This window comes from Hippoglossus hippoglossus, chromosome 9, assembly GCF_009819705.1.
Source record: "Hippoglossus hippoglossus isolate fHipHip1 chromosome 9, fHipHip1.pri, whole genome shotgun sequence".
Classification (NCBI taxonomy): Eukaryota; Metazoa; Chordata; class Actinopteri; order Pleuronectiformes; family Pleuronectidae; genus Hippoglossus; species Hippoglossus hippoglossus.
Window position 1 is genome coordinate 28,172,667 of NC_047159.1, and position 72,089 is coordinate 28,244,755.

Genomic DNA, 72,089 nt, shown 5'->3' on the forward strand with positions numbered 1-72,089 from the left:
TGCCAGAACTGTGTTTGATAAACTGGGTTAGTTCACTGTGGCTCCAGCTTTCCCTGCTTATCCCTCTGTTCAAGCTAAGATGTCTCATTAAATAAACATTTCTTCAAGATTTCATTATTTCATTCAAGTGTCAATAAAAAGTGGACTTTTATATAATACATAATTTAATATACTAATAAATACCCATGCATATAAAACAGTTATTGTTATTATAACCGTAATAGGCTTGTTGATCACCTCAGCGTCAAATCAACAGTGACTGTTAAGCCTCTTCTGCAGGAGCAAGTGTGAGAAACCTGCTTTGTGTCTGCCTCATCACCCACAGGGGACTGACGTCTTCTCTGGGGCACATGGTTCTTCTTTCACAGTAAATACCTACCATGAAGTATTTGATCTCCTCTAGATGTTTCTGTTCCTAACTATAGATGTAATACAATTGGTAAGATGTTATAGTGTGTGCAACATGGTCACTCTCTCCTTCACTACGTTATGTTCAGTGATGACGTTTTTGTTTGTTGCCCATTTGTTTGAGGGTGTAAGGAGAACCACTGTGAGATTTGAACCAGTTTAACCAGAATGAAATCACGGACATTAAGTGGTGCTGTGGATTCACTCTGTGATATCAGACAGCCTGTGGTTGTGTTTGACACAAGAAATATTTAGATCAGTTTCTTGCTTCCAGAGGCAGAAATACAACTACGAAAAACGCCTTAATTGAGGCTGCACTCCTTCATATTTTAGATGAATCAAATTGTGTAAGTCCACTCGTGACAACAGTCCACAGAGAATCAACAGTGCACTTCCTCTCAGCTATAACTCATTGTGTCAGTTTCTCTCTCATCAACTTTGTTTCCAGCAGCAGACAGCAGTGGAAGCCAGTGTGCACAGTGTGTTCGCCCTAACAACAGCTTGTTATGCTGCCCCTAAGTGGCTAAAAAACTATAAATTCAGCTTGAGTTAAAAGGTATTTCAGCTAATTCTACTTGAGAGAAGCTAATTTGAAGTATTTTGTAAATTGTTGAGAATAAGTGAATCTATCGTTTTATTTTACAGGTTGCTATGTGTGAATCTTTAAAGTTAAATAAATTTAGTGAATTAAAAATCCAATATTTCGCTATTAATATGTACAGGAGTAAATGTGTAAAGTAGCCTAAAATGAAAATACTCAAGAACAATAAGAACTGAACTTACTTTGCATAACTTGAGCAAATACTTCAAATTTCCTTCCACCTTTGGTCTCTTTGTATGTGTTGTACCAACTACTTGTTCTGACATTGATGTCGTGAAGAGTTTTATTATAAGCTTGTGTACTGCACAGAGGTTCATTTTACAGAGTGACTGACTTCTGTGCAAAAAAAAAAAATATTCAACCTCAGCTCACATCCTCTGCTCAATTAGCAGCCTTGCACTTATCATGGCACATGAACATGTGTCACTAATGACTCACCTACCAAGTCTCTCAGAAGACACATTTTGTTTGCTGGCAAGTGGAGTGGAATTTGCTGACGTACATGCCAATGTTTTCCACAGCTCTCGTTACACTTAAATCATTAAATCATTACATGAAAAGGTAAGGTATTATACTGGATGTGAAGCACAATTCTGTGCTGTTTTTATCTGAAATGTCCAAATTACACCAGGGAGCACAACATGGGGATATTTTGCAATTATGTTCATTAAACTGAAATCAGCACCTTGTCATGTAATGACACATTTTAGCAGTGGAAGTGGCATGGTCTGTGGGAACTCAGTCTTATCATGGGAGAGAATTTTCTTATTGCTGCAATTCTGCTATGTTTATGTCCCTTCAAATCATCTGTGCAGATTGTCCAGACTTAAAGCCTTTGTTTGTTTCCCTCTTATTTGGTACTTGTTCAGTAATTACTATACCATTTTAATGTTTAATGATGTGTGCATGTACTCTAGATGGCCAAAGGTATCATGTCAAACTACGACCATGTCTTTAAAGAAATGGTTTTCATTTTGTGGAAAAGCTTTACTGGTGTCCTGACCTCAATCCTTCCCGTCATCTTTGGGATCAATCAATCAATCAAATTTTATTTGCATAGCCCATATTCACAAATAATAATTTGCCTCATAGGGCACAACAAGGTGCGACATCCTCTGCCCCTAACCCCTTAACAAGAGTAAGGAAAGAGGACTGCACATTGGTGGAGCTCTTAAAAAACTGAAATATGTATGGAGTATCATTTGAATCCAGCTACAGACCTGTTACTGTACATGTTCTTTTCCTCCCATGCTTTTGCAAAAAGGCTAAAAAACATCCACTTAATTACCCATGTATAATTAGATGGTTAGCTGTTATTAACAGAACTGCATCATCACTAAGATTACAACATGGCTGTTAAAATTCCTGAAGAGTATATTGTTTCCGTCTGACAGTGAAGACATTTGGCAGAAAAAGTTGAATGAATTTAGTACAGCAATAAAACCAGAGTCTGTAAAATGTTTGTCATGCACATAAAATTTAAAATTAATGAATTCAAAGCATCTTAAAAATGTGCTGCAATTAAGCTTATAAGCTAAGTCATGCATTGTGTACAAAAAAAGCCTATGGAAGTTCTTTGAAATGTATATGTTCACTGAATCAGGGCAGGTTTACAAAGACATCCACACACAGTCTGTCACTTACATAACTCATTTTATGTACCTCATCTGGTTTTATTTCCTTTAAACACACTTTGTAAAAATGTTAAGAAATGTGCTATATAAATGAAATATAGTATTTATATATCTATTGTATACATTTATTAACCTCCACTGGAAGTAACCACTGTCCACACTGAAACTGGTCAGTATATTCAGATACATTTTCTCTTTTACCGTACACACTGCATACATTGTAAATCATGAATTCATCATGTGTTAGGGGTGACTTGTTTTTGTTTATGTCAACAGTGTTCCTCTCACTGTCTGTCAGGAGATGATAGAATGACTTTTCTTAAATGCTGTCAAAGGTGACAGAACTTAAACAACACTGTGCATGAATCTTTTGTGTAGCGGAGATAAGGTTTCATAAACATGAAGAAAATGATTTGTTCCAAGCAACACTTCACTAACAGACCAAACGAACTGATTTCTTTTGGGCTGTCTGTGTTCTTTTACTGACATCTAGTGGTCACTTCTTACACATACGCTCACGGTGTTGGCTCAATTCATGAATTAGTATTATTCAAAACAATATGATCAAAGATACCCTTTGATCATATTGGTATTTTTTCTCACTCTAGCTGAGTGTTTATGTAATGCTAATAAGTCATTTTGTGGCAAATTTCCTGTTTAATGATTATCGAAAAGTCAAAGTGGAAAATTCTGTTTACAGTGTGTATTACACCCTCTTAAAGAGATATTAAAAACATATCCTTTTTTATTGGGTTGTTTTGGTATCTTTCTCATATAGTACACTATCAATCAATCAATCAATCAATCAATCAAATTTTATTTGTATAGCCCATATTCACAAATCACAATTTGTCTCATAGGGCTTTAACAATCCAACATCCATATGCTCACACAATGATGCTCACACATTTATTTTGGAGGCCAGTGACACAAAAACTTGAAGCATGAATGAAATGTTTTGAGTGAGTTCTAGCTTTTTACAGCCTTGCAACAGAATTGCGATGTCACAACGAACAACAAACAGTTGTGACAATTTGACTTACAATGTTTAAACAATTTCATAGTTGAATAGTTGAAACTAAGATTGCCCTGAGAACTGAGAATGAATAAACTGTAATTTAAATGTGTACATGAAACAGAATAAGGATTAGGTAGCCTAAAGTTTACTGCATTGGGTTTTTGCAGCAGTATTGTAAACATCATAATCTTTTAGCTTATCTTCTGTAATGCTGCCTGGGCCAAGATGCTCTTACCCAGTTACAGGTAGTACAACTCTGCAGTAACATTACCCACTATGAGCTCATACAGGAAACTACTACACCAGACTAAGGTACTGTTGAGTTACTTGGGAGAATTTACACATACTTCACCCCACTGAACAATTGTTATCTCACAGGTTATTATGCATACCACAAACAAGCCCAGCCATTGGTCTTTTCACATAGTGACTTTATTTTAAGAAAGCACAACCAAGAACCATATTTTATAATTCCAAAGTAAATCTACTGTAAACAAACTGCACTTCCCATCTGAAATAAATCATAATTCAGCATTATACACCACAATAATAAGAGGTCAATCAAATTTGACCTATTTATAGTACAAACACAGGTAACAAGACAAAACGCAAAATTTCAAATGGAGTCCATCAGAAAATTTGTAGAAAAGTGAAAAAAATGTGTCCTGCTTTCTGCTGCTCATCCATACCCTGTTTTAAAGGAAGCTTCACATTGTCCCTTCTCAGGAGGTTTCCATATTTTGTTCATTACAGTCAGGTCATCTACTTGCGAATGAGAAGTTGGTTGGGTCCGTCATTTGTGGCTTTGATGATTTTCCAGGCATCATGGTGCATGAGGCCTTCCAGAGAACAGCCATTGATAGATAGGACCTCATCGCCAACTTCGATAAGCCCCGACAGCTCTGCAGCGCCTCCTGTTGTGGAGAAGCACAGCAGTCCAGCTTAAAGGGATGGTTCACCCAGAAATGAAAATCCACTCATCTTCTCACCCCTATGCCAAAGGGGTGAGTGTGAAGTGTTTGAGTTCACAAAACACTTTCGGAGTTTCAGGGGTAAACAGTGCTATTTGTAGCAGTGATCTAGTGATAGAAAGTGATGGAGCTGCCACTAGGTTTTGCATGATTGATTGGTTGCAAATCTTAAGAGGGTGGGAACTATCTAGTATGAGTCTGAGGACAGACACCAGGGAAGTGTAGAACAGACAAAAATACATGAGTATTTTGGTTTTGTCCCTGTCTGGGTCTATTTGGTAACTGTGTTAGCTCTGTGGACAGTTGTTAACACAAAGATTGGATCAAAAGTCATAAGGTTTAGTGGTTATAAATAACATAAACAACATAATTTAACGAATACTGTGTAATATGAATCATAGGAGGTCCACAGCCTGTGGACCACAGGTATACTCCAGTCCACTGGGAATGGGCCTACACACATTACATCACTTTGTTTGATTCTTGATGAGTATTTACCTTCATCATGGACTTTCTATGAGACTTATAGAGGAAATTTCACCTTTAAAGATGCGTTTGACAGTGAGAGGCCTGTCTCCATGACTTGAAGACTTCCCCCCATCCAGACTGAAGCCCAGGCCAGCAGAGGTCTTATGAAGCTCCACCATTAAAGCACCATCTTGACCACCATTCAACACTGAGAGATATTCAACACAATTACAGAAGTGAAATATAATATATGAATTATTCAGTTCTTCAATCTGCCACCTCACCTCTAGATGCTACTTAATTCTAGTCTTTGTAAAAAATTGCGACTGTTTACGACTGGCGCTATCACTGGAACAACAAGAGCTGCTTATAAGGTTTGTGGATATTTATATGGTCATAGATGCAAGTCTTGGACTAACCTGCCCCGGCTTCCAAAGACTTCCTGGGAGAATGCACACTGTTTGTCTGGCTGACCGAGTCACGTCTGTCAGAGAGACTCAGTTCACTGTCTCTCCAAATGACTACTAAGGCTTGACTGGTCAGCCTGGCCTGGTGAAGACAGGACACAGCCTCTCCATGGGTTTTACCCTCCAGACTTGTGCCGTTTATGGATAAAATGCTGTCGCCTCTCTGGATCGTGCCTTCGAGGCTAGCTGCACCTTTGGTGAAGACCCGGTGAACCTGGACACAAAGTTTTAGTATCTGTTACAGTACCACCCCTGACTGCCCACAGATATTGGCAAAACCTTTTCTAACACAACCAATCATGTCTCTACATTATTTTCAAAACTAACATTAATCATCATTTATCATTTATCTTTTTTTTTTTATATAAAAGCAGTTGTGAACAATAAATATTGTAAGAATCACTCAAATTAATGGGAGTATTAGGTATTCAGCTGCAACATGCAACTTCACCACTTTATGTCACAAAATGCTACACACTGCAACTTTAAACAGAGAAGAGTGTTTGTTTAAATTGGTTTAATCACGTTATATCGTTGGGTTTAAGATGTCTTTTGCATGGGAGACTTGAGGACAGCAAGAAAAAGAAAGATAAACATAACCAGACATAATACAAGAGCACTCACAGAATAAGAGATAATCACAGACATCCCTAAATAGATTTGAGCTAAAAATCTAATCAGCCAGTAAACTACGAAAACTAAAATGTCAAATTCTATGTAATTCATTCCATTTCTAAGGTGACAAATTCAGAGGACTAAGTATAGTTAAATATGACAAGTGCTCTCGTGAGCAGTGACTAAATTTAATAAATAATAAAATATAATAAAAATGACAGAATGAAGTTTTCTTGCTGCTTGTGGGCATTGTTTTTCAAATATACACAGTGATGAGTACAGCAGATTATAAGCACAAAGCACAAGGATAAATTATGAATGAGAATGAACATATTTACAGTACATTAAATTCCTGAGGATTTATATACTGTACTTACAGTTATTGCCTTCTGCTCAAGGTCAACTCCACCAGCAATACTAAAACCAAGCCCTGAGCCCTCTTCTTTACTCAGGACCACAAGCTGAGTTTTGACATTAACCTGCAGAGAGTTCAGACAGATTTAACATGACAAAGGGATTTATACAGAATATAGGACTGAAACTACAGAGTCTAAGGAATCTGTAAAAGATTAAATGACATAAGTCAGTGGTGTGATGTTACCTCAGAGAGGGCCCTGGCCTCCTGAAGCAGGCACAACACGTATGATCTAGCAGTCGGGGAAAGCAACAGTGTTTGCAGCTTACACTGACTCACAGGAGAAGTACTCAGCTCCTTTAAACTGTGGACAAAAGGAGTCAAAATGAACACACTAACACACTAAAACATTTTTTCCCCCCATAGAAATGGATACAATAAAAAGAGGCACAGCTAAAACAGGTCAAAAGATAATTCTTACTTTATGCTTTTGTTTTACAATCTAGTTCAGATGACTGAAATATTTCTACAATAATATATTCGATTACCATACCATTATGAAACGACAACCAAACAAACCAAAAGCAAACCCAATATATGGTGTATCCATAAAATGTATGGTAGTCAGTTGGAGATACCAAAATGCAGTTTATTACTTTCAACTATATGCACAGGTCTGTTAAAGAAAAATACACTCCTCATCATGAACTCAAGTCTCACAGAATGTGATTTGAGGTTGGTTCACAGATTGTGATGAAACGTATTGAAATACATACACAGTAGTTATGTGACCACTCCCCCCTGGTAAATTAACCAAATTTAACAATCTCCTATTGCTAATACGTATTATTTATTAGATAACATAATCCTCTATTCAACTCAAAACGGAAATAAAATATAGATGGAATTAAGACTAATATTTACAGTGGAATGCATTGCATTGAATATTTATTGTAAAAACGTCAAAACTCAACTCAAAGCTAATCTGCTTCCAAAAATCTGTGGGTCAGATATGTTGGCTTTAGATGTCAGTGGCAAAATAAGAAAACAACCACAGAACTGTCATCAAATTCTAAATTCAAATATTGCTGACGTCTGACTGGAACATGGAAGTTCAATACTTCACATTTTACCTAAGCTCTGCTCACTAAAAACTAGTAGGAAGAATACAGATTCTGAAACAGCTCATGGGACACGACCACAGAAAACTGTGTCCTCACGTAGGTCCCCATCATTCACACTAAGAACCTGATTTCAGAGCATTTAAGAACTAACATTTTAACGAAGAGTCATAATGTTATGAAAAAAGTCATAATTTCAGAATAAAATGCCATATTACATCTAAATATTTTTACATTATGTAAATATCTTCCATCTAAATATATTTAGATGTAATATGGCAAATAAATAAACAAATTATTAGTAATGTGTGTAACTATTGAGGCCTGCATTGTATCCCATTATCTCATATCTGAGTGGACAAATGTGTCAGATAAATGAATGAACATGAATATGATTTTAGCCACCATCAGCACTTTTTCTGAAAATGTTAAGCCTTCATTCTGATGACTTTTTCCTCATGAAATTACAATACTTTTATGATATCATGAGCATATTATGAATAACTTATATGTTTCCTTTTCTGACCATACTTTCCTCATGATGAGATCATCAGGATTGCCAGTCAGAGATTTTGGATTCATATGATAGTTTTTAATTGAACTGCCCACCTGATTGACCAGCTGGGCTGTTGTCCAAGGGTCTCTGAGGGTCTATGAGGAGTCTCCTCAGTAAATCCAGGCTCGACTTGGTTCACCATGTTCATATCAACTTTTGTCAGGGTTGCAGAGTGTGGACATCTCTCAGTTCCTGAGGCATCCGAAAGACTTGTAGGATGGATGCCAGGCTCAGTTTGATCTATGGTTGTACCATGCTCTCTGGCAAAGTCCTCTGTGCATAGCTTTTCCAGTTCAGGCATACTGAGGGCCCTGAGCTGCTGCATCCTGCTGCGGGGAAGTTTGCCATGTTTCCTCCGCAGCACCGGAGGGGTCTGTGAAGTAATCCCATATGGCATATTTCGAACCTCAGCCTCAGGATTGTCCTCCAACAGGGGAGCTGTGTTGCAGCTTGTATCTGGATATTCAAGGTTCATTGGTGTAATGCTAGACCTCGATTTACCAAGAGGAGGTGAGCAGGGGGTGGTAGGGGTTTGATTCGCCACATAAGAAGTAAAACCCCTTTGCTGTGTCCGGCAGCCAATAGAATTGACCAAACCAATATAACCAGCAATCCTTTGGTTAAGTGAGGCTCTATATGCCAGAGCATACGACTGAATGTCATTGTTTCTAGCCACAGGCTTGTCAAAATGAGCCAGATTTTCAAAAGACTTTATCTTATGTCGGACAGAGAAGGGATTGTAGTCTGCTGACAAGGTGTTGTCTGTTGGGAAACTTCGCCTTTCCATTGTCTTTATGTGCAGTCTGGATGTGCTGGACTTTGGGGGGCCACTTGTCTCCACGATAGAAGTGAGGTTTAAGCCATAACTTGGGGTTGAGTTAGTTTCTTTAGTAGAACACAGTGAATTAAAACCTGTGTTGAAGACCTTGGCATTAGTTTTTTCTTCCGTGGAAAGGTCAGGAAAAAGCATTGGTGATAATCTTGCATGTGGGCCTCTTTGAGTGTGCTTAGAGTCTTCTGAATAAACTTTTTCATAGTGTGTCAGCAGTGGTGAGGATGAACCAGATAAGGAAGACAGCTGTACTTCTATAAATGTTCTCTGAGTGGAATGTTGGAGTGATTGGCCCTGTGGTTTGGCTGTTGCTTTGGATCCTAATTGGATGCCATTCTCCTTGGCTAGTTGCACAGTTTGTAATGTGCCATCTGCAAGCCTGCACTCAGGTGTAACTTGCCTTATGTCGCTAACTTTTGGCAAAGCAAGGCAGCTGTTCATATCAGTCTGGTTATTGGTCATCAAACAACTGGACATGTCTGCCACTTGTGATAATTTTGCTGACTGGATCAAAGAGGTATACGTGTTTGAAGAAAACTGACTTTCAGTTCTGGTAGGTTTTTGGAGGGGCTCTTCCTGTAGTTTGTTCTTACTCTTAATACTTAGGCCTTTCAGTTTGGGAGCAGTGTTTGGTCTGATTTGAGATTCAACCTGAAGTTTAAAGATACTGCTCCACACAGGACAGTCTGAATTATTAAGAAGGTTTGGGCTAGAGGTCTTGGCAAGTGATGAGGTAGCACGGGGGTTTAAATTAGTTCTACATTTCAAGACTATTTCTTTGTTTGTCACTGATGCTGGCACTCTTGTGTCTGCTCTACTAATGCGTGAACATGAGGCCTCTGATTCCATTAAAGGTGAGAGGGTCTGGTTTCTGTTCAAATGCTTCTGTAAATCTGAGGTTAGCAAGGCATCTGCATGCAGATTTGTAGTCATTCCCTCTGTGACACTATGAGTACCTGATGGGGAGGGGCTGCTGTAAATGCTTAGGCTACCAGATCTGGGTGCCATGCATACTTTGTCACAGGATTGTATGGCACTATTAATGTGGCACTCTGTGGAAGAAATGGGTATTGTACCATTAGAAGATTGGCGTGGTTGGTCTGTGGAGGAGTCCCTGAACAACTGAGAAAGCTGTAAGCACTGGCTTGTTGTCACAGAGCTTTCTTTGTAACCCGCTGAGACCTCAGAGGAAACCTGCATCACATCACAGGTCTGAGTCAGGTTGGTATCTTGACTGCTGCCATCTTGAAAAGGTGAGGGCCCATTTGGTGACTGGCCTAAATAAAAGTGTCCACCTGCAGCAGGTTGCTGCGCATCAGAATAAAAAATCTCCACTTCTTCCTCATCTGAAGAGGGCTCATGAAGATGTCCACCACTGCTGACTATCTTATTGACCATTACACTGTCAGTGGTGGATTCACTGTTTGAATCACTGTCATCTCCTATGGGGTACATCATTTTAGACCCAGACTTTTCCTTTGGTTGTTTCACATGTATTGTCTCCACAAGTGGGGTGGCACATTTCTCATTTCCTGCAACCAGGGTGGAGCAGTCCAGGGGACTGGGCTGTGTTGGAGCGTGAATGGCAGCCTCTTCCGACAGGGCCACAGTATGTTGGCTTGAACAGCAGGGTATAGGCTCATTCAATGATGTTTTGGAGGAGGGTGTCATGTGTGTATTTTTATCAACACAGAGGCTCACTTCTGATAAAATGTCATCTATATTGGTGATGGGTATGTGAAAGTCATGATCTGTGTGGGTCGTGTGGTTGGAATTCCCTGAATTTGCACAGATCATTTGTCCTTCATGGGATGTTCCGTGAGCAGCTCTGGCTGGATTCCGTCTGATGGCTCCATCAATGCTCCCTGACGAAATTATCAAACTGGACAGTTGATCTACAGCTGGAACCAGAAATGAAAAGTAAGCAGTAAGCAAGTGCCGACTAAACCATTTGACATGACATATTATGTTTTTTTTCCAAAAAACTCCAAAAATTGTATTTCATCTTGCAACATAGTGAGGTTACATACAAGGGAGACCATAGAATAAATAATACACGGATATCCAGGGTGAGGGGTGTTCAGTAATCCAGTGTCAATCTTGAATCTTATAAAAAGGTGATGATCTGTGTGATTTCTTCATAATAAACAAGCAAAGTCAAAATCTCATTAATGAAAGCAACAGAGGGATCAATGAGAGGGTTGCTTGGTGGATACTAAACAAAGTGATATTCCAAGATCACAAACTGCACAATAGCTGGTGTGTAAACATCTGTTGTCTGGTTGTCTAGACAGAAATAATGAAGTGATCAGTCCAGGAAAAATGTAGACACATTTTCAGGTTTTCTTCAGGTGCTAAAGACTTGACTGCAGACATTGCTGTGGTTGCTCCAGGATATCACCTGGTAATTTATTCTGTGGCTGTCTTTTATGTTACAGGCTAAGTTGGGGAAGACATAAAGAGTAAGACTAAAGGATATTCACCAAATATACTGATACTACTGAACACTGAAAAGTGACAGGAATGAAACATTTTCACAGTGTATGTATTTTTTGACCATATCAAATCTGAAATTGGATCAAATTTCAATCAAAAGCAACCCTTCACCAGAAAACTACCAGGTAGATGTTGAACATTTTTACAAATTCTTGATTGTAATCAAATAAACTGACCCCTGTGAAGATTGCAGTAAGCCACAGCAATGTCTGTATTACACTCAAACTAAATTCACATGACTCTACCATAAAAGGAGCAGCTATTACACTACATACAGTGGTAAGCATACAGGGAGTAAAACTACAAGGTAACTCTAGTGTAACTAAAAGTTAAATATACTGTATAAGATAGTCACCATGGATAGAAAGCCAGAAGCTTGCAGGTTGCTTTGGGGAAGTAAATGAGGGAGGGTTGATCCTACATCTTAGGTCAGCATAAAAGGGAAAGAGATGGTGCTCTATTTAAAGACATACTGAGTAGAATCCACTAATGACGTGTAAACAGAACAAGCAAAATTATACACCACACACATCACACGTTGGTGCATGGCTCCAGAAAACTCCATTGATAGAATGAAAATCGGATGTAAGTTTTTCAATATGATAGATGAAATGCCCCTCTTCCCTTCAGCACCTGAAGGGGCGTGTCTGCATTTGATTGACAGCTGGCATGATAAACAAGCTTGTGTTGTGGCGTACAAGTCCTGGGTAGACAGTATGTTGTGAGCAGTGGTGTTAAAGAGTTAGGAACACATGCATTTAAAAAGTTGCAAGAACGTTTACATTCTCTTTATTGTGCTGCAGAGGAGCAACTAATAGCTTTAATGGGCCTCATGCAAGAACATGTTTGTATTCTTATCCATAATTCTTCTTCATTTGTTTGTGCGGTGAAGTTGAAAGAAAAGTGCAGGAAAGTGTGAACTCTACGATGAGTGCACATATGATGCTAATTGTAGAGGTGCCCATGGTCTTTTGTGCAGGTTGACTAGAGGTTAAGCAAAACATTAATCACCTGTAGAAAATAGTGAATTTTATGGAAATTATCAAAATATGGGTTCATGTAGACAATTGACAATTCCAGCCAGCCATCTCTGTGAGGACCTTGCACACAGACGCGTGCCAGCTGAAATATTTTGCAGAACAAAGGAGTTGTGAGCACAAGCGATTTAGGTGAACTATGCATTCACCAATTTTCTTAAATTTCACCTTCTTTATTGTATTTCTCGAGTTTTTTACAGGCACAAACAGAATTTACAAATTGTCCAGACCTGTTGTAGGATTCATGTGAAATTAGTTTTCCACAAATGGATCATACATTTTACATATCTGCAGCTACCTGACAGAACAGATCTGCACCAGGTGGATGTAGACTTGGGGGGATAATTCATTGAGCATTTTAATACTGTTACTGTGGACCAAACTCCTGGTCAAACTGCTACGAATTCTTTCACAAATCTAGATTTGTCTGTTGAGAGTGATTCCATCTGTGTAGCTAAATTACAACAAATGAATCCGTGGCTCTGAGCCAGTCACATTAGCCACATATATATGTGAAATACACCAGGTTAAAATATAATGGAATTTTCCTTTAGTAATATACTGTTTCATTTTAAGTGTGCTGACTGAATAGGAAGGACTGTATGTTGTTGGACAACATAATATTACGTTGCAGCAAAACTGCTACTTTTATTGCTGGATTTTCTGCATCCTGTCCACTCTCCTACACAAGTGTTACGAACATTCATAAAGGATCACACCTCAGTCCGAGATTCACTATCAGAGAAGAGTACTAAGTTAAATGGAAAACAGTGGCATCGACACTGATACTGAATCTTATAATCCTCAATACGATGATTCAAAATGGAAGTCTTACCTGAAACTGGTTTCTTGACCTCCAAGCACAGTGTCATAGGAAGGTTGTGCATCAGATCACAGATTTCCTGGTAGCTAGAAGAACACACTAGCTTTTCTCCAATTTTTACAATCTCATCTCCAGGACACAGAAGGGCTGAAGATCCCTGGAAAAAACAAATAAACACAAGAGATAAAACTTTTTTCATTGAGCAATATACTTGCCAGTGCACAATCCAATTAAAGTCAAAGTTTTTATTGTTAAAATTATTCAAACTGAGAGATTAAGCATAAGATCTGATGCATCCATTCACTAACACTGGAGTGATACAAAGAAAAAAACAATCAGACTTACCCTTTCTGCTGCACCTCCAGGCTTCAACCCTGTGATGACAACTCTTAGAGGGGATGACATGATTTCCAGGTCAAGCCCGAAAGACTCGTCCTCACTTCTCCTCAGGGTCACAGTGTCAATGGCACAAACACCCAAGAGTTCACTGATCTCTCCCTTCTTACAGTGCTGATGGGATATCGACCCACCAGCAACCCCAGGGCTTCTCCCACACTGTGTAGGCTGGGATAAGGGCTGTGACAGAGAGAGCTCATCAACTTTGGACTTTGGCTGCTGGGGCAGGTTTGGGGCTTCAATGCTCATCATACTTTTGACCCGCGTAACTGCTTTATGCTCAAGCTTGGGGGAGCGCTTGGACTCCAACTGTCCATCATCTTGATTTGTATGGTTCTCACTACTGAGGGTCAGATTACTGGACACAGAGCCCGTACTGCTTGCCACCCCTGCTTTGTCGTCAAAGGGAGAACGGATGACTTCCTCTCGCTGTGAGAAACTACCATCGAGTGAAGTTGTCATATCATTGCTTCCACACCTCTTTAAATCCCCACCATCTTCACTGTCTCCACCTACATCTAATGATGATGTAACAGATGTAGCAACAACACCCATTGAATCACTTTTGGAAAATTGGGAAGCTTGGGCATCACTCAATTTATCAGAGTCAGATTTTGTTAGTCTGTGGGAGTGCTCAGCGTTTCCAGTGTTGTCCGAGTTCTCTTCATCACTGAACCCTTCCTCAAAACACATCACTCGTCGCTGGCGGAGAAGTGGACTTCGCACTGAAGTGGGGCTCGAGATGGCAATGGGCTGGCAAACATCCTCTCCATGGTGATGAAGAGGGACAGGGGTCTTGTCACGTGATGTGTTGTACACAGGACCACTCTCCACTTCTATTAGGGAAGGGGTGAATGCTGCAGAATAAAATGCAGGTAATGTGGTTTATTCAAAAAGGATATATTAAAACAACTATCAACATGTTAACAAACTAACAGTAATTTTAATGGTTTTTAAGGTCTCGACCTTACTATCTAACGTGCCTTGAGATTAAGTATATTATGATTTTGTGCTTTACAAATAAAATTAAAATGACTTGGGTAAAAACTGAAAAATATGGCTGTCTTTAGTGTATTTAAATCAAACACTGATTTTAGGCTGTAAAGAAGGTCACATGATCAATCATTCAATCAATACTTATTTGTATAGCCCACCACTATGCCAATGGAGGGGTGGGTGAAGTGTTTGAGTCCACAAAACACTTTCAGGGGTAAACAGCATTGCAGCCAAATCCAATACAGTTGAAGTAATTGGTGACCACTTCTTCAAATGTAAATAAACACCAGTAACTCGCTGTTCTCGTCTCGCAAGAACTCACAATAACTGCAGCAGTAACTAGGAGGAGGACAACAGCGGACATTTCGAATAAAAACATGGTGTAAATGACGCCATTTTGAGTCGAATTTGAATGTCGGGGCCTACGGACACTTTGAAGAATCGATCCCCACCCCTCCATCGGCATAGTGGTGAGTAGATGAGTGAGTTTTCAATTTTTTGGTTGAGCCACACCTTTAAAAATGTGCAAGAGTAAGGAAAAATTACCAAAAAACCTATTAACAGGTGGCAAAAAACATAGAAAATCTCAGAGAGAGCCACAAGGGAGGGTTCCCTCTCCCAGCACGGACAGAAGGGCAATAGATGCCATGTATGAAATCTTTGGTCAATAAACTTGCTAGTATCTCTTGACTGCATGAAGAGACAATGACGGCTGGTTCAGAGCTTTGGAAGCTCAAAAGTCTGCATTGCAATTCTGACAGTAAAAAAAAAAAAGACCATATGATCTTCCTGTTTGATCTACATGGAAAAAGTCCAAATAATCTAATAATAATCAAACTGTGTATGAGAGCTAACCCTGTGACCACCTTTAGTCCAGACTCAAATCTCTGTTCAGGTTCTTGTTTGACTTGATTGTCTGATGCATGGCTGCAGTATGAAAGTCACCGCACTCTACAGCAAGCTGTGATTCTTGTCCAGGTAACCAATCCCAAACATTTTCCATGGTGATTAAATGGTTGAAAATGTACCATGTAGCTGTGACGTGCTGTCATCCATGGACGTACTGCACCTCTGCTGGTGGAGAGCCTCGTCACTGTTCAAGCCCATGAGCATGGAGTCAGACAGGAACGAGTGGCTGGACACGTCCTGGGAGAAGTACTGAGATAACTCTGTCTCAGAGCTCAGGGACCCCTGCTTCAGAGTTGTGAAAATGGAGGAAGAACAAGTTAAGTGAAAGAAAAATGAAAACCACAACTGACACCTTTTTTAAGTAGTTTTCCATAATTTTCACGATATCGAAATTGACAATGTAGACAAAGAAAACAGACAATAAAAGTTAATTGCTGAACTTAAAAGGTAAGTAGAAAAGATTATCACAATGCAAGTATGTGACAGTTTAACTCGATTGTACCGATCAACAGTTGTTCGTGGTAACACAGCGAGAAAGATAGAAACATATGTAAACAAGGGTGTAAAAAATACAAATGTTATATGGAGGAAATCCATCAAACAAGTTTTAAGGATCTAAAGGATACACAAGTGATTGTGCGGTTGGTGTTGTTTTCACCTTGTGAGTCTGTTTGTGTGTCATCATCACAAAATATGGGAAGACCTACAGCAGCAAAAACTACCACAGAGGTGGTTTTGAACAATTTGACAGATGTCTGTCTAAGTGACTGCAGATAGACTACCATGACATTGTCTCTAGTGCAAAAGATGCAGTCACAAAACTAAAGGTATGTAGTTGAGATCAAAAAGTGGACAATGTCCCTGCATATTAAATCCATGGCCAACTTTGTTTTAAGATCACTGTATCCCAGTCTCAATATTACCCATCCACTCAAACCCCTTGACCAGATGGTATCTAGTTTGAATTTGATTGTGTTAATTCCTGACATTACATTTTATTCTGCCTTTTCAATAAAACAGTCGGACAACATAAGTTTAACTCTCAATTTCAAGACTTTTAAAGCTTTAAACATCTAATTACTTAATGTGAATGATGTCAACAGTACTTAATAACAACAATAACAGTTCTTGGTTGTAAGATCTCATCCTTACTATGTAAAGTGCCATGAGATGATGTATGTTGTGAACTGGCACTGTACAGACAAAACTGTGTGAATTGTGTCCTTATGATATTATAGGCAAAACCAAGAGTTCCCACGACGAGCAAACACTTGGCAACTGTGGAAAGAAAAACTACCAAGAATGTATACATATTGTATGCTACATCTCCAAATCTCTCAAAACCTATGAACTAAGCAATCATATCTGAATCCTAGATGAACACGTACTCTGCTGGCAGGCTCAAGGAATCTCTTCATGGTCCAGCTGAGAGCAGGGGAGCCACTTCCCTGTCTGTCCTTCATCGTTGGGTAGGGGCTCTTACAGGACAGACCTGTGGTTTACAACAGTGGCAGTTAAACCCACAGAGCTCAAAAACCCAGAGCATTTTCAAAAAGAGGTATTTGGCCATGCTGTTGAACTCCCTCTAACACTTAGTGAACATAATGTAGTAGAAAATAAAAGGAGAGGAAAGCCAAATCAAAATGTAGGTAAACATAACAGACCTTGGGAGTAAGTTGAGTGTCTGTTCCTGCTCATTTTGTCCCTGTGTGAGGATCGAGCTATAATGAGATCCATCTCCTGTTCTGATACCTGAGAAATATAGAAATGCACTTTTATCATGATTGCAAGTTAAATAACATATATACATATAGAGCATAGACATGAAGATATAGATAAATAGCATTGTCTACATTATATGTTTATGCTGCCCTCTTATGGACAACACAGAAATGAAAAAGACCTCTTAAAAGAATAGTTCACCCAAAAATTATAATTCACTTATTATCTACTCACCCCTGTGCCAATGGAGGGGTGGGTGAAGTGTGTGAGTCCACAAAACACTGCTGGAGTTTCAGGGGTAAACAGTAACTAACCCTGTTTACCCCCTAACCCTATCATTTTTGGGTGACCTATTCCTTTAATTTGAAGTCTGGTGATAACATTTAAAACAATCTGTTTTACATTTACATTTTAAACAAATGTCTAAATGCATTAAAAGTAGATTTTAATGTGGATTTTGTTTTGCTGTAAAATTTGACGATACAAAGTTTCATTCTTAGTGCAAATGGTGTTGAGCCCAAATGTCTGTTACAGGTCTCTTTGATTACAAATAATATGTGTCAATTCTGGAACAAATTAATGGTTGTTCCATTGTCCATAAAATGGTCTTATACAAGTTAAGTTTCTGAAAAAGAATGGAGAAAATTTGCTGTGGCAAAAAAGAGCTTGTATGTTGACAGGACAATAACAAGTTAATGGGAATGATCTACGTATGAACTTCCCCAGTCTTATGTCAACAGGGGCGCCTGGATGTAACGCTTTTAAGGGTTGCCTTGTATATAATGGGGCATTGAATAAATACATTTACTTGGATAAAGGTAGTTTAAGATTACAGACTCATCTGCTTGGTATTAGTTTTTATTTTATTTTTATTTTACATGCTCTGAATACCTGTGGGACACCAACTGCTGAGTTCTACAGATGTTGGGGCTCCTACACAACTATAGATATTGGTTATAAATGCTAAAAGAGAAGATATGTCCATAAAAACGGAAACAAACGTTGTCTTACCTTAGGATTTGGGTGCCTGCTTATAATGAGACTGACTGGTCCTGGGCCACATTCACTGAGGATGGCATAAGCCTCACCGAGAGCAGCATGTCGAAGACTGTCTGAGTCAACCTCCAGTATTTGATCTCCCCGGCTGCAAGGAGAAGCACAACCCTGTCAAAGACCTCACTTTGTACACGCAACAACATCACAACCAAAATGATCTGGTTTAGAATATAAAAAGAGGAGACTATTGAAGTTCGTTTCTAAAATATATTGATCCCGGGGAGTGTTGTGCATGTTCATATTTTGTAAACACTGAACTGAACAAATCAGTTTTTCAAATGATGAATGTTTTCTTAGTCATCGTCGTATATAGGCCACCATGGGAAATACCATGAGCGAGAGAAAATGTGTGTGTGTCCTCAACATACACAGACACACAGGCCCCGGGGCTCCGCCCCCACTCACTCACTCAGAGCAACACACACAGTGAGATGAGAGGAGCGTTCACGTGAAGCAGCCGGTAAGTGACTTAGTTGAAGAACAGTGGAAACAAAGTCGGTTGGTTTCCTGTTTCCTCCTCCACTCTGACCTGCTCTCACTTTAACTAATAAACACTCATCACTAGTTATCAGGACCTGATCAGTACATGAAGTAACTTAGTGTTTGTTTGATTCGCTCCATAGTTTATAAGGCTGCATTTAAACATAATGAAAAATAAGTCGTCAATATTTTACAGCTCAGTACAACATGAGACGTGACGCTCACAGTCAGGACTCAGTGTTAAAGTGACCGGTGCAACACTGATCCGACACCATTGATTAATAACTAAATATGATTGTAAGCTTGTCATCTACTACATCATAATCATCCCAATAAAATGGAACTAAGAGGTGTATAGGAGAACAAACTATTGTTTAGTTTGAGGAGCTGAAATTGGATTATTTGGAAAATAGTTATATGTGCTGCCATGACTCATGATATGGATCCGCAAAATGCCTGCATACTTTAATACTGTTGGCACTTTGAGCACATTGTACTAAATGGTTTGTATTTATATAGCACTTTTCTAGTCTTGATGAACACTCAAAGCGTTTTACAGTACAGTTTGTGCGTCTCCTGAGTGAGACTACATATACATTTTACCTGAGCCTGCCATCCATCTTGGCCACAGATCCCAGTGCCAAGCTGTGGATGTAGATGCCAGGAGCAGAGTTTTCCAGGGTCAGACAGCAAACTCCAATCCCCAGACCAACACCAGGCTCTAAATAAATCAACATTCACTATCAGAGAAGAAGGGTTCTCAAAACAAGAGATCACTGCAGATGAGACCTTTGTATGACATCTGGCAAAAATATGTAATTCATATTATCACAACGGCAAAAAAACAGCAAAGGATACACTATGTACAGTTCAAGCATAAGGACATACACACATGCCCCTTAGTTTCAATGAAGGGAATTCTTAATTAAGCCAGCTAACCTTTATTAAGTGTGACCTCCATGATGACGCAGTCTTTTGGACCGGGACCAGGGCCCTTGCGGCCATCAGCCTCTTCAAACCCTGAGGGGACAGGTGTTCCTCCACTGGTATTGGAGTTGGGTGAGCTGGAGCGACTGAGGAGGGTGGGGGTCGGACAGGGTGTCAGGCTGGGACTGCGCAGACGAGTTCGAATCGTCAGGGTCACGACACCTTTTTTCAATTGCTGTTGGAAAAAATAGAAGTGAGGTGTAATGAAGTGGAGATGAGGACAGACGTTTTTCCCGAAATGACTAAAAAGGGCTCTTTAAGAAGTCCTTGGTTGCTTCACTAAAAATATGATCAAGTCAGTGAACTTGCTGGCATTGTGAGCAAATTAGTCAAAGGCATTCTTTATGTGAAGATGATGAACAAAAACACATTTTACACACTCATTTTAAAGAATGTTAAACTTTCTACAACATGAAAGTCCACCTTGAAGGTCTGGATGGCCTGTTGGTGTGTGAGTCCTTGGAGAGACTCTCCGTTCACTTCCAGAATCTCATCTCCTGCACAGGGAAGCATAGAAGTAGAATGAGATGCATGTTCAGCACATGTGTAAATGTCCCTGTTTCCCTCGTAATACATATTTTACTTTCCTATATCCTGCACTCTCAATTCAATGGAAGAGAATGAAAAGTTAAGTTACCCTCTTTCAATCGTCCATCAGCTGCTGCAGCTCCATGAGGAAAAATGGTTTTAACAAAAATCCCCATCTGACCACGTGCTGAGTCCTGCCCACCAACAATGCTGAATCCCAGGCCCTATGAAACATAGATCCCAATACATTTCAGACGGGACAGGTTTTCAGACAACATTATTTTGGCATATTCACAAGAGTTATGGTGGTGGTTTTGGACATAAAATGCCATCATTTTATCCCCTCAAGATGTTCCTAAGATATCATGTGAACGTGATGGACGGATATCCACATGTATGGATGGACAAATCAACAACATAATGCCTCTGTCCACTGTCGCCAACACAGAGACATAGAAAATGACAGATTAGGTCGGACAATCTAGGAGAAAATTGAATATGTCATGTCAGGAGTTTGAAGGATGAGTGTTTTTGTAGCTATATGCTGAGTTTTGGACGTGATTCAGAGAGTAAGACAGTTGTTAATACTATATTTACAACTACTTTGGCTCACACTCTCTTTATGAAGTCCATATTATTTCTGTAATTTTGTGTAACTTTCTTCACCAAATGAAACACATCACTCGGCATTCCCACACATGCAAAGATGCACATCATATTCTAATATCTGGTTATCTTTTTGACAAAAATATATCATAACTTAATTTACCACTAGTTGGGTTGTACTGACGAATTGTGAATACATAAATAATAAATGTTTTCACCTGTGCACACATTCCATAACTTCAACTGACAATGAATAAAAGATCTAATGATCTGGGTGTGTGAACTGGTTTTCTGCTTTAGACAATGAATTTGATTATCAGCACCTCAGCTGCTGCTTTTTTAAAATCTTTGATTGACTGTTACTACTTAAAAAATTCACAAGGTATAAATGGCCAATCCCAGCTGAAATTTGACAAGAGGCAGCGTAAACTCTGGACATGACGACAGCGTATCACAGGATTATTATTATTATTGTTATTGTTATTCACATCGAAACATAACAAATCGCCGCCGGATTCATGACACGTGCGCACCAGCCGATTTTATTCTCACCACCATGCGTATGTTTGTGAATCAGAATCCTTCTAAATCGACAGGTGCGTGTCCGCTCTCTACAATTAGCATACAGCCACGCCTCTATTTCTCCATATAAGGAAATCCGTTGGTCATGAAGAGAGCGGTGTTTCCTCCTCACTCCTCTGACCTGCGCTCACTTTACACTTTAACAATAAACACTGATCACAAGTTATTAGGACACATACAGGACTGATGTTTACTTTGTGTTTGTTTGATTCTCCAGAGTTTATCAGACACATGTTTAAACCTGATACACAACACGAGACGTGACGTGACGCACACAGTCAGGACATCAGGGTTAAAGGGACCGGAACGATCCGGAGACATGATCCGACATCATCGATTCATAACTGAATACAAGTGATTATCAGTTTGTGTGTGAAGAGGGACAGAGATTAGCAGACACACACACACACACACACACACACACACACACACACACACACACACACACACACACACACACACACACACACACACACACACACACACACACACACACACACACACTCCTGCAGAAGGAACAGTTATTTAAATAAATGGAGTTTTAATATACTATGTATTAGTTAAAAGGGTGTGTGTTTACATTTTCTAGGACAGCCGGACCTTCATCATTTGTGCGTACGCATGGTCTGAGGAAGTTCTAAATTTGTTCGCAGAGTACAAACAAATTAAGTTAAGAACATATTGATGAATCCCAGATTTGAACGTCAAACGTTCGTACGCACGGTTTAAGCATAGATTTGTGCTTACGCACTGTTAGTAAATGAGGCCCAATGACAATATGAAGCTTATTTTGGCAGCAGAACACAATCGGTAAGGAAGGGTATGATTAAAGATCAAACATAATTGAAGTGATAGTTGCAAAATTACACACTGTGGTTGTACAAACGTGTACAGTCTGTTAGTGTGAGCTTACATACACACACATGGAGTACAGCTTTATTCACTTACATGTCAAAGGAGTGCACTCACCTTGCCCTGGCCTTTCATCAGCACTATGCTGGAGATAATAGATGGCTGTGCCAGTCGCCATGGAGACTCCACTTGAACAGTGCTCAGGGAGCGGGCTGATTTCTTAATTATCTGATACTCCTGAAAAGGTGATGGATATAAAAAGCAAAATAATCTGTCAGATTTATCTTGTAAAAACAACATCTTTTTTTATTTGTACTCATGGTTTGATGCTCATGTCTTTTTTGTAGGGACTTCACACCTACAGCTGCTAAGAGGCTGTGGTTCTTAATGTTGTCCCCTTCTTTTAATTTCTCTCCCTCAATTATCCAACTCTGTGATTAGTGCAGCTCTCATTGTCATTGTTGTCATGACAGAGAGTGACCAGGCTTTGTTCTGGGGTGTGTGTGTGTGTGTGTGTGTGTGTGTGTGTGTGTGTGTGTGTGTGTGTGTGTGTGTGTGTGTGTGTGTGTGTGTGTGTGTGTGTGTGGTGCCACGTGTACCAAACATTATTCTTCAACCATAATGCACGTAGCATACATATACTCACACAACTAGCATTTCAAATCAGGAGGTTGGTGCTCTGTCACTAGGAGTTACTTACTGTCACCTACTAATCAGATGGAGTTGCATGTGTTTGCTGACAAATCATGAATCAGGCCTTGACATTCAAGGTAGAAATTTATGAGCAGCGTTGTTTTTTCAGAGTTGTTGTCAGGTCGTTCTGCGGTTCATCTTGCTAAACTAACATCTTTAACAGAAATAGCGTGCAACTGCTTTGTAATAAAGGCCTTTGATAATCTAAGCTAATGGTCTAAAGCACAAACAGTCAAAGATCGTACTTAGTCTCTTAATGAATTATGAGTGTGTTTTGGACATAACATGTGATAAACCAATCGGAGTGGCAGCAGGGAGGCGTTCACTGACCTGTCTCACTCCAGCAGTATCTAGTTGTTGAGGTAGAGAGTGTTTACGTCGGCCAGGCGGAGGCTTCTCGACCACTTCACAGCTGCTCACACCGTTCTCCACAAACAGCTCATCATCCTCACCCACTGACTCCAGGCGACTGCTCCCCCCTGATCCAGGAAATAGAATAATTTCATTCCACTGCAAAGAAGCAGCAATTTCAGTATGCCATTATAATTTTTTTCTAAATGACTTCAAATAAAAAAAATGATTATAAAGTTACAGCCAAAGGGAATAAGGTCAATCAAATACCAAACTTAGGAAGTGATGCTTGCACTATCTGGGGCAACCCTAAAGAGCCCTACATCACCTCCAATACACTGAGTACAACCTCTGTCTCTATCAAAGATCATACATGGAGCAATGCAATTATTTCTGAAAAGCAAAGATACTTTGTTGAAAAGTACTTCGTAAAGCCTAACCCTGATGTTCGTTTGATTTCATTTTGAAGGATTTTGGTGCTAATATCCTGTTACTGTGAGGTACCAACCTTGGGATCGACTGCAGAGCTTCATGGGTGTGGGGCTGCTGCAGGATCCTTTGGGTGCCTCGACCTTACTTTGTTCTTCGAGTTTGTCCAGGTTAGATAACTGCACGGTGACACAGAACATTTTCAGGAAATCTCATGTTAAACAGATATGGATTGTCTGATATCTGATATTACTATAATTAAGCCATTCAACAATTTGTATTGAATTTCCCAGTGTATAAATCATTTTCATAAATAGATTATCACTTCTTCCTTCAGCATGAAATTAAGTCTGAATGTAGCCTATAGTATAGACCCTGGTGCATTAGCCCTGTGCTGTTTCCAGTTCTTCGCTTCTCTACTGTACTCAAAGGAGTCTGTTGAGATGGTTCAGTCCTGTGATCAAAATACATCTGGATTACGCCTCCATCTGGATTAAGTAGGGCAGGCCCAGAACACACTTGAGGGATTATGCATCCCATCTGGCTCAGGAAGAGTTGAAAATAGTGAGAGGAGAGGAAGACCTGCCCAGCTGTCATCACAACCTTTGACCACATTACACTAAATACCCCCTGGTGCTCACTAATTCTGCTTTGTGGGATGGGTTTTCGTCGGCTGGATCGATTTACGTACAACAAAGACATTCACCCACAGATACATAAACATCTACTGGAACATATCTGTTTATACCAGGAAGGGGTTGTGCAGATTTGTGCTGCTGTTGGAAATCTGAGGTGAACGAGGGACAGCAGTGTGAGACAGAGAGGACGAGGAGCTGCAGGTGCTGACCAAGTCTGGCAGACTGGTGGAAGGGAAGCGCTCAAAACCCACTTCTGACTCCTCCTGCAGGGGCAGAGATTATAAGTAAATGTATTGTTAAAATCAAGGGAGTATAAAGTCATGTTTAGTATATGTGTATGGTAAAAGTATACATTTATATTTGTTTATTGGCAATTTCTAACAGGACTAGGAAAGAATACTTGAGCTGCATCTTGTAGGACCTATTAACACCTTAGGAGAAACTGTCTCTTCCTTTCCGTCGACCCACATGAATCCAATATAAAAAAATCCAGTTTTCCGAAGAGTAAAACAGCAAATGTCGTTTTCATAAAACAGAAAAAACAAATTGGCAGAAGGCCACTCTGCTTCGTTTCCCTCTAATTGTCTAATAACTCTTCTAGTTTGTCATTTGTGTTTTGTCCATTGTTGTTGTACTGTGGTCCTGTAGCAGCTGTGTGTGTGTGTGTGTGTGTGTGTGTGTGTGTGTGTGTGTGTGTGTGTGTGTGTGTGTGTGTGTGTGTGTGTGTGTGTGTGTGTGTGTGTGTGCACGCTTACCCTGTTGGCCACCACCAGTTGGACCAGACCAGTAGTAGAGCGGAGAATAGCAACAGCCTCCAGATGAGTGAGACCTACCAGAGACTGACCATTTATCATCAGCAGCTCATCACCAGCATGAAGACGCCCGTCCCTGAAACACACACACATTTAAACAGACTAACATGTGTTGTACTGTACAAACACACACACATCGGCTCCTCTTTAATCCTTTGAACTCCAAATAGAAAATGTCTTTAAGACATTAATAGAGTTAAAGTGGATGGGTACAAAGCAGAGTATTTCCAGAAGACATTTGTGCTTAGAAAAGTTTGAAAATATAAAAACAGAATTTAGATTATAGCAACTATTCAAACATTTAGTAAATAACTTTAAGTAATCGATGAAAACAGCTAATCATTTTACTGAAAGCAGGAGCTCATATACTGTAAAACTCATTATGATTCACTGAAATGCAGAAAGAGACACACAAACAAACACACACAGTACTAAAGAAAAGTAGCAATACCTGTGAATGGCACCCCCCTCCTCTATATGAGCTATAATGATGCCATGAGGAGAGCGCTTGGAGCCCCGCCCCCCTGTTATCTGTATGCCTAGGCCCTCCTGACCTTTCACCAGATGCATCTTCCAGATGTGGCTGCCATCTCTGGGCTGCAAAAGAGCACAAATAAACACACATCAATCAATACATCATACATCATGAAGTTGAAGACAACAATTCAACCAAATTCATGAAAATGTGACAGAAAAACCTAGACAGCTTAATCCTTAGACTGCACACACAGTCTGCCACTATCACATTGTGTGCGCTGTACAGGTAACCAGAGTATGTATGCTTCATTCAAACATAATTATGTTGAGAAAAGATCATAATCAGGATAATACTGATAATAATAATAACAAATCATAATAATAACAATAAGAAACGATAATATTGTGTGTGTGTGTCCGCAACTGGAGTCATATAGTCAGTGAGTCACCATTTTAATGAATGAAAGCCTATAATGATGAACATTCATTACATTTAGCTGACGCTTTTATCCAAAGCTACTTACAATAAGTGCATTCAACCATGAGGGTACAAACCCAGAACAACAGGAATCAAGAAAGTACAATTTGCTTCAAGGAAGCAAAACTACAAAGTGCTATATGTAAGTGCCATATAAGTGCCACTAAATATATATATAGTTTTATTTATTTATTTATTTTTAAATCCAAGATATAGTCGAAAGAGATGTGTCTTTAGTCTGCGGTGGAAGATGTGTAGACTTTCTGCTGTCCTGATGTCATTCTCAATCCTCTAACCCACATGCTAAATCACTGTCCCATCACTATTTCTTTCACCATAACAGTTGTTGCAGGGCTGGGATCCTTTTTATCCTCTCAGACATCTGTACACAGATCTGTCGTCTCTACTGGAACAGGTGGTTTTGAATCCAATAATGTGTTACTTATCATCCACTACAATGAATGTGTTGCAGTCTCCTGCAAGCTTGACATAATATAACCAAAACTAATAACTCTTTCATGTAGTCATGTAGATGACCACGGTCAAATCAAATAAAAGTCAAGCTTCTTCATCTAAACCATGGATGTCTTCATCTGAAGGTATCTATGGGTTCTGGTTGTTGCAGCATGTGCAGTGGACATATGCAGAGAAAACCTTAATGCTTTGGGGCCGCCAAAATTATTTTTTGTTTGAATGATGGGGGACTATCTACTGGTTTCCAGTTCTCAAAACTCAGCTCCGTTCTTGCTTATTCATCCACACGTGTAGGCTCTCAGCCATGCAAACCAGGTAGAGTTTGTTTTCAGTACAGTATGGGGAAAAACTCCCCAAACAGTGTCAGCAGCTCAACATATAGGCCTGACATCAATATCTTACCCAATAGGCTGACAACTCTCATGCACTAAAGATTCATGCCATTGACACAGATCTCACACCACACATGCCTTCTCTCGCTCACTGTTCATCTTGTCTTCCTTCGATTATGACTGTACCCACCACCAGCTCAGTGAGGTCTCAACCTCAGTATTTTGAATATAATAAATGTTTTTAAGATAATTGTCTAAAAATAATTATACTTCAGTCCTGCAAAGATGTTGTAAAACACCAACATCACTGACTTTCTCATCCTGACCATAAACATCTCTCTGTCAGATTCAGATGGTGAGACAATTGCCATTGGCCTTCTCAATGGTCCAATCAGTGTAAGCTGCAGCCAGATGTTAAACTAAAAAGAGACAAAATGATCAGACACCATCATTTTCAATATTTCTAATCAGTTTCCTGTCTAGATCATGGTCTGTACTTAAATGTGTTCGGCAGAGACCACTGGTTACACTTTGTTCTGCCAGGTGGTATTGGATATGCTCTAAAATTCACATTATTGCTACATGTTATTCTCCTTTCATTTAGTTAGTTTTGTACCATGTGGTTGTATTCCTGTTGATGAATGCTAGAACACACAATTGTGCCATGTGAGTGTAGCGCTGTGGTTCTGTGGCAAACTGTTCTCAGGCCCACTGTTTTTACTCTTCATGCACATATATCACATTAGATGTAGCCACAAGTCTCCACTCACTCAAAAGGCCTTTAATTGATTATAAAAGCACATTTGTTTGTTTTCAACTTCACTTGCCAATAGTCAGTGTGAACAGCTGGTGACTGCAGGGTGGAGCATAAAAAAGACCAAGCCAAGTCATTGCTTCATTCTACTGTAGCACCAGCAAACTCACAACATGTCCTGGTCTTGGGGTGTGCACAGCTGTTTCATGATTTTCTATTTTTAAAGAAAGTGTCACTCTTAAGAGATGGACATTACGCAGCGCTAGCGAAACCTAGACATGCATTACTCTAAGTCCAGCACAGATCAATGTGCAGCACTGAATCAAGTTGAACACACCTGTCCCTGCCCTCATTAGATTAAACCTTTCCACACATGCACACACTTTACAGCTTTGTATATCATCAATTTTAAAGACTGTGTTCATGTTGTGTAGATGGATTTTGGACTTTGTTTTCTATTCCCCCAAAGGGCAGGCATATATTCCCCCAGCAGTTCTCTCGGGGTCCATTGTTTAGGGTTCAATTCCCACTGCAGTATACTAATCTTATTTGACAAAGTTGTAACATTATTCTGACTGACTGATCCCTCAGTCAGAGGACTTTAAGCTCCTCTGTCTAAGCATGTGTGATGAAGGTGTGACCTGCTGTTGTCCTGTCCCCAAGTGTTAATTCCTCTGTGACGGGCCGTGTTCGTGGTGTACAAGGAAAGATACAACTCAGACTCTAACAGTACAGTGTATCAGCTCCAGGACATACAATTTCAGAGAAAATCTATTTAACATAAAGCACAACTCACAGCCCAATATTCTTCAATGCAAGGCTGCTTGCATTGAGAAGAATTGAGTTTTGTACAGTGGTGGTTATTGTTGGGAGCTTTGATGCACAAAACCCTTATGTAAGGATAATTTTACTGTGATAATCAATAAGATAACTATTTTTCATCTTTTGGAATTATTAGATTTAATTAGTATGTGTCTCTAAATGGGAAAAGGTGCAGCCAGTGTTCTAAACCTTGCTTGATCAGTATTACCCTCAGTATTACTCCTTCAGTATTCCTGAATTCCAATAGTTGAATGCACTAATTGTAATGACATGTAATGTAATCTATTATGGGACAATCAGACTGAAATTCACTTCCCATTTTTGTCCACCTGGCACTGGGTGAGACACATTCACCACTAGTGGCCAACTGCTGTTTAATCAGATTGAACTTTGACATTAGGAAATAACAAGGCTCTCCATTGTCCAGCTTGTCTGAGAGAGGAAATGGAACTAATCTCATTCAGCGAACACAGTTTATTCTTCTCTTATTAATGAGAGCATGTTTCTTACAGCAAAGCTGTAGTGGAGCTGATTTGTAAGAGAATTTTGACAGTAAACTCTAGGAGCAAGCTTCATTGAAAATACTTTAAACATAGACACAATTTACATTATGATACAAATTGTTTCTTCTCATCAATGTTGTAAATACTCTTATTTTGCTGATGTTCTCCTTTACACGTGGCATCTATTGCACTTCTGTCCGTCCTGGGAGAGGGATCCTCACATGTGGCTCTCTCTGAGGTTTCTACATTTTTTCCCCTCTTAATAGTTTTTCCTTACTCTTGTTGAGGGTTAAGGGCAGAGGATGTTGCACCTTGTTAAGCCATATTAGACAAATTGTGATTAGTGAATATGGGCTGTACAAACAACAATTTGATTGATTGATTGCTCAGTGGTGCTAAATGAGAGACAGAAGACAGACAGAGTTACTGAGGCTTGTGGAATAGAGGCTAGCTCAGGGAGAGGGGAAGGAAGAACGGGCAATAGGCAGGTTCCAAAACGCCTTCTGTTTATATGAACGCAAACTATTTCATGGTTTGTGTTAGTGATTAGTATTAACAATTGGTTACAATAATTATCAGAATACATAACCATTTAGATTCTGTGCTTTCTTATTGTAGTGTAGTCAGACACCCATGTGGTGTACTTCAAACTTATTTTCGGTGACAGGTGACATTGGGCATGTACACTCCTACAGTGTGCAGAAGTGATTTGTTGCTCGTGAAGTTGAATGACAGAAAGAGCAACACTCTTCTCTGATGCTATTTATGTCTTCTCTCTAGAACAGCTTCATCTACCAATTTAGTTTGGAGTTAGTAGAGTTAGGTTTAAACCGAGAGGGAAATAAAAGAACAGGGTGATATCTTTGGCAAAAACCTGACCAATACCATGTCAGTGCAAAATTATTCTGTATGCAACTAACTTACATTAACAAATATGTCTTGTCTTTTGAATGTAAAGCATTCACTGTCTATGTTTCTGCAATATCTGGAGCATCAGGAGCATGATTTATGCTTTTAGTGTTTGGTCTAGACAATTCAAATCACCAAAACTAGAATCTATCCTGAACCTTAACTAAGTCTTTTAGTAGCCTTGTGCAAAATAACCAGAACATGATAGTAGTACTGTCTTGATCTGGTTCTTACCAAGTGCATGAAGGGTGCATGCAGTAGAGCATGCAGTTTTCTTTCATGAGTGCAGTCTCAATGCCTGCTGAGAACTGCATGACCCTCAATAGAACGTTCACACCGAAACTATGCCGATGGTTGCCTACGAGTACGGTAACAACTTTATGGATATTTTGATGGCCCATCCATGTGCAATTTACCCTAGTGGTGCAGATGAAGAGTGAGAGAGAGAAAGAAAAGCAAGAGCCTGGCAAAGAGTGCTGCACATAGTTCTAGAATAAAGCAATGGCACAAAACACAAATTTAGAGAACTTAAAAGTTATTATGAGAAGTGTAGAAAAGTTGATTAATTATGAAATGTGGTGGGAAAAATTAGAATACAGAGGGTGGGTTTGAGGTTGCCTCTTGGGTGTTTGTGTCATGTGTTATTTATTCATGATGAAGGTTTTGTTGTTCAGGTCCTATCTGCTGGGGGCACCTGGAGATTGGGCAACGTCCTCCCAGATCATAACTTTAAATACCAAATGAGTTTTTTTAACTTCCTGATTGTCCATACTCAGTTGGTCTTCTGACCAGGGCTTACTGGTTATCCATCGCACTTTATTAAAAAACCAAAGGAGATTGTGCAGTTGAAGTTGTGGCTCTGACACTGTGGAACACCCTTCCTGCAGACACAAGACCTGTGGTCTCGCTTGATGCCTTTATAAAGCAGCTTAAAACGTATTTATTCAAACTGTCTCTTACTATTTATCTTCAGGGTACATAGGCAATGGCACTTACTTCTGTTTTCACCTCTCATCCTTCTTCTTCTTGTTTATTGTTTAACAACTGTTAAACTTTGTGACTTTGCTCTCTGAAATGTACTTTACCAAACAAATAATGCTTGAACTAATGTAAAATTACTTCATCTCTTTTATTTTTGAAGCTTTATCTTGACTGAATGAATTTTATCGTTAAACTTTATGAAAATGTAATGCGGAAATTACATTTTTAAATCATTTGTGTCAATTGAGAAATAAATCCTGGTTCTTTGGAATGAATATGGAAGTGAGAGACCAACAAAGACCCCTGCAATTGTCCATTAAATTTGAGCACTGTATGGGAGTCTCACCTGGCTTGAAGATTCACTGCTGAACGAATCCATTTTGCATTTCAACGGCTGACTGTGACATCTCGCTGGCAGGGTGGCGGTGCCTCCACTATGCAGATGCTGAGGAAGTGCTCTCACCGGAAGAGAGGTGTCTGGGCTTTCTTCTGTGGGTGTATGTGTGGAGAGGATGTAACCTGCGCCATTGCCTGGAGAACTGACTTCTGCATTAGTGGGAACAGAAGAACTGTAACCATTGTAGCAGCTCTGGAGTTCTGAGTCAGTACTGTCCCTGTTGTCTCGGTTAAAGGATGATCGTGATATGACACCAAACTTTCTTGTGCGTTTGCAGTTTGCTGGTGCGTCAGAGGGCTCAGAGGCAGCTCTGCCCAGCTGCTGGTCTTCAAAGCTGTCATTGCAGACATGGGTACTAACTATGCCATTCACATCACAAGGAGGGAGGGGAGCCTTTCGTTTGACTCTCCGCAGCATGATCAGGTAGACACAGCCTCCATTCCAGCACTGGTCAGCCAGGTAACTGAAAAAAGCATTGAAGGAATACTGTTGTCATTACATACAAGTTTATATATAATTCAGTCCTTACTCTGTGACCTTGCTCTTTGACCTTTGACCACCAAATCAGTGAGTCCATGTAAGCCAAATTTGAAAGAAGACCCTTGAGGTGTTCCTGAAATATCACTTTCACAAGACAAGACATGTGTTCGAGAGGTCACAGGGACCATGACCTTTAACCCCCAAATTCTAATCAGGTCATCCAATAGTCCACGTGAATTTTTGTGCCAGATGCACTGAAAATCGTTTTGGGCATTCCCAATGTATATCGTTCACAACAACTTCACATGACCTTGGTCTTTTAACCTTCGACCACCAAAATCTAATCAGTTCATCTTTGAGTTCAAGTGAATGTTTGTGCCAAATGTGGAGACATTCCCTCAAGGTGGTCCTGAGATATCGCATTTACAAGGAATGTGCTTTGCGAGGTCACATTGTCCTCGACCTTTGGCTATCAAAATCTAATTAGTTCATCGTTAAGGTCCAAGTGGATGTTTGTAACAAATTTTCAAATACTGCGTTCACAAGAATGGGATGCACAAAGCAGAGCTCCAGACTGCGACTATTTTTGGAGACAGTGAGACAAAATTGTATAACTAGTCTTGTTACTATTATACTATTTTTTGTTAAAATTATCGCATAGGCCATCACGTGAATTACCAGGAGCTAGAGAAACATTGTGTGTGTGTGCTGGGAGCGAGGTGGAGACTATACACACGTGTACATACAGGCCCCGGGGCTCCGCCCCCACTCACTGGCACAACAACACACAGTCAGATACGAGGAGCAGGAGCAGCTCGAGCACATGAAGCCGGTTAGTGACTTTGTCGAAGACCAGTGGAAACAAACAGCGAAAATACAGAGTTTCTCTCTGGTCCACAGCTGTTCAACGATCAGAAGGTTGGTTTGTATCTTGCTGGAGATTCTGTGTCTTCCTCCACTCTCCTGCTGACCTGCTCTCACTTTAACTAGTAAACACCAACACTAGTTATCTGGACCTGATCAGTACATGAAGTAACTTAGTGTTTGTTTGATTCGCTCCAGAGTTTATGAGGCTGCATTTAAACATCATGAAAAATGACTCGTCAACATTTTGTGTGTGCTCAGTACAACACGAGACGTGACACTCACAGTCAGGACTCCGGCTAAATTGACCTGAGCGATAATGATCCGACACCATCGATTCATAACTAAACACATGATTGATGAACTATGAACGTGAACTAGTTCATTTTCATCTCTATGAACTGAACTTCGAACTAGTTCTTTGTGTGAACTGGCTCACTGATTGAAAGTTCATCATCTAAATCATAACCATCCCAACCTGTTTACTGAGCTGGGTACATATACCCTGAGCCAAATGTTTAATATTTATTTAAGAGCAATTCTTGTCAACAGAGCCAGAAAGTCCATTTTATTTATTGTTTTGGTTGTTTGTGTGGTTTATTCTATTTATGGTTTATATATTTAGTATTTAATATTTTTAAATAATGAATATTTTTAAGAATGGAAAGTTCATTGCTATTTGAAAGGGTGTACTTGCAGGATTATGCTCTAATATTTTTTTTTTTCAGTGGAATGAAAATGTTTTAAATGACAATAATATTTCACACAATAATTTCTGGGCCAAAATATCACCCAAGGTGGTGGTGTTCTCCATTAAAAATATACATTCAGGCCATCTTTATTTGTATATATATCAATCAAAGGTTTTTGAGTTGTTTTTGCATTTTTTGCCTCAAGTCCACCTTAAATCCTAATAATTTCTTCACAATCTCTGCATTCACTTAGAGAAAATATGAATCTGATATTTCAACCACTATCTGACAGCTGTCTCCTCTCCTGGGTTTTAGAATATTGCTACAGGCAACAATATAATAATATAAACGATGAGACAACAGAGATTATCGTGGTAATGTATTTGTACTGTGGTGGCAGTTTCATTGAAGTCATCTTACCTGGCTCCACTGACGTCTACTCCAACCATCAGCTGCCCATTCAGTGAGAGCAGTTCATCTCTGAGTTTAATCCTCCCACAGCGGGCTGCTGGGCTCCTCTTCTTCACCTCTGTCACCCAGATGCAGCCCACATCCATTATGGGGCCCTGGTCCCGCCTCCTTCTCGGCCCTCCCTTCTTTCTTCCATCAGGGTCCCCAAAAATGGGGATGTTCCCAAAGCTGAGGCCAAACTCAGCAGTATCCCCCTCGTCTTTACTGAGGAAAACGGCATGAACCTCGACATCTAACCCCTCTCTGCAGAGGGATGGGCTAGCTGACGGAGCTGTGTCCCCCTCCATGAAGTTGAACTTAATGTACTCCACCAACTTCTGAATGGCAGCCAGACACAGGGACTTGTCCTCCACATTAACACTGCTAACACTGCTGCTACTGCACACACTATCCCCTTCCCCATTCTGGTTGGAGTCCTGATCCACATGCTGGAGGAGGAAGAAGAGGAGTGACCAGTGAATGAAGCTGGATAACACTTCAGGAAAAGCCTTGAACAACTTAATGTTCATTTCATACTACTGATTGTTTGCTTAACAACATTCTGGTCACTAGTTTACAGTATATCTTTAGACTCATGCAGGGAGTCTACATGGAACACATAAGATGTTTTAATCTTAAACACATCAAAAGTTCCATGAGATTAACATGTGTAACTTTTGGAACATCACACAACAAATAAAGTGACAAAACAAGTTGTCACAAACAAAATATTAGATACAAACTAAATGTCAAAATGATAGGCCACTTCACATAGGTCTTGTGTGATATACATGTAATTGTAATAATCAGTGTTTTGCTCACCACACTTTAACAGTGTTCAAATGTGGTGAACTTTGGAAAGCAAATTCACACCATATTTTATATTTAAGTAAAAACACAAGGTGTGTGACATACGAAGTACCTTGATGCCAGAACTGTCCTGATTCAGGTTGTGCTCCTGCTGGGATCTTGTGCTATGTTCCCCCTGCCAGTCCTCCAGCAATGGGAGGATGCTGAGGGCGTTGTCCTGAGTGATGGGCATCCTGGCATCCTGGGCCTTTTGTTGGGTTTCTCACCAACAGCTACACTGATGATTCCAAAGGTTAGTATAGGCACAGTAACCAGTGTAGGCTGATGGCACCCAAATCCATCTCTGAAGGAGGCTGGCTGCAGAGAAACTGTCCAAACTCTACTCTGAGATTTCCAAAAGAGCCAGGGTGGAAAATAATGGATTACTGGCTGGACTTTTGTGCTGTGGTGTCTGCAGCACCAGCTCATTACCTAAAGAGAAAACAACAACAAGTCACATTGTGGCAGCAGATAGAATGGTAAACAATAATCAAATAAGATTGATGAACACATTTCCAATTAATCCTAATCCCTTATACCAGGGAAGATCACACAATAGTATAATAACATTGTTGGGGCTGAACATAGAACAATGTTCTTGTCTCGTTTTCATCTCACAATCATCAAACTAATTCAATAAACTCATCTTAATTTTCTTCAACTCATTGCCTGCCTGTGTTCATTTTTATTTAATCTTTTCTTCAATCCATGATTCAATGTCTTGATAGATAGTGTTGGAGAATCTGCTGCAGTATCTCTCAAAACAAGCAGTTGAACCCAAAGGCTGACGATGTGTGAAACCTCTTGAAGGATTTTGAGAAAAGTCCAGTCACTGGGTATTAATGTAATTAAACACAATAATTTAATCTGGTGGGTTGATTTTAACTGAAGTTTGGGGATTTTGACTCTTTCTCCTGGGTCAGAATAAATAAATTATATAAATTATGTGTTATTATGTTATATTTTATTATATTATATTTTCGGTCTGCCTAGTTGTGTACAGCTACAGTATTTACAATGTATACAAGAATATATATGTATATATGAATGTTTGTGTATGTCTATGTATGAGTAATTTTGTCATAATTTCTGGATATAAACAAGTTGGCAGGAATATCGTATTGTATTTAAATTCATTTTGGTATCTAATCAAACTTTTTTCTTTTAGTATATATAAATTTATTATATATATTATATTCTTGACTTCATTGAAGGTTTATTTTGTGTAGTGTTTCTCAGCTAAGTAAAAGTATATGGTTGATAAGAAGGAAATAGACACGGTGTAGGGGTGAATGAGGAGACTATGAGAGGTTTCATTCTGGATACTGTTCCTCCTTGAAAAAATTATATCTTCAGCTTTCACAAGACAAAAAAACGGCTTAAGAAATCTGTCCGCAAGATGTCAAAGGTAGTTGCTGAACAATGCTGAAATCAGCATTCTAAAACGTACGTAATGTATATGTCTATGTTTGCATTGAAAAGAATGAGCTGGTGGATCGAGAAGTACAAGTCTTGTCAATGAGATGAAAATGATTGGCATGGTGAGGATAAACCTCCTTAATGGCTGCACTATAAGATCTGGAACAATAAAAAAAACTTAAATTAAAATGATGGACATTAAATTGGGCAGAAAAAAAGGGACAGCCACCACCTCATCTGTCACGCATGCTTCTGTTATGCTCAGCCAGGCAAGGCTCCACTGGAACTGACACACAGGCATTTACTGAGGATTTCACTGCTGATGGAAGCAACAGGATGAATGCAGAGATCGTCAGGAGCATTCTGTGCTCACATTTAGTCAAATGCATCAAATCTCACGTGAGGACATTTCATCACTCAGCAGAATAATGATTCTAAACACACAGCCAAAACCTTTCATGGTGAGGAGGTGGAATATTTGTGTCTGGCTGTCGGTCATCTTCAGACAGTCAGTGACTGGAATGGGTTTTCTACTAAACATTATATATGATAATTTTGTGTTATATGCATTTAAATACAGCTTTAAATTAATATATAGAGCACAGTTACATACAAATATCATTATTACAAAAATACCATACAAATCTTATCACGCAGTATCATGTAGTCGTACAGTTACACTTGAGATAATCAATAATATATTCCCTCATTCAAACACAGACATAATATAAAGCATCACATTTAGAACTAGAATGGCACTCAGAGTGAATACCTCTGCCAAAGACCACATACTCATAAATATCGTTCTCCTAAACATAGCAGATTTTTTTCTTCAAGGTTCATGAATCATGCTCTAAAGAAAAATCAACGACAATGTTTCGCAATGTTAAAGAATGTGAAAAAAACATTCCTGGATCTGCCCCCTGAGCCAGATCTGCACCACAATTGTATGGGTTCTTCTTTGAGTCAAAATTTCAACAATTACAGACGATAAACACTAGAATAAGTGCATACCTCTGCCAAGGCCCACATACTTATAAACATCAGTCTCTAAACATGATTGATTTTTTATCAAGGTCCATGAATTATTCTCTAAAAGAAATCAATCAAAAATCAATATAGTTAAGAAAGGAAGTTAAAAGACACTGGATCTGCAGGGACACAAGCAAACAGACATAACATACTTAGTGGAGGAAATAAAAATGGTCAGGGGTGAACACCCTTTGAAACTACTCAAAATAAAAATCAGTATCAAGTTAAATCTTATTTAGGCTATTCCTAAAATGCAACAGAAATACTTGATTTTGTAGAATAAAGCAAATACAGAGTAATGTAAGGCAGATTAAAGGTCCAATGAGGATCTGATAGCAGAAATGGAATATAATATTCATAGTTATGTTATCATTAGTGTAATCACCTGAACCTTGATGTCACAAACTCTTCTAGAATCACCCAGAGCACAGACAGTCCCTTTAAATCTGTAGCCACTCCGACAACACTTCAATCAATCAATCAATCCAATTTTATTTGTATAGCCCATATTCACAAATCACAATTTGTCTCATAGGGCTTTAACAAGGTGTGACATCCTCTGCCCTTAACCCTCAACAAGAGTAAGGAAAAACTACTAAAAATAAATAAATAAATAAAAACTTAATATTTTCATTAAAAATTATATCTACACATATATTTTTTAACAGAGATTAGATTTCACAAACATTTCCATTCAACCATACATTAATATTACAAACAAAAAACAACTTGGAAAGTCGGAGAAGATATTGGAACATGGGTCGCCCACGTCATCAATTATAAAGCTATTAACATCATTTTACAATCAGCTTTAAATAGTTGCTTCTACGGTCCACTTGTCAAATGCTACACTTTCGTCACTTGTACACTGTATGTCCGTCTCTCACAAGAACTTAACACTTTATCTTATCACACCTGATCCTTTTTCAGTGCTCTTCTTTATAATGCAATTAGGCTATTGTTAAGAGGTGTCAAGGTGTTGTTTAAATGCTCTAAACACAATAACACATTTTGTGTGTCCATGTTTTTCCAGATTACCACTTCAAAGCACCTAAACAACTCAGGGAATGGGACCTTCTGAGGAGCATGTGAATGCACTGCACAGTATCTGTGAAACCCACAGTCAGTGATGGAGACACTCTGTGGACACCTTAAGTTCTACACATTAAAAATAAATCATATTGATTATACTAGATGGGTGTTAACTTTTCCTTCATTTGAGGAAGGCCTCGCAATGACACCACTTTTTAAGCAGCTGTTAAAAACAGTTTAGTTAATGCTAAATCTAACCACTCGTAACAGGCTGCTCTCCTGCTGAAATAATGAAATCAATGAATGTCTGGATGATAAAAATCTATCTACAAGTGTATGCTTAATCTCTTTAATTTACAGTTAATTTATGCTTTCTAAATGTTTGTTTTATTGTTGATGGTCTTTATTGCACATAGTGGTCACGCTTATTTTGCAATTTTTTCTCGTAGTCTGCTGTTAATTGTATGTCTATTTGTGTAAGAACACTGAGTGCAACTACACCGGAGTCAAATTCCTAGAACTCACACATGGCAAATAAAGCTGATTCTGAAACGTGGTGCTAAAGCAGCAAAGGCCTTCAGGGGCCTAATTCATAATAGAGCGCTCATATGTAAAGTGAGGAATCTGGGTTGACCCTTGTTCTATGCTTAACTACAGACAGAGAGTGGAGCAGAGCCACATCTGTGGCAGATATAGACAAAAACACAGGCTGCCATGAGACCACACTTAAATGACTATGCAGAGCTTGGGCTTCAAATAAACTGTTGGGCTTTGTGGTACCATCTGTCTACTATTCCTGTACACTCCATCTGAAGGCAAACAGGGCCTGTCCTGCTCTGGTCTCAGCTCAGCCATGAACTGGAATGAGAGATGGAGGTTTGCAAGGAAAAAATGGAGGTGAGGGTGTGCTACAATCTCAAGAGGGTGAAGCTTTCAAAATATGGTATCAAGTGACAAATAATGCGCCACGATCCCATAATTAGCCAGATTTCCACCGCAGAAGCTTTCCCGAAGAACTGAACCTTTGCAGGAACACTGTGCTTTTCCACCACAGGGACCATGGTCTAAATTTAGTTCCGGGGATTTATACCCCCCCAAATAATCTGTGCTCGGGTTGTAGCATGCTTCATGAAAATACAGAAACCTTTGGGATCGGGCTTGCAGTGCTGAATATTGGTATTCCAGTGTTTTATTTGATTGGTTTATTTGATTTGCAAAATTTGACATAAACTCAGTAGATACCACTTTCACTGTGCGTGTTGTTGTGACACCAGTTTTCAGCAGGTAGGCCCACCTGGCCACGCTTTGCAGTAGGTGCGCACAGTACAGTCCCTGGTCTTAAGACCATGGTGGAATCATTAGACACATCAAACATCAAAAAGCTGTCTGCAGGAATAATTAGATTCCTTGAAAAAGAGTTCCTGGGTCTAAAAGTTCCATGTTCTTTTGGTCGAAACACAACAATTCATGACTAAAAGGAGCAAGTCCAACAGATGGATGAGATGCACCATTTTAAAGGCTATTCATTGTGCTTATTAATCCTCAGCCTGTGTGGTTCAGGAAGATGTTATTCAAGTCAAAGAATATAACCCTAATTAGGTCATCTATTTAGGATGCTAGTGAGATGCATTATGGGCTATGTAGGATCCAGCGTTTCTTTTGCTGGACCTATAGGTACTGTTTATTGCAGCTGTATTCACCGTGGCAATCATGATGTGGGTGTGTTGAGAAAATTGAGCAGAGTGTTCAACTTTGTGCATCACCACAGGCAGCTGGCAAACAACTCCCCTTCCTTACAGAACCTCTGGGCAGGGTCACTTAGACTGAGACAAATAAAGCTGCATTCACTTACACTCAAAGTGTGGATAAAAGTACTGTAAACAAGCTGCACACACGAAAAAATACCAAACACTAACTACATCAAGTTACTACTAGGGCTGTTGTCAGTGACAATCATGGCCAATTACATTCACTACTATCTACATACTATCTTCTACCTACATGGAATCAAATTATCATATTTACCAAACTGATATTTTACTGTAATAGCTGATAACATTAAACAAACTATTCAATTAAACTTCAGTATGATTACATCAAACACAAGGCAGAGGTCAGGCACCATCTTTCTCTGAATGGGATAGAAGTCCAGTATGTACATTGTTCACATACATTGTTGTATGTCTATGGTACACTCAGCTGTAAAACCACCGGCCATTGGAGATGTTGAAAAGCTGACATTAGGATTGGAGTAAAAAATCCTGCATCAGTGAAGTTCTTGGTATGTCCTTACATTTTGGGAAATGTGTTCCACTTTCTTTTGCAACAATGTTGCAATTGTATTTAGCAAATTAGCAATAAAGTTGTTACACTTGGAGGTAAATATAAACTCTGGTATTTTGCTGGAAAATCATTGCCAAAATGTACTTTTCTCTGTTTGTTTTTTTTGGTTTAACATGTCAAAATGTTTGTAAATTAATTGACATCTGAATGTACATGACTCGTGGCAATTCCCACACAGAACAATATGTAAAGCTTATAAGAAAGCCATTCCTTAGATTGTTCTACCCTTTTGGTAAATGTTACATGTTAATCAGAGCAGAATATTAATATTTATTTATTTTATATTTAGAGTGAGAAAAATACAAAGATGTTACCATGAAATCAATCTCCTACTAGAAAATGACTTCTTGGTAGAAATGCTATCAGTTTTTTCCTCAGTTTTTAGATGAATGCAACCAATGATCAAGTGTTCAAAAAAAAAGAGGAAACAAGAAAATGTTTTTGGTATAAAAAAACATTAGTTTTATTATTTCATTTGATATATTCACTGGTTACTTGTGATCAAAAATGCTAGCAGTGGCACCGGTGGGGGAAAGTGTTGCTATATATATATAATGTATTATTATTATGAGAATTATCATTATTAATATTATATAATTAAAGTGTTGCCCCCTGTTGCCTGCGGGCCACTGGTTGAATCTTTCTTCTCTCTTGCAAGAGGAACATGTAGGAGCCTCATGACAGTCTCTTGAATTTACACTACTCTGTCATATTAGCTGACAACTTGAATTTTCTTTAAAATGTATGAAAATGCCCCCATGAGGCCTTTTGGTAAAAGCTTTAAATTTAAACAGACAGAGATACACAGAAACAGGGTCAGTGCGTCAACTGATGACACAAATCCATTAAACAACAACAACAGTATTAACATGACATTTCAAGTTACAACCTAAATCCTTCTAAATGGAGCCCTTCCCCCTCTCTACATAAGCTCTGGCTGAACACTTGTAACAGAATTAAAGAGCTTTAGTCTGCATTGTTACAGAGAAAAGGCAGAACTCCACTGTCATCTCCGAGAGCTTCTGCTTATCACTGACATTATCATCCATTTCAAACACAGCTGTTGTTAAATACTTTAAAGATTTGATATTAGTTGAAGACCTGTCTCTTTTTTGTGTGCTATATCATGGATTTTGGAGGAAAGGAGCAGGTAATGCAAAGCAGTGTACGACACCTCAGAACATGCGTTCTCTTCAGGGACATGTAAACATTGTGATGCTCCTCCCCCAAATGTCATCACCATAATGTACATCATCTGACACACTCATCTGTTTGATGGTGCATTTTAAGTCTGCTGCCTGAGCAAAAAATCAGAAGACACCGTATATTCACATCATACAGGAACATTTTTTTACATATATGCACACATTACAATGTAAACTGATGTGGTATGACCATGATGTATACATCATAGATGTAGAACGTGTATTGTCTGTTGTCATTGTCCAGTGACCTGAAGCATTTATTTTGAAACTTATTTTGGTCTAATAAGTGACAACCAACGACAAGAGCTTCAAAAGAGTGAGCTGGTTGTTTTTTTCTCACAGGGCCACAAAGGAGACACATGACACATGTTTGCGTGGTCAGTGATGACAAAGTTTACTAAGCAAAGCAATGGAGAACATTGACTCCTAAAATGAACCTTAAATTAACATTTGGTTTATCTGAAACCACAGGGCTCAATGTGGCCTAGAATAAACCTACATTAACCTTACCACAGTAAATGGTCTATTACAGTGGAAAGCTCTAAGCATTGTTTGTATGGCAACCCACATGCCGTCTCCTCATGGGTGTATGTGCACTGTAAACAATTAGTGTTTACAATGTTGTAATGGTGCAGGACTAGACACTGCTTCTTGGACACTGTGCAGCATCCCACAGCTAGCACGTGAGAACACTACTGCAGAGGACTGTAAAACGACTTGCTGCTGCACCATCGAGGTGTAAACACTCCGACATGTCCCTCTACCTTAGAGTTTGACAACAGGGATTAGTTGCCCACTCTTTGTTCCGTGTTCAGGCTGACCTACATGTCTCGTCCCACCCATCCCCCTACACCCTGCTCTACTCCTAGGCACCATATGGCCAAAGATTAGAAAAAGCCACATTTCAGTACATCCGAAATGTCACATTGTTATAGAATAAAAGGGAAAACACACTAATGTAGTCCAGTGTAGTCCTGATACTTCAATCAGCTGGCGATACTGACTATAAAGAACATATTTTGGACCTTCAATCTACCATAGAAGATTCATAACAAACATGACATGTATGCACAGCAAATAGATTCTACCTGAAGATTGTTTTTACTGTCATTATTGCAATGCAATGCAAATTGGCAGATTTTTTCCAGTGCAATCTGAGAGCTGTTTTGTATCACTTTCTAATCATTTCACTTAAAGTTACTTTTAGAGCACTTCTGTTATACTGATGATGACTAGAGAATTGGAAGATACTATTTCTTCAGGGTGTGTCTAACACTTCATAAATTAAACTACTGCATTGCATTTGGTTTGAAATGGTTTATTAGGAAAATAGTCTGTTGTTGAGCTGCCCTCTCAAGTAGTGCTGTTCCATATTCTGTCCAACCGCTCAAGTAATTCGTTTTATTAATAGTTTGCAAAATTAATATGGTTGTTCCAAAATGTATCTATTAGGGGAAATACCTTGATTGCTTAACAGTGAAGCACTATAAATTCTTTACTTTTGGCACAAAGGTTTTGAAATCACAGGTTCCTGAGGAGTTTGTGAACATTGTATAGGAAATAAATGAAAACGAATGGCACACATCTTGATTTAACTGATTCAACTATGACTACTGAAAACCACTTCCTTTAACGGGTAAAGCAAGTACTGTTGCAAGTTCCAATATTTAAAGACCTTAATGTAAATCTTGATAACAAAGATTAGATAGTACTTTATAGTCATCCCTCACAATCCTGCCATGACAATGAGGCCATATCCACACTCTGTGTTTAGCCTACAAAGAACCATCTGTGGTGCAGCTGCTGAATCATAACTTTATACCTGAGCTGGATTGAACATATGGAATACCTACACCAATCCCACATGCATACATTCTTTTGATCAGAGGGAAGGCCCAAAACTGACCCACAGTCAATGATATAAAGCTGCTTTCAGACATGCACTGAACACCAGATAATCCCTGAGATTATCTGGTGAGGGGCTGTATATGAGAACGCAAATTTCCGAGTGAGAGCCTCCAGACATTCTCTGGAGTTTCTCCTGCCAGCCCCTTAGTAAAAACTCCAGATGATGTCTGAATGAGCCCGAGTGAGAATATAGCAGGAGATCCTCCAGAGGATTTACCACGAGCGAGTGTTTGTGTTGATGACGTTTCTAACACACCTTGGACTGAAAAGCATATCAAGAGAGCCTTTGATAAGGGCCAACACCAGTGTAGATGTGCTGTAAACAGAAACACCTGATTTTAAATTGAAGTTGCGTCCTGCCTCTGCCCCCTCACCTGAATGCCCTGGAGATTTCTGTCGTGTCTGAGCAGTGTCAGCAACATGATGCTCCACCAGAAAATACACTGTCCTTACTCCTCTACAGTTAAATGTAACATTTAACATCAGGTGAAAGATTCATTGATCTCAAAAATAAACTAATCAAGGGATGAGATGAACATGTGACAATGATTGATGGTTCACATTTTACTAACACTGCAGAATATAAAAAGAAAACGCTACTCATTTTTCCATATTAACCTGCAAGTCAAACATGCTGCAGTTAGCCTAACATGTCTGAGAGTCTGCATCATAAAGTTAGTTTACATTAAGTAACTCGCATTTTTTTTCGACTCTATTTGAAGTGTTTTATTTAGTTATACAGCATGTACAATAGGAGATTTTTGCTTGAAGGGGAAACTGATTCAGGGCTCAGAGGCTGAACAGGGGCACTGGAACATGCCAGGGATTAGAGATATTTATTGTTTCAGGCCATGGTGAGCTGCTGTCAGCAGTTTGTGAGTGGTGTGCCGAGAGAGCAGGGCAGGCTGATTCTGTCTAGAACAGGAACAGAGGATTTTCACCTCACTGTATTCAAATGGTTGAGCTCTGTTGAACAAGCAACACAACGCAGCACAAGCAACATAACACAGAACCACAATGCAGTTCGGCAACACATGATGAGTATGTGTGTGTGTATCAGGCCGCACTATCCCAAAACTAGAGAGAGTTGAAACAAGCTGAATCAAGTTCAGACTGAAACACTTTCACCTTAAGTCATCTTGTCATCACCTTCATTTGTGTTATCTAAGGGGGAATCTAAGTGTATTTGCAGAGTCTCCAGCGCGGGACCAACATGTTTAAACATGTGGGGTGGTAAGAGTGCACTGATAATGGAATATGTTCATGTACGACAGTTGTTTGGGGCTAGGACTTTCTATCTGGGCAGGTGCAGAAAAGAAATGCTTTGAGGGGGTTTGAAAATAATGATTATATATATATATATACACCCAGGCATGACGAACAGCACTGCGTTAGGACATTTCCAGAGTTACTGTGGACACAGTCAGATTGAAGGTCCTTGATACGTACCACAACAGAATTATGATTGTGAATGCATGAAAAATGATTTATGGAAATGCGGGTATCCTCTTACAAGAAGAGTGGATCATATATTAGATTAGGTGATAATCTGTTCAGACACGACTGTTTATAGCAGTGTACAGTGCAAACATCCATTCTTAGAATCAACCAGTGTCCCTCCATCTAACTAATGGTCCTATATTAACAAATGCCTCCTAGAGAACAGTCACAACTCAGATTTGATCTGTCTTAAACAAATGCCCACTCGTGCCATATGTACATTAAAATAGGTTTAGGTACCTGTTCATCAAATCATTTCTGCTGCCCATAGTGGTTAAGGCATCCTTTCCTGACACAATTTGAATGACAGTAATTGGGGACAAAGTCCACAGTGTTTTTCCATAAATGTGAAGTTTATCTAAGGTCAGTAAGATGCTACAGTGCTCAGAATATTTTCAAAAGTTACAAACTATTATTGTGAAATGACCTCCTTTTGTTTCTCAGTGCAGTTTCTGCTTGTGGAGGTTCAATGGAGGACAGTATTACAAAAAGGACATATGATAGAGACTGTAACTTTGAAAGATACTCACTTGATTGATCTAATGCAGGCCACTGAAGTCTCTTCATTCAAACTTTGGAATCAACACAAAACGAGGACTGTGGAGTTTGTACCCCGTCTCACCCATGTGAAATATTTTACAAGAGTATATCCCAATGACCAGTATGAGGTGGTCCAGTAAGGAAGGATGATTTATGTGCTGATGTATATATGCCCCCTGACTGCTATTTATAGACAAATGGTCCACAGCACCAACTCATTCTGACCAGGCCTGATCCTGACAACTAAACATCCTCAGCAGAGCCCAACATGAAGCAGATGTTTTTTTAATATCAAAACTCTCAATTTTCTTTCTCCCTCTCCCTCTCTCTCACCTATTTCTCACACACCCACTCACACACACACACACACATACACATGTTCAAAACACATTAAGTGCAGTAAAAGACCTGCTCTTGCACTAGCTGTTTTATTATCACGAAATAACACAAGACGTTTGTCTATGGACAGACTGTTGCTGTGGAACATCCATGCCAAAAAAAACATTTTCCCGCACAACACTTAAAAATATTGTTTATTTTTTAAGATTATTCTGAAGCTGTCATATAGACTGAATGAAAAGTTCAGTCATTCTGATTGGATCAAATGGAAGAATATCTGCTCCTATCGAAACTGCTTCAAACAGCACTCTCTGCGTGGACCTATAGAGGTGGACCAACTGACTGCTCCTGCATAGTGCTCCAGGCAAAGCAACAAACGCTGTGTGGAGAAGTGTGAACTATAATCACATGTGTCTGGTTCCTGAAGGTGGTAGGCTGGGAATGATCAGTGCAGTCTGGATGGCAGCCTGTAGATGTAAAAGCTATCACATTATTATACAGTGAGGTCATTTGGAAACAGCAGTCAGAGGAGAAAAACAGTGAATGGAGAAGCAGAGATTTCCTCAGCAGGAATGCAATGATAGCAATTCACCCGCTGCTTTCCATCAGGACAGAGCAGTCCAGCAGGGTTTGACAGAGGGATGAGCTGAAGAGGGCCCATCTGTGGACACCAAGACAATCTCCTGATCTGCCTGTCTGCACATTACCCTGCTTCACTCACCACTATACAAACACAAGTTAATGTGGATGCAGGAGCCCGTCTCATTTTACTTTCTGTTATTTGCTTTTTTTATTAGAACTCATTTTTAGTTAATACTAAACCGATTCTCTGGACAATGTTGCCAGTCACAGAGATGGCTTATGTGTGCTAGTTGGACAATGGAGCAAGATGTGGACAGAATTAATCCAACGTTATTTTCTAGTTTAAAAAGTATCTCATACAAATCCAGCAAGTACTCACATTCTATACGGATTCGATATATTGAACAAGTTCAAGTGGCTCTAATGAGGTGACGGTGCCGTTTGCGTCGTGACTGTAATATTATGAGCCACCGTGATCCTTCTGTGTCCATGTCACAGCAGCACAGTGAGAGGACACAACCGACTGCACCAGTTCACTCTCTGTGACTCTATGTTGCAGTGTGTGAGACCGTGTGAGAAAGTATCATGCAGCGGGTAAAAACAGACAGCACAGGATGTCGTACCTTCAACTACATGGTCACTCACTCCGAGGGATCCCGATCCCACTTCACAGAGTTGGAATATTCCATGTCGTCAGTTTTTTTCTTTTATGAAAATAAACTAGGTCTCCAAAACGCACATACACAGCTTATAAGATCTTCTTAGCGGTTAAATCCGCGCAAGAATAAAGTAGCGCAAAGCTGCATTTACGCGCAGCTTGGGGAGAAAAGTGTCTCCAGACTTCAACTCCATTCAACAGATATCCACTGCAGGAAAAAGCGTCCGAGAAGCGACACTTCTGCTGAACTGCACTTTAATAATGTTCTGCGTTCTTCTTTCTCCACAGATGGATACTCCGCGTCAGGGAAACTGATGAGCTTTCATTCGGCTGCAGGCGGAGGGCGGAGACAAAATGTCCACATTTTGTTGAGACGGCGGTTTTATCCTGAACTCCGCCTCCAGCTCCTCTTCCTCCGTCGACTGTTCATTCACTGCTGTACTCCAGCTGACAGCGGCGTGGCGTCGCTCCGGTCCACTGCACGGTCACCAATCCCATCAATAATACAATCAACAGCGATCTATTTCTACTGTTATCTTTGTCGTCATTATTAGTACTATGTTTATATTATTTTATTGGATGTTAATTTTATTGTGATATCGGCCCACGAGTCTGAAATAAAGCTCAACTATTATTGCGCCAAATCATAATAAACATTATCTCAAGGCCCTTAACATAGAAGGTCAAGACCTTCAAAATTATAGAGAAACCAACAGTTCCCACAATGAGCAGCTTTCTGGCGACTGTGGAGAGAAGAACTCCCTCATTAACTGGAAGAAACCTCTAGCAGAAGCAGACTTCAGTTTAATATTACTCACTGAGTAACTCTTTAACCCCAATTGAAGAATGGACCTGTCAGTCAATAAGACATGATTATTTTCACATATTTGTATGTAAACCTCTCTGATTGGTCTTGTTGATTGAAGGTGAACACAGCACTATTCACTGAAGACAGTACAACACCTCCTTCTTTCACTAATGTTCAGTTACAGTGACACAATATAGTGATAAGCTCAAAGTAGAGAATTATTTGGGCTAAAGAAAAAATCTTTAGGGCTACAACCATGAGTGCCCAGGCCAGTTGATGTCCCCCATAGAGCCTCTTTACAGCAGCCATTTTGACATGAAATAGAAGGTAAAACCAGGGATGACTAATCACATTAATTAAGGTTGTGCTCTATTTAGCCTTAATTAATGTGATTAGTCACCCCTGTGTTTACCTATGTCAAATGGCTGCCGTGAAGAAGGTCTTTACCTTAACCGCTACATGATCCTTCAAACCACCCTTCCATTACTTCTTGTTCATTCACCCATCTTCCAGATTCCTCGGCTGTTTTTTATGTCGCAGTTCTGCACACCCTAATACAAACCTCACCAGCACTCACTTTTAACATGGGTTAGGGTCAATCACTTTCATCCTCCTTTGCCTCCTGATGTCTTAATGCATCACTGCCTTGTGTTCCCCCAAAACACATTTGACTGCCTCACCACAGCCTCACACCCTGCTGTGCCTTCTCAAAGACAGAGCCTTTAATTCATCAATCCCTTCATTACACCAGTTAAAGGGATCATCGTTGTTACGGGCTCATCATGTCTAACAGAATTTGTCAATCACCTGAACAACCAAGCTCTCAACCAACCCTTTATTGCTGTTCTTACTCAGTAAAAATATTTTTCAACACTACCTTCCGTAGACAAAGTGCTTTACAGTACAGTTTTTGCAACTCACCCATTCACACATTCATACAGGGCATCTATGAGCAGCACTTTCTGTATTACACATCGCTCACAGGGGTAATTCAGGGGTTCAGTATTTTGACACATATGGAATGGAGGAGATGGAACCACCGACCTTCTGGTTAGAGGACAACCGACTATATCTCCTAAGCCACATACTGAGACAAGATACAGTAGAGGGGCTCTATGGAGGTTGTCATTTGTGATTAAATGCAGATATACAGCATGTTAGATGGGCACAATGCTAGCAAGTTCCCCTCAAATACAAGTCTGTTTCAATTTTATAAGCATTTTAGAAGATCTTGGCACAAGTGCAGGCCCGCAGTATTACCACGACCAGGCCACCTGCATCACTGTTATTGCTATTAGTGTTATGTATAATAAAATCTGATCAATATATTAAACATTACAAATATTGGTATTATTATGATACGCTATTGAAAAGTGAAATGGCTTTGCGCTTGAAATCTGGAGCTGTTTACCAGACACATAGACAAAGACTTTGTTGACTTTATTGTTTCTGACAGTCAGGACACACACTGACATATATGTCAGTGTGTGTCCTATAGGAGGCCACAAACGTTATGGCAGGGCAAGGCGAGCACATCTGCATACGCTATGGCAACACATTGTAAATGTATAATTGGAAAATCATTGGAGGCCACTGTCGCTCATCGTTGTCGTGTTGGACAGTTTTATAAAATCTGCATGAATTCATGATTGATTGTGTTTTTTTTCCCCTGTCCCCATTCTGCTCTTCCCTATAGGATCTGCACACTTACCCTGTGGTGACAAAAGCACAATGTCTCTTTCACCTCAGATGGCTGAAAGGTTTAACATGAGATCCTTCTGGCCTTCCACAGAGGCACAACAGAGAGCATCCTCACTGGAGGCATATCAATCAATCAATCAATCAAATTTTATTTGTATAGCCCATATTCACAAATCACAATTTGTCTCATAGGGCTTTAACAAGGTGTGACATCCTCTGCCCTTAACCCTCAACAAGTGTAAGGAAAAACTACAAAAAAAACCTTTTAACAGGGTAAAAAGAAGGTAGAAACCTCAGAGAGAGCCACATGTGAGGATCCCTCTCCCAGGACGGACAGAAGTGCAATAGATGCCACATGACAATCATTGTTTCATAAATGGTCTTTATTTATATAGCAGCTTATTTAGTCTTGATGACCACAAAGAGCGTTACAGTACAGTTTAGTCAATGACACACACATTGATACAGTGTATCTGTCTCTCTCATACATCACTCACACACTGCCACAGTTCACTTACCTGCAGTATTTAAGGAGCAGTCATTTTGCCACAGCCATTCGGGGGAAATTTGGGGTTCAGCATCTTGCCCAAGGCCATGTCTGCACGTGGAATGGGGGAGACTGGGAATGAACCCCCGAACCTCTGGTTAGTGGACAACCTGCTCTAAATCTCCTGAGCCACAGCCGCCCCCAAAAAGTTGATAACCACTTGCACTGATACTTTTTCTTAGGTTTGGCATGTTTTACACCCACATTGCAGGCGTGCACACACACATGAATGATGACACATTATTCTTTTACCATAACATACTTTATTTCGGTTAGAAATTCATTAGTTATATATTGCACACATTTAGTAACTTTTGTATATTCAACATTCATTTATTTTGTATTAAGTTGTTTTATTTTTCAGTTTTACTAATGCTGAAGGGATTTCTTACTTGCACTGTCGGGGCCATCATCTGACTAAAGGATGGACTCCAGGAAGCAGTGAATATAAGGGGCCAAAGGGCCAATCACGCTGCACCAAGTGCAACATCAAAAGGGGATTTGAGTTATTTTGTTAGATACACATTGTATTTCAGTAGGATTAAGTGTAGTACTTATTTTTTGCTTTCATGATTAGATATTTATTTCAAGTTATAGACCAACTGCTCGTTCTGCATCTTTGTTTTCATAGCCTGAGTGCCAATATTGGCAGTAGGTTTATTGCACCGGTTAAGCTTTTGCTTCACTGCTTATTGCATCTGCCACCACCCCATAAAATACAAGGCTGGATTACTAGGCAAAGCTGGCAACTGTTACAGAGCCCCCTGACAGCTTCTTTCAGCCATGATCAATCAAGATTGTCTGTACATCTTATAGGAAAAGTTTCAGTTCTGTTGCTTGTCAATGGCTTGGGGAGGGCTGAAGGCCTGGTGTTACACTTAGCCCCTTCAAGACTATATGTGTTTTCTGCTTTGGTTATCAAATAACTTTTTTACAGTGTACTCTAATTTGTGCCTGGTATGAAATACAACGATAAATGTTTGTATAGTATGTGAAACACAGCCAAAAACTTGAAACACAAACTTGCATCAAACACTTACATCAAACAGAGTTTGCCCATATTAAAAGCTGTCTGCCTAACTTGATGGACAATAAGGAGAAACTTGAGGTACATAACCTTGTCAAAGTGGATCAACAGATTTACTTATAGGAATCAAAAATCAAATTATACTAGTGCATGTATGGTACATTCATTCAAAGCAATATACAAATAAGCGAACTAGAAAATTACTTTTCATACCGCGAAAACACTATTTCCTCAAGTTAAAATACATTGAAGGGAATTGCATTCACCTAAGGAAAATAGTAGGCCTTTTCTCATGTTTTACTATCTGATCGTCACAAGAACATTATGAGATATTTACAGAGTAATGGTATTAGTATATCTGAAGTCATTTTGTTCCTTCAAGAGCAACTAAAAGAGTTCATGCATCTGAAATTAGCCTATATGCTGACATAGTGGTGGAAGGTATGCAATTAAGTATGATAAAAACATTTGCAGAGGCTCCATAATTTATAATTATATCATAGAATTCGACAGGTCACAGAACATGGTATTACCTGGTCTTGTCATTTTTAGACCGTTTGAGACTTTTTCTTCCAAGAGATTAAAATATCATGCCATGAGTCATAATTATGATACACAGAAGTCATAATAGGTTTCCATGTTGTTGTTTTTTTTTCTAAATGCAAAACCCAGAGACTCTGAAGGGTGAGGTAGGCATATAGCCAATGGGTGGATGTAGTATGCTTCTGGAAAAGTAGAAGGTAATGTTTCTCTAGGCTCCTGACAGGCAGGCGAGGGTGGATGTGTCTTTCCGAAACACGGACCTTGACCAGGCTATGAAGTCTGTTTACATTACAGAAATGTAACTTGTCAAAAAGTAATAAAAAAACTAGCACAACTCAACCTTTTAACTTTTAGGGGGGAAAAGCATTTAGTGTTGAAAGCACAGTCCTACTGATGATGATGAGACTGCATGGGCTAGGAAGACAAAGTCGACAGGTGATGTTTTCTCACTTGAACACACTCATCACTTGATGGTGGCAATATGGTTTGGAACCTGGACTATCTTTTCCAACAGGTTGTAGAGTGCAGTCTCTATGTGGTCTCAGTGAGACCCAATATGGTCAAGGCCCAGTAGGGACAATATAATGCAGAATGAAAGTGAAGGAGGTGATATTGAAATTGAATGAATAGATACATAACATTACAATTCAACCATAAAAGCAGGTGTGTTGTGCTCAGGAGAAACTCCACAGAATAAATGGTGCAAGGGCGCCAGTCATCGGACTTGCTGGGGTATCTGAGTGGGGACGCTTGAATGTTAACTTTTTTAAAGAGATATTTTTTAAATTCTTTGAGCACCATAAAAGACATTCATTTCAGAGAAAGATTCTCAAAACCTCAGAAAGCTTTCAGAGAAGTACAGTATGGTTAGCTGATCAGTTGTGTGAGTATTGTGAATACTATAGGCAGTATAGTACAACTATTATAAAAAGATATAGTTATTTATTAATCATTGTAATTAAATATCTTGTTAAAGTAACCCAATGACTCAGACAGGGTTTTCCCACTTAGAGACTACTGTAGATTGACACTATGTTGATAAGATGCTGTAAACATTGTAAGCACATTCATTGTTATTATGCAGAGTATAATTTCTTACATAATAGTGTAACTCTAGTAATACATTTTGACATATACTGACCTATTGTTCGGTGAAGGTTAAACTTACTTGGTATTCAGGTTATCTCGGCTTCTACCTGCTGGATAAGTTCGGTACAACATCAACCACACGGCGCCATATTAGATTGACGCTACACTGCTGCGGACCAAGTCGGGGAAGAGGGACAGTTTTCCAGATGTCCAGGGTCCCCAGGCCGCAGTAGTCAGTTTGCAAAACACAGAAGGTAACTGGTATATGGTTGACATCAAGTAAGTGGAGTAAACATCTCGGGCAGCGTCGTCCGGGGCGTCTTGTTTTCGTCGTCGTCGTTCAGCTCACTCGGCCGGCAGACATGACTTCCTTGACTCAGCGGAGTTCGGGCCTCGTGCAGAGGCGGACCGAAGCCTCGCGCAACGCCGCTGACAAAGACCATCCGTCCGCCGAGGAGGACCACGAGCCCGGGCGAGGAGACGAGCAGGAAGACGACGATACCGGAGACTCCAAAGAAACACGTCTCACCTTGATGGAAGAAGTGCTGCTGTTAGGCCTGAAGGACCGAGAGGTAATGGCAGATAGTCCCGGTCTGTTACGCTGTAAATGTAAGAAAAACATTCACGCAATACGATGGGATGTTGCCCAGGCTAACGTTAGCTATGATGTTCCCAACCAACATAGCTTTAGTTAACGTTAGCAATGGTTGTATGCTCCGATGCTAGCTGTCGCTAACAACAACTGGCGACAATCGGCATTATTGTGTCATAAAATGACATTTGGTTGTTATCAGTTAAGCATATGTTGTCTTGTGACAGACGCTGTTTATTGTGGTATTGGTGCAGTTGACAGAGTATGAAGAAAATGATTTACAGTATGAAGTCAAACTCAAAACAGACGGGTTAGTGATGGCAGTCTAAATGTTAGTATCCAGTGATGTTGAACAACGTCGCACAGTGGGTCCATTCTCCTGCTCAACGTGACCTTATCGTTAAATAACCAGAAGAGCCAGATAGAGATAAGAAAGTAAAGTTACTCTTCGAATGTCTGCCAGGGAATAGGGTTTGTTGACACTGATCAAAAAGACACAAGTCAAAGTGAAAACTAGTGTTTATATGTTCATCCTAATTAAGTCAAATATACTGCTATATCATCAAAGGTGCAGCCACTTATAGAGGTTTTTATTATCATTTGAATTGAGACCACCCCCCTCCAACCATGGTGTGCTTTTGTAATAACAAAAAGGCATGTTTATAAGTTTCAACAGGTGGGAGGTCAATTTCCTTTAAAAGTACCTATTCAAAAAATGACCTGATGATGTAGACACATAAACATTTCCTGACAAAGCTGTGGAATTTACTCTAAATGATTGATCGGGGATAAGTTTGTCATATGCTTTAATAATAGTTGGATCTTTCTTCAATATATTTTGACCAGACTATTGCCATGTGCAAGCTGATACTGTCAGTATCAAGCATGAGGCAACATCTGTTTGGTTTACTGATGGACATGGCTCACATTCTAATTTGCAGTAGTCAGTCTCAATTTATTATCCAGTCTGTATTCAGATCCCTAAGGAGCAAACCCATTTATAAGGGCGTTATTGTCCGAATGTAATGCCAGCTGTAATGTTTGGTTCAGTCAGTAGAGATGTGGTGCCAATCTTCTACAAAATGTGTTCATATTGTTTCGTCTGAGGGTGCTACACGTATTTGTGACTGAAAGCACTTTAAGTTGTTACTTTCTGTGTTTACTCTGATTTGACTCACCAGGGCAATACACATAACCATCAGGAATACTTCTGGCTGTCCGATTTGTAATTTCATTGGAACTGACAAACCAGGTCCTTGGTGTGTGTTTCCACAATGTAGGGCTACACCTCGTTCTGGAATGACTGCATTTCATCCGGTTTGCGAGGGTGCATGCTGATTGAACTGGCCTTGAGAGGACGCCTCCAGCTGGAGACGTGTGGCATGAGGAGGAAAAGTCTGCTGGCCAGGAAGGTAGGACATTCTTTCTGCTTATGCTTTTACTAGATAATTTGCTCAGAGAAGGTTTTTTTTGCCATCTCCTTAACCAATGTGGGCTAGGGCTTGAGCATGTCAAGCATGAAAATGACTTTCCCAAAGCAAATTCATTCACTCTCTTTCACTCTGCAACTGACTTATAACAACAACCTATACACATCGTAGCTTGTAACTTGCATAGCCTATCATCATTATGGGTTACACAAAATTAAATTGCAGAGTGAAAGAGAGTGAATAAATTTGCTTTGGGAAAGTCATTTTCCATTTTATTATTTTAAGGACTACAGACAATTAATTGACAACAGATCTTGTATTTTAATCAAGCAAAACAATGTCCTGTTTATCAGGTTGCAGTGTGTCTTATATTAAGATTTTTGCATTGTAAAGCCCTATGAGACAAATTGTGATTTGTGAATATGGGCTATACAAATAAAATTTGATTGATTGATTGATGTTTTGACTGTTGGTTGAACAAAAGCAGACATTTTAAGAGTCAGTCTGGGCCTCAGGGAAAATGATGGGCATTGTTCACTGTTTTCTCATTTTATAGACCAACAGTAGAACAATCAAGAAGATATCGATCAACATCAAGAAAGTTAATTATAGTTACACATCTAGCTGAGTGAATGAACTGCATGTGAATATCAGTCAGTGATGTGAGCGGGGCCTTGATAAATTCTGCAGTGATTTCAGCAGCTGTCCTCTGATTACTACACGTTGTAACTGTCTGTCATCATTCGCAGGTAATTTGTAAGTCAGATGCTCCAACAGGTGACGTGCTACTGGATGAAGCCCTGAAACACATCAAAGACACCCAACCACCAGAAACTGTGCAGAGCTGGATCGAACTGCTCAGTGGTGAGTTCAGCTGCATCACAGCCTCATTGTGGTGGTGTATCTGTACAGTAATCTAGAGAGAAAACAGATCCATGCTGCCTCCTTCTATTTGTACAGTTTAATTTTGAGCTTTATGTCACATGTGGTTTTAAGATTAGACTGTAAGTGTACAACTTAACTTCCAGTTAGGTCTGGAAATATTTGGAAAGCGACACAATTTTCATAATTTTGGCCCTGTACGCTACCACAATGGATTTGAAATGAAATAATCAAGATGCTATTGAAGTGCAGACTTTCAGCTTTAATTTGAGGGTATTTACATCAAAATTGGAGGAAGGGTTTAGGAATTGCAATAATTTTCGTACTTCAGAATTCATCCGGCTGCTTCCGTCTTCTGTCATATCATCAATAAACACTAGTGACCCAGTGCCATTGGAAGCCATGCATGCCCATGCCATCACACTGCCTCCACCATGTTTTACAGATGATGTGGTGTGCTTTGGATCATGAGCCGTTCCAAGCCTTCTCCATACTTTTCTCTTGCCATCATTCTGGTACAGGTTGATCTTAGTTTCATCTGTCCAAAGAATGCTGTTCCAGAACTGGGCTGGCTTTTTTAGATGTGTTTTGGCAAACTCTAAGCTGGCCTTTCTATTCTTGAGGCCTGTGAATGGTTTGCACCTTGTGGTGAACCCTCTGTATTTGCTCTCGTGATGTCTTCTCTTTATGGTAGACTTGGATAATGATACGCCTACTTCCTGGAGAGTCTTCTTCACCTCACTAGATGTTGTGAAGGGGTTCTTCTTTACCATGGAAAAGATACTGTGATCATCAACCCGCTGTTGTCGTCCGTGGACGTCCAGGCCTTTTTGTGTCGCCGAGCTCACCAGTGCGTTCCTTTTTTCACAGAATGTACCAAACTGTTGATTTGGCCACTCCGAATGTTTCTGCTAGCTCTCTGATGGATTTTTTCTTTTTTCGCAGCCTAAGGATGGCCTGTTTCACTTGCATTGAGAGCTCCTTTGACCGCATGTTGTGGTTTCCCAGCAACAGCTGCCAAATGAAAATGCCACACCTGAAATCAACTCCAGACCCTTTACCTGCTTAATTGATGATGAAATAACGAGGGAATAGCCCACCCAATAAATACCCTCAAATTAAAGCTGAAAGTCTGCACTTCAATAGCATCTCAATTATTTCATTTCAAATCCATTGTGGTAGCATACAGGGCCAAAATTATGAAAATTGTGTCGCTGTCTGAATATTTTCGGCATACAATGACACTGAGTGCTATTTGTATGAATTATGAAAACACATTTTTGTGTACAATATCATACACCAACTGCCTGTTAAACAACAGCTGATTAGACATTGTATTTTGATCACAGTGATTTATTTTTTCTGATCAGCTTTAAAGTACGAACTTCTGCATGTGTTGGTCAGAGGTAAGGCTGCAGCAATGACAGTAAAGATGTTTGTCACCAAATTATGCTTGGGATTTACAAGCACTAGGAATTAAACAAGGAATGAAACATCAGTGTTTTGGGCTCAGGTCAGGTGGGTGGCTGGCAAGTATCAGGTGCGTCCCGAATTAGAGGGCCAGCGTTTTTGTCAAAATCTGCCTCCCTGCCCAAGATGATAAAAACATAATCTTTCTGGGCTTTCAAAGTCACTATGACTGAGGGATCAGATGTAAATGTTTTGAGAGATTTCCAAGTAATAAGTTCACAATGGCTGTCATTCTTAAGCCGTTTTTAGACAAGACTTCTGGAGGATGTCCGGAGAATTGGGTACGGACTTACTCCGGAGGTTGGCTTACACATGCACAACGCAGCAGGAAGTTCTCTGTTCAGATGTGTTCAAAACAACACAAATCTTCAGAGCGTTCAGGCGAGAGGTGGAGCAGCAGGCAGAGGCAGGACGTAATGTATAAATTCCACAGCAGAGATGGCAAATGGTCTGTATTTATATAGCGCTTTTCTTTTCACACATTCATTCAGTGCATCTATTAGCAGCACAATTTAGTTCTATGATGGGCAATTCAGGGTTCAGCATCTTACCCAAGGACACTTCGGCATGCAGATGGGGAAGACTGGGGATCGAACTGCCGACATTCTGGTTGGAGGGCCACCGCTCTATCCCTCAGCCACAGCTGCCCCGCATCACATGTTTTTTGTTTATCACCAAAAGCTCTCTTGACATCTTTACTGGTGTCTTCTACATGTATGGTACTGCTTTTTCATCCTTAGATATTTGTTTTCTGGAAAACGTCCGCAGAAAGTCCAGAGGCTTTAACTCTGACATTTGCATTCACACATTAAGCCAGTCTAGAGAATGTCCAGCGGATGTCTGGAGTTGACTGCAAACCAAAACATTTAAATATACATTAAAGTACAGCATTTAGAAAATGAAATGTTGAAGTGTACTGTATTTGTATTTACACAAGCAGCTGTGTAAGAAGCCTCTTGTGTGTGATTCACTGTATTTTCACGTGTTTTTTGTTGACATTGTTTGCAGAGGACAGCTCTGTTGGAGAAGAATGTGGACTCTATTTTGAGCTTGACTACTTTCTGTGTATGTTTTTAAAACCTGCGTTCGAAACAACAGAATATGGCGGCATATCCACAGCTTTAAAAACACCCATGTGTATGTTTGTTATCACTTTGACCCAGTCTCAACTGTTGGCTTCTTAAATACCATAGGGATATGGGTTTGCACTTTTCTCATGTAAATGCAGAGTTTCAAATTGAGTTCCACACTTCAGCCTTTGTCATAAGCATGTTGTAACATCATTGACTTTCGCATGTTTCCATATGCTCATCTTTAGGAGAGACGTGGAACCCCCTGAAGCTTCATTATCAACTGAGGAATGTCCGTGAACGGCTGGCCAAAAACCTGGTGGAGAAGGGTGTCCTCACTACTGAGAAGCAGAACTTTCTGCTTTTTGATATGACCACACATCCTCTGACCAACAACAACATCAAGCAGCGCCTCATCAAGAAGGTCCAGGAGGCTGTACTGGACAAGTGGGTGAATGACCCTCATCGAATGGACAAGCGGATGCTCGCACTCATCTTCTTAGCTCATTCCTCCGATGTCCTGGAAAATGCCTTTGCCCCACTGCTAGACGACCAATATGACCTGGCCATGAAGAGAGTGCGGCAGCTGTTGGAACTGGAGCCCGAGGGGGAGAGCATGAAGGCTAACACCAATGAGCTGGTATGGGCTGTGGTGGCTGCCTTCACCAAATAAGTTCACTACAAAAAGGACAGCAAAGCAGTTGTGGCATTCAAGTGGCATTGTGCATTGAGGTGGGAATCACAATACTGACACCAATATGGTGACTTAACTGACTTACAGTTTACCCCAGCCTGGACTTTTGGAATGGGCTGCGCTCTATTCTTGTTCCTGTCTATCTCATTTTCTTTTACTTCCAGATAACTGTCCTTGTTAATCCGCCATGGTCCCTTTCCCCACCTGTCCTTTATGTGTTCACTTTTGCTAAAAAAATTAATAATAATATGGAACTTTAAATGAAGTGGTTGGTGATGATATGGGTGTGGCTGAAATCGAGATGTTGATTTATATCCTCTTTCTTTTCTATGGGGTATATCTTTAACACAGTTCGAGGTACGGTATGTATGGCAGATGTTACTTGAGGTACCATCCTAACACACCTAATAATACATAGGCATGAAAGTTTTTAAATCGGTATCTTCTTCCAAATGTGATATGTAAGGATATGATTTGTCACAGCATTGTTTTACTTTTATATCAAGTACTGGGGAAAAACTAATATGGTCAGATCCAAAAGTTTCTAACTAGTACTGTGAACTTTCAACATTTTTAAATTCCAATTTTTTACTCTGTCCATTTTCTTAATCCATCTCATCCATCCATTATAATGGATAAATACACAAGATTGTCCCAGCTACATAGAAATGTTGCCAGTATATAACAGGGCTGACACGTAGAAGCAGAGAAACATTCAGACCTGCAGAGAGTTTAGAGTTTATAGGTCACCTTACCTGCAGGGTCAGGTCAAAGGACCATTGAGGAAAACCACAAGGGCACTTGAGGGAAATTATACTCTGGGCTGGGCAATTAACCAAAAATTTATCCAAATGACATTTATAACCTCTAACCGACTTAATCTCGCTCATGTCGGTTAATTTGGTTAAGACTATACCCAATGTGTGCATTCACGAACTGTCAGGTCTCTTCTACATACCTTTTGCTGCTGCGGTCCGGGTACCTTGTACCGGGCCGTCCTCACATTGACACGTTAACAATAAAAACACTTATCAGAAGTTATTAGGACACGTACAGGACTTGGAAGATTACTGTGTGTTTGTTTGAGTCCGTCTAGAGTTAAGGAGACTTTAAACACCTTGAAAAAAGGCCAACATTCTCTGGGCACGCAGGTCACCTGCTACGCACAACACAATGCATAATGTGACACGCACAGCCAGGACATCAGAGTTAAAGTGACCGGAACAATCCGGATTTGTAATCCGACATCGATTAATAACTAAATAAATGTGTGAAGAGAAACTGACACACACACTCCTGCAGACATAAGAGACGTTCTTCCAGCAAATTATGATCCAACGGGATGTTTTAACTTCTTTGTTGCAGAAAAAGCGACACCCTGTTTTGATTTAAATGTGAATTCAGCAGGTTACTATAAAGATTAGTTCTACATGTGAATGATTCGAAAAGAGCAGATGAGCAGAATCGTTGACTGGCGCTGAGTAATGTTCCTCATGCGTAGGGGTGGTCAGATCAAGATCCGGTGGGGGGGCATAAATTAATTGATCGTAATAGAGGTAAAGTTTGAAATAATCACGATATTTATTTGAAGTCATATCGCCCAGCCCTACTAACCATAGAGCCACTGCGCAACCTGAAGGACCATTCCTTCTTGTTAAGGCTATATGATTTATTCTTTTTTGTAAATTACCTAAACAAGCCTAAATGTGCATGTACAGATAATGGAAGATGGAAAGCTGACTTGTATGATGTGCGACATTCCATTTACTTCAGCTCTATTCAATATTTGGAGAAAAAAAATTCCATTAATAGACTGGTTTAAGTTATTGTGCAAACAATTGTTTAGATGAAATAATATAAATCGCTCACATGCAGAATTGATATGGCTGATAGAAAAACAGTATGCAAGCCCTGAGAAACTAGGGAGAAAAACATTTGCATTTGCAAAACCAGTTGTCTCTCCTGTGTTTAGAAGAGGTTAAACAAAGGGTTATTTGCACTACTGTCACAGTCTAAACAGGCCTGAAACCATTCATGTCTTCTAGGTGATTTTTTAATTACTCCATGCATAACCTATTGAGTGTTTTAGCAAGTTACGTTACATTACTTTCAATGGAAAATTTAAATACATGAGTTGCTAAAGAAAGAAATTGACAGTAATGCCCCATACTCGCACAAAATATGTAACTTGTGTTTCTAGTGCATGTACAGATTAAAAAACACCTGGAAGAAAAAAACGAATGCCTTTAGTCCTATTTTGACTGGGGAGCACCCAAGCCTCTTGAGGCCAAAACAAGTATTACAAAACAAAAACGTATTCCTCACCCATTGCTAATTCAAACACTTAGAAAATGGATCACCAGATTCATTCCTACTTGCCTCTCAAAACCCCTGTAAAAATATTATGATTGGGGGGGAAAAGAAATGCACTACACATTAAATGTTCAAATGATAATATATTAAGCTATCATTAGTATGAGACTCCAAGACAAAACACTCAACTCTGCTTCTCCCACCCCTGCCTCTCCCTGCTCCGTCATTCTGTCTCAACTGACGTGGGACATTGCTCGCTTAGTCATTTTGGAGGGGAACACTGCTCTGGCCAGGCCCTTCAATGAGTCTGGCTCACAGAAGCCTCTAATAGCACCTCTACACATTAAGATATTGTCAGTATTGAAGCATATGTTCAACTAAAAAGAGTAAAAGTTCCACATTGTAGCTTTAATGCCTATTACTGATAAAATTAATTGTATACAGGCCATGTTATTTTACATATCCTCTGACCAGCAGTTTATGAAAAATGGTTAATTTTGATGGAGGACTCTGATTGAGATTATCTCTGTTGCTGATGCAATATCAAACAGGTTATATTCAGCATTCAAGCCTGCAATATCTGAATGGTAACAGTTGAAACCAAACGTAACTTAGTCTGGTTCCAATGTAATGATTTTGTTTTTGCTCCCAGTAACTTGATACAATAACTCTGTCTAAAATGTATATGAGGGGCTGTTGAGGATTAAACTGAAAGATTTTCATTACAGGAACAAACTTAAGAAAGCAGACCCAGAATCCAAATAGAAACATACTTTCCCTTGTTAGTGTATAATTAAAAATTAAGTAATTACGTGGGATAGTGTATTTATCGGTCTGGATTTGTCTTGTATGATGAATCAAATAATTGATGAAGGGGAATTCTGAACAGGGAGAGGTCTGGGGTTTATTTAGTTCAGCAATTTCAAAAACTACAATACAATAGTACATTACCTTTTATTGATATGATACACTGTATTTAAAAATACAAAACTCAAAACAGGACATTTGAACTCAGAGACGGGGAACCTATCTCTTATTATAAACCACTTACATTTTTGTAACATCTCTTTGGGGCCATTTAAAGGTTTTGAACTCTTATATCATACTAAGCTCTACTGCGATGGCTGAATCTGCATCTTTTTGGCAGGGGTCAGATGATAGTGAAGATTATGGTGTAAATGATGCTACTCGCAGCTGGTTTTAGCCAAAACACCTTGTCTAAACAAATACTTAACCTTTGGGAGGGCCATGCATGGCTTGAAAAAGCCGTATCAAACTCTGCAGTGATTCCAAAAATGGCAAGTTGGATTCATGTTATTTTTTCATCACATTGGACTGTAAATAAAGACAGATAAAGCATTTCCACTCCTGCTCACCATACTTAAGTTAAGCCAAAATATCCTGGATACGGGTGCTGCTGTCCTAAGCGAGTGATCTAGTGATGTCATTTGTAGCCAGGGTTAATGACCTACATTACAACCACCATGGGGTAATCAAGATGCTTTTCATTAAATATCTCTTTATTAATCTTAATTTAATAATTTTGGATCATTTTAATTTGTTTTTCTTTTCCATTTATATGGAAATAATACAAAAACATGTTGAATACTTCTTTGTGCCCAGTGCACTGTACAATGCAGACACAGATCTGCCAGATCTCTAAAAAGTTAAAGTACTTACAAGAGGTAAATGTGATAAGATACAAACTTCAACAATCTTTGAAGTTTAATAGAACCCTCCCCCAATAGAGTGGAGGCAGGCCTGAGGCAATGACCCTAAGGTAGTTTTAAAAAGATGACCTAAGTAACATAGAATTGTTAGGCTCCTCCAACGACAAGGCATTAAGGAATCCCAGGTAAGGTTGAAGAAACTCATGTTTGGTTCTTTTATAACACAGGAGGGTAGAAGCTGGCATTTGTCCATGAAAGAAGGGAGTCCCTGTCCATGTGGCAACTCTAGTATGTCTATGTCATCACAGAGTTCACTAATCCAACCACATGGCCTAAGGGAGTGGCATCTAGAAGAAGTAGGGAGGTCACCATTGTTTATGTCACGTGGGTATAACACTGGAGAACTGTAGTTGCCAGGAGATGGGGGTTCTGTTCATTAACGTGTCCCTTCAAAGTCTCTTTGGCTCTCTGCAGTGGATGCTGATACTGCTATCAGTGAAGTTACAACCTGTCAAGTGGGTATGACGTATAGAGTGTATCAATCTTCACTTGAGGAGGTGCAGGGTGATGTGTTATTTTTATAATACTGCAATCACAGGCTCATGCCTTAGAAAATCTCTGTAGCAGATAACAGTGTATACTTCCAGGGTAGTTTTGGTATCATTGACAGGTGCTGCATTCATCAAAACTGCATTAATATGGGGAAAGAACAAAGGCACATCAGGAGGAAAAGGTCAGTGTTGGGGTTACCGCTGGTTGACAGATGTGACATCTTCACAAGAATGGTATTACAAGTTAGCAAAGAAATCAGCTGCAGATAGATTTCTGTCAGACTTTGGTCAAATCATCAGCGCCCAAAGATTGTGTGCTATAGTAGAAAGATAGGAACAAGGGTCCAAGTTTACTTTCTATGGCTTTGACTGTCTCAGATTTGGTCAAGCTTGTCAGTATTACATTATAACAGTGTTATCACTGAACAAAAATGTTATGACTTGCTTTTTATTTTAAGGCTGGAGGTTCCCTATCTATCGCAAACTGAACTAAACAGTTAAAAACTTCCTGTGTTCTCAAAAGTCCTGGGGTCTCATTTATAAAACAGTGCGTGGGATTCATACTAAAAGTGTACGTGCGCACAAAAGCCTGAAATGGCGTACGCAAAAGAAAATTCTGATTTATAAAACCATGCGCACGCACACCTGAACACAATGTTCACTTTACAATTCAGTCCACCTGGAAACGTTCGTACTTGGATCTGCCTCAAACTCCGCCCTCTACACGCCCACATTCAACAGTAAATGGTCAATGCAAAGCACCTCATGAATATTAAATGATGCTGCTGACCAATGGGTTTCCACGGCGAGTCCTGACAGAGTCACGGCATCAAGCGATGAGAAGAGGAAGCGAAACTTTCTGACACTGACATCGAGGTGTTTGTTAGTGAGGTGGAGGTGAAGAGCGATTTCATGGGACAGCAGTGATAAAGGGAATACACTGATACTCTGCTGCTGCTGTGGATAACACAGTGAGTGAGAGTGAGGACGATAGAAAGAACAGAGCCTGAAATAAAAAAAGATCCAATTCAAAGGTGGAGGCAAAAAAAACACTCAGAATTTGAGGGAACTTTTTGTATCTCATGTTCGTATTTTAATCATCCAAAACTGCAAGAATTCAGAGACATGTCCTTAATCTATAGAATTTAACATAATTGTTATTATATGCTCGTGTTTGTACTGGGATGGTTCGGTTCCGTCGGTCGATCTGTGTGATACTGGACTCAGTTCAGCTCAGAGATCACAGATCACAGATCAATAGAATCTATATCAGCTGATCAGATATCGCTGAACCCTCGTTTCCTCCTCATCCTTCCATTCGCGTGCACACATCACGCAGCATCACGCACCAGTGTCACGGCAGTATTGATTTCTTGTAAGTGATCTCCAGGTCTCTGTGCGCCTGATGGCACAGTCCCGTTCACTGCAGTGATTTGATGATACACGCACAGTGTTAGAAGATATTGTTAAAAACTGTTAATGACTCAGCTCTGTAACTCCGCTGTTTAATGGAATCTAAACGTAATTTGCTGTAAGTTGTTTTATATATTTTTCAATTAAAAGGTTCGTGTGGAAGAGATATGTCGCGCGAGCACAACTAAAGCTGTTGGTTTTAATGTTCATGATGAAGTGGATCAATAATCTGGCTTCAGTTCACCACCTCACGTCTGGGTCGCCACTTTCCCGTCTCCAAAAGGTTCGTACGCATGGGTCAGAGTTTGCGTGGAAATGCGCAAATTTTCCCGTCAAGTTTGTCTTTATAAATCCCAACGTTTGCGTGAGAAGTGGCGTACGCACGTTTCAGGCCCCGTTTTGTGCGTATGCAATGGTTATAAATGAGACCCCTGTTCCTTATGACTATTCTCAAAATAAATCTACTCAATTTACAAAAAATCTGATGACCAATCAAATGCACTCAACAAAGAGAATCAGAAGAAGAGATTGATTTATACACAATGTATTTTTATCAGACAAATTCCAAGGACATTTTGTTACAATTACACCATCTTTCAAAATATTCAACTCTAAAACATTTAGCACAGCCTTTTCACTATACTTTGCTCTTAATTCCATATTCCCTCAAATAATTGTATGCATTTTCTTTTCAGATTTGTTGAACTGTTCTGTTTAAACACAATTTTTGCTAATTAGGCTCATGGATCTTGTGTAAGACATGGCTGATTACAGATAACCTCCTTCTGATGAATGTAGCAAAGGGCCGGGAGGGATTGCAGCCAACTATTGTGGGAGAAGGGGTGACCACCAGGTTTAGGCAACTGAAAATCACCTGAAGTAGTGGTTTGAATATGAGAGATTATTTATGTTATCTAAATAAATGGGACCTCTAGTCTGTGTTTTTCTTTGACCCTATAAAATAAACCAAGGGCTTGGAAGGGCCTAATCACACAACAGATTTTCATTATATTTGAACATTCTTGACCCTTGAACACATCTTTTGTTCCAGGTAAAGATTCAGGAACAGTTAAAGCTAATTTATTGATTTTATAAGGACATAGGTCTGTGAGCACTGTGTGTGCGCTAATTGTTTTGTTGGGTTTCAATGGAACCTTATTTACCAATTGGACAAATTCAATTTTATATTTAAGTTTTTGTTACATAGCCAATGTTAGCATTAGCAGCTGTTGACCTACCACTATCTTAAAAACATGCAAGTTCAGCATCAAACTTTGTCCTTTGACTTACAAAGCTCAAACCACTTGGGATACTTCACCACACTCACCAAGGCAATTGAGGTGATCTGTTTCCCATTACCCAATTTCTGTGGAGGTAAACAGAATTTATGAAAGCAATTCTGTACAAATTGTCTTAATTAAAGATATAAAGTGACGGCATATTCACCATTTTACTGTGACATAATAATTAAGTATACGTACTATATGCAGTATATGCACTCTGGAAGGTCCCAGCAGCTGCTTTGGTCAATTTCACGGTTGACTAAATAACATATGTTCACTAAAAATGTAAATGTGCCTCGATTTGTTCATGTAAATGCATTTACCAGTAAAAAATTCTGAAAGTTAGCAAACACATGGACATGCAGAATATAAATGTCCATGTTTCGGAAGGAGAAGAGCTGGGCTGAAATAGGTTTTGAAGGAGGAAATGTGCAGAAATGTAACTTAACGTGGGATCTGTCACGTGTTCAATGTCACATTAAAAGTAAATGGCGGTAAGTTGTCATGATCACTTGTTTGTCATTTTTGATTGGCTGCAATCATGATCCTCCCCCTGTCAGAGTCCAGAGACAAGTGAGGAAAGGCATGGGCACAATAAAGATGGTTTCATTTCTGTCCGGGTCTATTTGTCAACCTACATGAGCTGAAACCAACACCAAGGTCACTGGCAGCACAGCAACACAGCCATTCACCCAACAAGTATACCTGGGTTTCAGGCAAGGTATATATGCTTCAGTGGAATACAGCTGACAGGCCTAATGGTAAAATCCTTTCGACTCAACACTTAAAAACATTAGACACACAAGTTACCATATAACAAGAAAACAATGGTGGCTTTGTGTTAGCATGATATTACACTGCTTACACATTATAGAGTTTTACCTTAAACAGACCAATAGTTTTAGCCATTCATTTTCAAATATCATTTCTATAGTATCAGTATAGTATCTTATGTTTTGTTATATATGTGGGTTTTAAGATGGAAGATGTTTGTACATAACTTTGTAGAGATAATATTGTCATTTAACAGATTACATGAGCTTGTTAGTCTATTCATGTGATAACAAACTCTACAGAAACTCAGTCAATTCCCTTGAGTTTCAGTTCATCTCCAACTCGGCTGAGGTAATCCGGATCTGGGTATCCATAGCTGCAAAGACAATGACAGAAATTAAATGACTTTATATGGACAGTTTCATAGTCAATGGAAATCTGTACACTTGCATGATTGCTGGTTGTTAGCCCTGTAGCATGCTGCCAGTAAAATCCCAAGACTTCTGAACAGATGATTACATTTAGGTCATAAATACACAGATTTCAGTTTTTTTATATATATATATTTTTTTATATACATATTTTATATGTGATTTGTGGCTGTGGCTGAGGGGGTAGAGAGGTTGACCTCTAATCAGAAGGTCGGTGGTTTGAATTACAATTATGGCTTCCAACAATTATGAAAACAAAGTAATCGACATAAAACGATTATCATCCCACGTTTAGTTTTGCAATGAGGCTCTCTCATTTTGTCTTGCCTCATGACACCGGGCTGTGGTTCTGCTGTGTGTCGCAGTCATCTCTTCTTCTCACAGGCAGCATTTCTGCTGCATGTCTGTAGTGGTGCTGCCATGTGGGTTTGTGGTACGACTGTATTCTCTCAAATAAAAGTCTTAACTCAACTAAATGCCAGGACACTATAGCAGGGTTTAGCCCTGGACGTTATTCATTTAGTCCCAGATAATTGCCGTGTGGGACAAGGAATGTTTTGCATTTCAGCGCCCATGTAATCGGATGGGAGCGTCTACAATGCCTGCGCAAGCAGCGCGGCTCAGGCTGTGTTGTTCTTGTGAATGCGTCTGAGCAGATAATCTCCTGCTAAGTTATTTATATGTGGAAAACAAACTGGGGAAAGTCTTTGCACATTCTCTGACAGTCTTGTGAAAATGGCTCTTACTTTTCAGCATCGCTGTTGCTCGTTTGTAGTAGTCTCTGTAACTAAGCAACCAACTGCAGAGTAGACAATCTACTTCCTGTTCACACTGGCCTGGTGTACATAACTGGTCACATGATGAACGTTTTCAGGGGCACATTTAATCTCAAAACGTTTTTGTATCAGTCAGATACAGGCTAGTTAACTGGGGTTAAAGTTTGAAAGTAAAAGTACTTGTTTGACTGATGATTATATTATTTTATTAAGCTCTATGAAATCATTGGATCATTTATACTGAATCAGCTGTGTAAGCAGCAAGTGAAGCTACAGTAAAATACATTATAAACTGTTTTATATACAGAGATGTTAGATATATCGTGAGAGCTTGTTTCTCTCTATGATTTGAGGTGAGTTACTGGATTATTAAAGCATTTGAGAACTTCAGATGTAAAAAGCTTTTAACAACAGACATTTGAAAATGTTTTAATTCTATTTCAGAAGAATCTTTTTCCCGAAACAACTCATAAAGTCTTTAACAACATTTTTTAACAGCTTGTGATATTATCTACTGTTTGAAATCTTCATTTTAAAGGAAGCTGTTAAATAAATGCAATGCAGTATAACATACATAATTCTCTCTGAAATGTATCAGAGTAGAATTATGAAGTAGCATAAAGTGCTTTCATGTTGTGAAATAAAAAATAAATATTTGAGATTTACAGTATTTGTGACATTGTGTAATGTAAACTCTCCAGCCTGCAAAAGAGGAGTTATCGTTCACATCTTGGGGTGCATATGTCCTTCTCTTAAGTGGGGAACAAAATATGCCTGTTTAGTGTAAAAATAAGTTTCTTACTACATTAACAACAACTAGGGCCAAAATATTGAAATCTACATTTTCTCTGTCTATTCTGCTGTGAGCTGTGCGTGAGGTAAAGAGCTGCTGCTGAGCTGCACTGCTCACTCAGGCAGGGAACACTCTACAATCTGTTAACATGGGCGCCAAAATTATTTATTTTTCTTTGAAGTCCATCATGATCACAATATTGACCGAAATAATCGTAATCATGTTTTTTGTCATAATCGAGCAATCCCAATGGGGGTCACAGGTGTGTGATATACATCCATAAAATGTAAAGTGTCCTCACCAAGTTGGTCCCCCGTGTGTTGAGGTTTTGTGGTGAATATCATTCCATGTGACTATGTTGTTCCTGCCAGTGGTGGTGGAGCGACCCACAGTGAAGATGAGTCTCTGGTCAAAGGCACGTCTCAACAGCTCCAGGATCCTCCTGCCCTCTGAGGAGTCAGGGAGATAGGCCATGCGCAATACACCTTCAAATGGCTGACCAGGATTAGGATGCTCCTTCTGCAGACAGACAGAAGATGTTTCTCTGCTTGATTATGTTCGGCCAAGCTGTCCATTATTATGTGGCTAAGAGCGACTCGGAGTCCACATTATTTATGAATCAATTAATCATTCATTTATCAAAAATATCATTTGGAAATAAGAACTTTCAAGACACATACTAATGCTGATAAAATTCTTACTATAATTAGCAGAATAATGTCTTAGTACAAAAAGGAGAGAAAGAAAAGAGAATCAAATAAGAGTGGAAAAGACCAAATACAGGAACTCCAAACCCTGTCCTTATCAATCCAAAAAATAATAATATATCAATAATATAATATATCAGGCTAACTAATTAGCCATATAAATTGAGTCGGTAGATTTCCACCAGCAGGTGATTGATTTCTTTTCCAGTGTTATGATTTAAGAAATCTCATCATTAATGAGAAGAACAGGGTGAGAAAAAAATAATGTTTATGTAGAATACTGCTGGTAAATGCTACACCACCGACAACTAGGAATGATCGGGCCATCAGTAAATGCAGTCTAAGCTAGAATCGCACTCAGTAGAAGGCATACCACCACTAAGGCCAAAGATTCCTCCACATCATTGTCTAGTTCTTATAGTAGATACATAAAAGAAAAAAAGGATGTCGTCTGTTAAATTAAATTATTTATTTGTCATAAAAAAAAAAAAACATCAAACTGCCTGTTAAACATGTTTGATGGAAATTTTGCATAATTCTGCTAACAGGTTTCAGTGCTACACTAAAAATTCAAACCATTTAGTGTTGTATCATGAGACTTACCTCTTGGATGCCACTTTGAATGTCATAGTAGATAGTAATTGTTCCATATTTCTCATATCCAGGTAAAGATGAGTCGTTTCTGTAGACTTTCATTTTGCCTCCATCAGGTTGTGTCCCTGTCAAAGTACCATATACCTTTCCACATGTGGGGCATACAGGCTTATATTTATAAGCTTTTTCCAAACAGTCTTTGCAGAAGGAATGCTTGCACTGCAGGGTTTGCTTCTCCTTAATCGCTATTGGTTCCATACAGATTGGACATAATTCATCTTCAGGATCTTTGTCTTGTGTAGGCTGAGGACCCCGGGTTCTACTGCTTGGAGTGTCTGTTGAACCTTTGTTCACTGGACTCTTGCTTGAACTTTGTGTATTTTGTGAAAGGAACTTCTTCAATTGAGCAATGTGCAGAAAGGGCCCTGTAGCTGTTACTGGATATCCGTGGCTGGTTTTAAAAAGGATACGGGGAAACGTCATCTGCAGGTCTTCGTGTTTATGTGGACTCACGGGGACAGAAGTGACCTGCAGGTCAGAGGCAGTTCTCTGGTAGAATGTGATGAATCTTTGTCTGACATAATCAGCATGAACAGGGTGTGCGGAGACACCCTGTGGTCTTATAATCACCTGCACTGTGCCACTGGGGTTATTGTGCACTGTGCTGTGTTCAGGCTGGGTTTCAAAGACAAAACTGTTCCCTTGAATTTTGTTGAGTTCTTTTGCACATTTTTCCTGAATGTAGGTCATAACAACCGCAGATACATCCATCGATTTGATATGAGTTGAAGCATCTTGCTGACCATGTGTGGCAGAATTGATGGAATGTTTCACTGCTGATAGTTGGACTGAAAGGTGTTCCAGTTCCTCATAGGTCCCTCCCACTCTGTAGCAGGTACCTTCTTTCTCAGCACTGTAAGATTTAAGAATCTTCCTTAATCTTCCAGGCTCTGTGTAATCAGCTTCATCAATGATGACAGTGATGTCTGTGATAAACTGCAAAAATACAAGACACCTAAAGTTAGCTATTTAGACATAGTCTCTGGTGGTGATATATTAAGACTGAAACACTAAAACAACTAAAAAAACAATCAGAAAAGTAAAACAATCTCTATTCAGTTGACTGTCTCCATTAGTCCATTAGTTTGTGCATTATTTGAGACCTTGAGTGAACATTCTGCACACACACACACACACACACACACACACACACACATACACACTGCACGCACCCCTAGCGAAGCCTGAGGTGTTTATTGTTCTTTGAAGGCAGAGTTTTATTTTTGTTCTAATCAGGCGTAATTCTGAAGAGGAGAAGCTCTCTGAGTCCCAATGGAGATCTCGTACCTACTTAGAGGAGGAGCTTCTGTTACATGGACATGTTTTGGGTATGAAAAGTCTAACACCAAACAGAAAACTATATTTTATAAACTAAGATACAGACCAGTCCCCTCAACAGTCTGGTCCACCAT

At 39.5% G+C, this 72,089-nt stretch overlaps 3 protein-coding genes across 8 annotated transcripts; 1 reads left to right on the top strand and 2 right to left on the bottom strand.

Annotated features, from left to right (window-relative positions):
* Nucleotides 1–4,075: 4,075 nt before the first annotated feature.
* On the bottom strand, nucleotides 4,076–47,841 carry pdzd2 (PDZ domain containing 2). Of its 6 annotated transcripts, none has more exons than XM_034595685.1 (27): nucleotides 47,425–47,835; nucleotides 34,975–35,333; nucleotides 34,023–34,501; nucleotides 31,516–32,029; nucleotides 25,891–26,036; nucleotides 25,810–25,815; nucleotides 25,383–25,530; nucleotides 24,837–24,890; nucleotides 24,069–24,168; nucleotides 23,540–23,688; nucleotides 22,634–22,753; nucleotides 20,586–20,700; nucleotides 20,372–20,445; nucleotides 19,901–20,123; nucleotides 19,565–19,682; nucleotides 18,437–18,569; nucleotides 17,368–17,455; nucleotides 17,092–17,195; nucleotides 15,823–15,988; nucleotides 13,748–14,655; nucleotides 13,415–13,559; nucleotides 8,268–10,947; nucleotides 6,784–6,901; nucleotides 6,560–6,661; nucleotides 5,520–5,781; nucleotides 5,174–5,308; nucleotides 4,076–4,575 (listed from the first exon to the last, which is right to left on the bottom strand). In XM_034595685.1, the coding sequence occupies exons 2-27, from the start codon at nucleotides 35,092–35,094 to the stop codon at nucleotides 4,424–4,426; spliced, it is 7,359 nt and encodes a 2,452-aa protein (XP_034451576.1). In that variant the 5' UTR covers nucleotides 35,095–35,333; nucleotides 47,425–47,835; the 3' UTR covers nucleotides 4,076–4,423. The 6 variants fall into 6 exon arrangements, with proteins under 6 accessions (XP_034451576.1, XP_034451573.1, XP_034451572.1 ...); XM_034595682.1 differs by having other exon boundaries at nucleotides 15,823–15,985; nucleotides 24,738–24,890; XM_034595681.1 differs by having other exon boundaries at nucleotides 24,738–24,890.
* A 5,458-nt stretch (nucleotides 47,842–53,299) lies between these two features.
* On the top strand, nucleotides 53,300–60,371 carry LOC117767878 (Golgi phosphoprotein 3). The gene is made up of 4 exons (XM_034595845.1): nucleotides 53,300–53,746; nucleotides 55,047–55,178; nucleotides 55,946–56,060; nucleotides 58,867–60,371. Exons 1-4 carry the CDS (start codon nucleotides 53,537–53,539, stop codon nucleotides 59,289–59,291), a joined length of 882 nt encoding a protein of 293 aa, XP_034451736.1. The 5' UTR covers nucleotides 53,300–53,536; the 3' UTR covers nucleotides 59,292–60,371.
* A 6,729-nt stretch (nucleotides 60,372–67,100) lies between these two features.
* si:dkey-3h3.3 (uncharacterized protein LOC100144568 homolog) lies at nucleotides 67,101–71,455 on the bottom strand. Its single transcript, XM_034595834.1, has 3 exons — nucleotides 70,627–71,455; nucleotides 69,618–69,835; nucleotides 67,101–67,692 (listed from the first exon to the last, which is right to left on the bottom strand). The coding sequence occupies exons 1-3, from the start codon at nucleotides 71,386–71,388 to the stop codon at nucleotides 67,623–67,625; spliced, it is 1,050 nt and encodes a 349-aa protein (XP_034451725.1). The 5' UTR covers nucleotides 71,389–71,455; the 3' UTR covers nucleotides 67,101–67,622.
* Nucleotides 71,456–72,089: the final 634 nt, after the last annotated feature.

Bases quoted from the DNA above. Each gene is read 5' to 3' on its own strand.
- pdzd2 (XM_034595681.1), bottom strand. From the start codon at position 35,094: ATGCCCATCACTCAGGACAACGCCCTCAGCATCCTCCCATTGCTGGAG. The intron at 26,037-31,515 runs GTGAGACTCCCA...GCTCTTTTGCAG, and splicing joins GCAGTGAATCTTCAAGCCAG to CCCAGAGATGGCAGCCACAT. The intron at 18,570-19,564 runs GTAAAATGTATA...TTCTCCTTGCAG, and splicing joins AAGATGGATGGCAGGCTCAG to CCGGGGAGATCAAATACTGG.
- si:dkey-3h3.3 (XM_034595834.1), bottom strand. From the start codon at position 71,388: ATGGATGTATCTGCGGTTGTTATGACCTACATTCAGGAAAAATGTGCA. The intron at 69,836-70,626 runs GTAAGTCTCATG...GTCTGTCTGCAG, and splicing joins TTCAAAGTGGCATCCAAGAG to AAGGAGCATCCTAATCCTGG. The intron at 67,693-69,617 runs GTGAGGACACTT...TTGTCTTTGCAG, and splicing joins ACACACGGGGGACCAACTTG to CTATGGATACCCAGATCCGG.
- LOC117767878 (XM_034595845.1), top strand. From the start codon at position 53,537: ATGACTTCCTTGACTCAGCGGAGTTCGGGCCTCGTGCAGAGGCGGACC. The intron at 53,747-55,046 runs GTAATGGCAGAT...TCCACAATGTAG, and splicing joins TAGGCCTGAAGGACCGAGAG to GGCTACACCTCGTTCTGGAA. The intron at 55,179-55,945 runs GTAGGACATTCT...CATCATTCGCAG, and splicing joins AAAGTCTGCTGGCCAGGAAG to GTAATTTGTAAGTCAGATGC.